The sequence below is a fragment of the Cibotium barometz genome, chromosome 34 (genome assembly GCF_041138505.1).
Source record: "Cibotium barometz isolate CiBa-2024 chromosome 34, ASM4113850v1, whole genome shotgun sequence".
In the NCBI taxonomy this organism is placed as follows: domain Eukaryota; kingdom Viridiplantae; phylum Streptophyta; class Polypodiopsida; order Cyatheales; family Cibotiaceae; genus Cibotium; species Cibotium barometz.
The window spans coordinates 19,229,466-19,301,554 of record NC_141079.1 but is presented as its reverse complement, the minus strand read 5'-3'; the positions used below and the strand labels follow the sequence as shown (position 1 = coordinate 19,301,554).

Sequence of the window (72,089 nt, the reverse complement as noted above, 5' to 3'; positions counted from 1 at the left end):
ATATCTTCCACGAAGCACGTGTGGGTATCTTCGACGACCCAGAGCCCAAGCACCGTATGGTCATCACCCTCTAGGATCCTTTGTAGGTCACCTAGCGCTTCACTCAAAGGCCGCTTCCTTGGTCCCTCATCCACCGTACTGGAAACTCACCATTTTAATTGAACCGAGGTAGGTCAAGACCTCAGCCAACCTTGCTACGCGAGACGTCCTCCATTGACTCTTCATCAGCTGTTGCAACTTTATCAGATTAGGTCTCCACGACCTCATTCACAAGACGGTCAAAATGCTTCCCCAGCATTCTTGACATAAAACAGTCATTTTAAAAAACAGGTCATAAATACAGTTTCTATAGCGAACTCTCGTCTTTCCACACATTGTTCCACATCATTCCTCATTTATTTCATCTGTATTCCCTTTCTCATCACATCATAATCATTCACATCACAATTCACATGACACCACATCAATTCTCGTCCATCACATCCATTTACACCCATCACATCTCATTCATTCATATCCATCACATTCGTTCATTCATACCACCACATACATTCTCATAACCATCCCATCACATACATTCTATCCACATTATATCAATGTCATCACTTCTGTCCACAATATATCTCATTCATACACATCCATCCAATCGTTCACCTGTACGACTACCCATATCTATTCATACATTCATATCTATCACTTCACATCCACATATATTTATGTCACATCACATCATTTTTCATCACATCACATTCCTTCGCATACACATCCACATCACATTCTTTTACATACATTCACATCCATTCTTTCACATACATCCACTCACATCCCATATCATTCATTTACATCCTGATTCACATGACATCACATCTATTCACCTCACATCTCTTCACCCCTATTCACATCACATCTATCCATCCATTCATGCACATCTATCTGATTCACATCACACATCTCATCACATCTATTCACCTCACATCTCATCACCTCTATTCTCATCACATCTATCCATCCCTTCATTCACATCTATGTGATTCACATCACACATCTCTTCACATCTATTTACCTCACATCTCATCACCTCTATTCACATCACATCTATTCATCCCTTCATTCACATCTATCTGATTCTCATCACACATCTCTTCACATCTATTTACCTCACATCTCATCACCTCTATTCACATCACATCTATGCATCCCTTCATTCACATCTATCTGATTCTCATCACACATCTCTTCACATCTATTTACTTCACATCTCTTTTTTTTCCTGAATTTTCTTTCTCAAAAAGGGGGTGATATTTCAATTACTAATTTACTGAATTTCATTCATTGAATATTCACTTAACTGATTTCTAAATTAATCACAAATTTTGATGAGGAATAAATTAATCATTTATGTGAATATTTTGACTTCGATAGATTTCTTGAATTTTCTCTTTACAAACCGAGTGAATATAAAACGACATAATTTTTCCTCTCAGAGTATTTACTTATTGATTTATCAAATATTCATGGAAATTAAGCATAGAATTAAAGAGAATCTAATTTTGATATAAAAATTCTTTATGCATCTATTTATGCATAAAATCAATTTAATAGGAATAACACTTTTAAAATAAAAAGATTTCCAATATGCATCTTTCTATGCATAAAATTTAAATCTAATAAAAATAACACTTTTATAATAAAAAAGTATCCAATATGCATCTTTCTATGCATAGAAATTGAATCTAATGAAAATAACACTTTTATAATAAAAGAAAATCCTTTTATGCATCTATTTATGCATAAAATAGGAATAACACTGTTAAAATAAAAAGAATTTCTTTTAGAATGCACAAACGGCGAGGATTATTCTTTTTGAATATCATAAAGATAAAACTTATTTCCATAAAATTTAAGAAAATTTTGCCATAACCTCCTTTGTATGGCTGACCATTTCTCAATTTTTACATTCTAAATTTACTTTAAAATTTATCCCAAGATGAAATAAAGCACTCTAATCTTATCAATTTTTAACTTCTAAAGAGTAATCAATAGGAAAAGTTTAACTCAATTTATTTGTTACTCATTTTAGGATAAAGAAAGACTGAAATTCTTAATGAAGAGAAGAGGAAGCCTTTTCATCAAGGCTTATAATCCATAATCACATTAAAAAGCAAAGAATTAAGAAAACGATAGATTAGAATTAAAAAAAAGTAGAATTAATAACTTACATGGAGTTTGTGAGATTTCCTTTGGCTTGAGGGATTGAGGGTTCTACTCTTGTTTGGATCAAGAGTGGCCACCAATTCTTTGTAGAGGAATTAGTAAAAAACAAGTGAATTATCAAGTGAATTCAATGTTTTTGGCTCTGGGGAGGAGTAGAGTAACATTGCATAAACACTATTAAGCTTTTACAAAGGGGGAGGCTTCTATTTATAGGAAAAAGTGAGCCTCAAACCAAGCAAACTGATTGTATAATTTTCCAGATCATTTTGGTCAATTTTTGACCATTTTTGGGTCGGTTCAGCTTACTTTTTGGAACTAGACTTGAATTAGGAGAGAGGAGAGATGAAATATCTCATTTTATTGATTTAAAATGGAAAGCAATGATGAGAAAAAAGGCGCCTCCTTCATGAGGGGGAATCCCCATTTTGAGGTGTCAAAAATTAGTTTTTTAACTATTTTCCTTGGTCCTTAGTCCACTCTTCATCTTATGTGAGTATTTACTCATTTTTGAGAGGTTTTTCTTTATTTCTTCAATTTATCTCCTCCCTACATTTGGATTAATCTTATTGGTCCCTCAAAACCTTAATCCAAGATTTTCAAAAAATCTGGACCCTTAGGCTAAGGCCTTTTGAGCAGATTATAATTTATTTCTAATGCACCTTAGGAAACTCTTTTTAAATTTCTATTTTGAGGGAATTTAGTTTAATAAGAAAGGATATTTTTCCATCCAAAGATATCTAAAAACCGAGTTACCTCTCTCTAAGCCAAAACAGGTAGAAACAAGATCTTTTATTATTCTGAAAAGGAGATTGATTACAAGAGGGAAAGAAAATGGATATCTTGAGGGGATGTGGAGGAATCTTACAATATAGATGTGGTAAAGCCAATCAACTATTGCACATCATATAGATGAAGTCTTGAATTCTATTACTTCTTTGTTCTCAAAGAGTGTAAAAAGGACTAGCATGTTACATGAACTTGAAAAAGAGTTTGGCTGTGAAACTCTTCATATGAGACAAATACATAAATTTCGATGGCTAAGTAGACATCATGTAGTCCACAAGGTATGTGAAAAATTGGAGCCTTTATTAGTGATGACCAAAAATGAAAATGCAACGTTTTTTGAAAAGATATATAGTTGAGAGTTTATTTATAATTTACATTTTATGTCTAATATTTTAGAGAGACTTTCAAAGCTCTTTTATAGATATTTCATTTGTTGCAATATCCTTGTGTCATCAGAGTGGACTTAGGTATCCACTAGTCATGGCTTCCTCTTTGCAGTTCTTTTACCCAATTCGAATGTTGGTGTTGTAGTCGGCACATTTTGGAGAGAGTGGAAGGTAAAATAATCATTTTATTATTATTAAGTAGTTATTATGTCATATTATTTCATACATTTTGGCTTTTAAAAAGGCTCTTATTATTATTATATCTTGTTGAATACACGAAAACAATGGATGATCCATCCTTTTTTTATTTTTTGTAAGTATTATAAGTTTTTAAAAGAAAATCTCTCTCTCTCTCTCTCTCTCTCTCTCTCTCTCTCTCTCTCTCTCATTCTTGTGCATGTGTGTGATTGTACAACTCATGTACTCTACGTGCTATCGATGTATAACTATATTGTGCATGCTTGATTGGCAAGTAGGTATAAGATCTAGGTAGCCTCCTAGACAACACTTATATAGATGCAAATCTGGCTAGATAGCCATCGAGTAGCCTAGGCTTAGGCTAGGGAGTAAATGGGAAGCCCTTGACTAGGTCAAGTGTACATGTTTCAATTTAAAAGCCTAGTATAGCTTGATTCTTAGCTTACTTATATGTATGCTTGTTGTAGCCAATGATAGCAGGAGTGAAGGCACAATATTGGAGGATTGAGATGTCATAAAAGAATACTTGATCAAGCCATGGTGGAAAGTAGGTACTCTCTCTCTCTCTCTCTCTCTCTCTCTCTCTCTCTCATTCTTGTGCATGTGTGTGATTGTACAACTCATGTACGCGACTTGCTAGCGATGTACAATTATGTTGTGCATGCATGATTGGCAAGTAGGTATAAGATCTAGGTAGCCTAGACAAAACTTATATAGATGAAAATCTGGCTAGATAGTCATCGAGTAGCCTAGGCTTAGGCTAGGGAGTAAATGGGAAGCCCTTGACTAGGTCAAGTGTGCAGGTTTCAATTTAAAAGCCTAGTATAGCTTGATTCTTAGCTTACTTATATGTATGCTTGTTGTAGCCAATGATAGCAGGAGTGAAGGCACAATATTGGAGGATTGAGATGTCATAAAAGAATACTTGATCAAGCCATGGTGGAAAGTAGGTACTCTCTCTCTCTCTCTCTCTCTCTCTCTCTCTCTCTCTCTCTCGTACATTAGATGATCCATGGTATGGTCAAGCAACACATGTAAATTTCTAAAGAGTTTGTGATAGAGGTATTGAAATGCAAAGACTAGTTAGTATGTCTTGTCCTTTAGATTATTATTATAATCTATTTGATTATATTATTTTTAATAATCTTCAAAGTGTTATGGCTCCCAAATTATGTGGCTTCTCTTTTTTAGAAGAGGTGGCTACTATGAATATTCATATGTCTATCTCCTTATTTGGAGTACATGATGTAGAGTTGGTCATAGATGTTTTTGAAAGAGGTGAAGTAGTCTTGTGCAAAGTTTAAGTAAATGTATGAGAAATTATAGATGGCCTCTAAATAAGGAAGACACCCTCCTGTAATGTAGAAGATATGACAATGTTGTTATAGTTTATTATGCAGTCACACAGGGAGAAAATGAATGTGTGAATTTTTATGCTATCATGACCCATCTTAAGAGAGCACCAAGCCAAGTGCACAACCATTGCACACATTTGATATCAAAAAATGTACACATGAGAGATTGGGAGAGTTAGAAACTACACTATCATTTTAAAAAATTTTATCATCAGGAGATAAATAGTTCCATGTGCCTTAGAAAGGTATCTGTACAACATATGTTTATTATGTACATACCAATCATTTTTTCCACGAAAATACCAATCATTGGTACATCAATTACACTAAGAGATTTGTGCATAACCATATTAATGTTATTAGTTTGATATATACTAATGAGTTATACATCCATTACATCCATTACACTAAGAGATTTGTGCATAACCATATTAATGTTATTAGTTTGATATATACTAATGAGTTATACATGGACATGGCATTCCAATGAGTGGTACATGGACATGGAACTAGAATCAGGTATATTTTGCAGACAAAGACAGATATGGCTAGTAAAAGGAAGGTATCAGCAGCTAAGAGCCAAATAAACATGGACAAATGTGTAGGAAAAGGTGATGATCACATTACCATATAAAGTGGGTAACACCACAAAGAAATTTCTATTATGCTTTGTCATCATCATCCTTTCTTGATATCAGCACATTGGTTCCAAAAAATTCTACATTGTGGAAACTATATGAGAATAAGCTTGATAATTTTGAATTTTCTCATATTTTAATTTTTTTAATATTTCCCAACCACATAGTGTAGACATAAAACCTTAATTATAATTTCAACCTTCTATTTTTTGAAAGGATTAATGCCATGGTGATACTTAAGAAAATTTTTAGTTTTTTTAATATTACCAAACCACCATAGTGTAGGCATAAAACCTTAATTATAATTTCACCCTTCTATTTTTCAAAGGGATGCCATGGTGAATCTAAAGAAAATTTTGGTTATTACTAAGGTCATGGGGGTCACCAAATTATGATGCAATCGCTCCTCCTTACGATGGGCATAAGAGTAGCTTCACGTGAAGGGGGCATTTCCATGGATCAGGTGTAGCTTCCGGCATTAATCAAACTTGTAAAACACTTCTTTTAAATTAGAAGGTCCATAAGATCTCAAAAAAATATTTCTTTCAATTTTTTTAAAAATAAACCTTGCTAATGACCTTAACATGTTAACTTAGTTATTAGCTAAACACAACAACCAAGTTAGGTCTGATATAAATCTCCAACAAGGGGTTTTTCAACCATTAGTTTTAACACAGAAGAGAAATTCTAGATTTTTACTGGATCCACTTATTAATTCACACACTAATCCTATTCATTTGCACACACTGACATGGAAATCAGGGATGAAGTGAGGCCCACAAGGTTTAGTTCCTTATTGAGTGAACCTAGGTCACACAAAACCAAATCAATTTCACATTTTTCTATGAACTAGATGTCTAACAAATATTTGCATTTACATAATGCTTAACTCACATCACTTAGAGTTTACATTGCAAAAGAAGTAGGAAGGGTCACCTTATAGGCTCCTTAATATTTTTAAAGTGCTTCCACTTTATGGATCTAAAGTAAGTGATCTCGAGTGATCATTGAGGTAAAGCACCAAAATACGTTTACCATGTACCCATCATGTATCCATCTTATATGCACAATATCTATTTTTATGTGTACAAGACATGAAAATTGGATACCAAGTATCCGACTTATATACAAGATGGATACTTGGTAGACATCTTGTATGCAAGATATCTATTTTATGTGTACAAGTATACAAGATACCAAAAGTGGATACCAAGTATCCATCTTATATACATAATATCTATTTTACATACACATTACATGAGAAATGGGTGAATATTAGGAATCTACTTTTATATACATAGTATCCCATTGTATTTACACAATATTAATAGTTGTGGATATGGTTTGATATTAAAACTGGTGGATTCGGTGTGTGCATAATGTATCTACTTCTAGGACATTATAAAAGAAGTGGATACATACTAAGTGTTCATCTTATATGTATGCTATCTATTTTGTCAACTTGGAGACTTAAAATTAGATAGCATATATACAACATAGATACATAATATTTATTTTGTGTATATATAAATACACATGATACCAAAAGTGGATGTTGTATATAGTTAATATGTATGCATGCTATGCATTTTGGTTTTAGGACTTCTAAAGTGCAAACCTTGTATAATTTTTAGCTAGGTAAATTAGATACCACACACACACACACACACACACACACACACACACACACACACACACACACACACACAATTTTACTAGAACTATTATTAATATTTTACATCTTATTTTTGTATGCATACCTCTCGATAAATCTCCTATAGAAAGAAGATAAGCCCAACAATCCTCTTAGTTGAGTCATATTAGTGGGTGTAGGCCACTTCTTCACACATTCAACCTTCTTAGGGTCCACTTTGATGTGACCAAGATACTCCACTTTTATGTGAGCCATGAATGTACATTTTCTCTCCTTTGCTGCATACAAATGATTGGCCCTCAATGCCTTAAGCACTTCTCTTAAATGCATCAAATGCTATTCTCCACTTTGCTATAGATGAGAATGTCATTAAAGAATACTAATACAAAAATGAAGGGAAGGGTTGGAGCACTTTGTTCATCAATGGTTAAAAAATTTTGGGTGCATCACACAACCCAAATGGCATAACCATGAAATGGAACAACCCCCTTTTTCTTCTAAAAGTTGTCTTGAATTCATCACCATCCTTTATGCATATTTGGTGGTATCCTGACCTACAGATACCAACAAAGACTAAATCTACAAAATAAGGTGCATCATAATCATCTTCACAAGGTAAAGGGTAAACCATCATCATAATCATCCTCAAATGACCCATCCGGATCAAAAGAGAAGTCACCATTAGGCTTATGACCATAGTAAAGGTCCTCATCCTCATAGCAGTCCACAAAATTTTCAGCCTCATCCTCAATTCCCTCATCATTTGATCATGTGAGAATCATATTTAGAGAAAGCTTTGTTGCTTTTCATGATTTGTAGTGCTATTTGTTCCACTTTTCGCCACACTTGAAGCATAAACCCTTGGCCTTAAGCTCATTTTTGATACAATCCTCCTTCATCCGTTTACTCTTGTTCACACCATTTGGAGGCTTTCCATCCCCACTAGGGCCTTTAGAAAAAGCATCATCATCTTTGCAATTTGTCTTTATACCCCTTCCATAGACCTTGGGGATTCTATAACACAATGTAGCACCATAGGAGGTTTCATGTGAAAAAGGAGTCATTTCAAGCCTTTGAAGGAGTCTTGGAGTGCTAATCATGAAGGTGTTTCTCTTCGTAGATCTCTGCTAACATCATAGCCTAATAGATCTTTGCTAACATCATAGATCTTCACTAACATCATAGCTCCTCGAGAGAAAGAGGCCTTTGTGCATTCACATCAGCACACCAATGCTAGACTTCAATCCTTTGATGTACTTCATCATTTTGTCCCACTTACTAACCGCTTCAACCACATGCAAAGAATGCTTGAGAAATTGGTGTGAATACTCGTTCACACTTCCTCCTTTTTGCTCTAGGTCATTCCACATGCTAATGACCTTGTTGTTATGCAGCTCCAAAATGAAGGTCGCTCTCATTTCCTCTTTGAAAGCTATTGAATACTTATTAGAAGAGAGATGTCGCGACCAAGTGTGAACATATCCTTCAAGATGCAGAGTAGACAAATAGACTTTAGCCCTATCACTTGGATTGAGATAAAAATATATGTCCATTTTGTTTACCCATTCTCAAAATGTACCAGGATTATAATATCTATATCTATATCCCTTTTGCTCAAGGGAATACCCAATAAACACACATTATTTTGCTTTTGGATCCAGCTTGGTACGTAACTCATCTGGCACATGCACATATGCAATATATCCCTTTTGCTCAAGGGAATACCCAATAAACACACATTATTTTGCTTTTGGATCCAGCTTGGTACGTAACTCATCTGGCACATGCACATATGCAATACATCCAAAAACTTTCAAGTGAGATAGATCAGGTTTCTTGCCCCAGTAAACTTCTTCTCTGTGGCATTACATTATATATGGCTGCAATAGGAGTCCTATTCATGATATATACTGCTGTAGACACAACCTCAGCCCAATAGCTATGTGGCATATTCTTCTCAGCCATCAATGCTCGTGCTATCTCTACAATGTGCCTATTTTTCTGCTTAGCAACTCCATTTTGCTGCGGAGTGTATCTACATGTAAATTGTCTTTGAATGCCATTCTTTCACAAGAATTCAGAGAACTCATTGGAGAAGTATTCTCCCCCTCCATTATTTGACCTTAGGCACTTCACATACTTTCTTGTATGTTTTTTAGCCATAACTCTGAAATTTTGAAAATGAGTGAACACTTCACTCTTCTCCTTCATGAAGTACACCTACACTTTCCTTGTGTGGTCATCAATGAATGTTACGTAGTACCTACCCACCCATATACATAGTCTTTGCAGGATCCTGTACATTTGAATGCACAAAATCTAGTACATTCCTGCTGACATTTTTGTCATGTGAAAATACATAATATTTTGTTTGACATGCTTCACAAACTTTCTGCATACCTTCAACTTTAAAATTAGGCAGTCCTCTCACAATTTGTTTAATGTGCATAGACTTCATTCTCTGTAGATTGACATGCCCAATTCTCTTATACCAAATTTTTGTATTTGCAGATTGTAGACTCACTTGAGGCATATTCACATTGTAGACTCACATTTGCAGATTGTAGACTCACTTGAGGCATATTCACATTCAATCTAAACATTCTGCCCACTCTGTTACCTTTTGCAACCAACCTACACTTATCTTTAAAGTCTTCTATATAACAGCCACCATTAGGGTTAAACCAAACTTGCAAACCCTTCTCAATCATCTGGCCAACAGAAACCACATTCTTTGTAATGTTTGGAACATGAAGTACATCTACAAGGTACTTCACCTTACCATCCTGCAGAGACAATGGCACATCCCCAACATGGGTAATCGGATGAGCAGTGTCATCCCCTGTTTCAACAAAACCTAGTCTTTCAAGACTCTTCATTTCCTTGAACCACTCACCATGACTTGTCATGTGGTTCAAAGCCCCTGAATCAACATACCATACATCATCCTTACATGCTGTTACATCATTTCCAGACACAACATTAACCACATGTTGCATAACAAACAACCTCTCATTATCCTCATTATTTCTACTAGTGGATACATAGTTGTTTTGCTACACTTTTCCATTTTGCATGTCACTCTGCTTCTTATAGCAATTTGCCTACACATGCCCAGGCTTATCAGAATAAAAACAGCCTAGTGTATCATTATGCTGCCTCTAAATTGACCTCTCCCACTTGTATGTTGTTGTTGTGAATCCTGGGACTGTTGTGCTGCTATTGACCATAATTTTGATTACCTGTTTGGCCGGCACCTTGGCCACGTCCACGACCTCTACCTCGTCCTCTACTTGCACTTGTGTAGAAGGCCTGCTACTTTGAATTGTTTCTATTTTGTGAAGACTATTGATCTTTACCCAAGTTCTTCTCTTCAATGATCAACATTGACACCAAATCTGTGAAGTTGGGAATGTTCTCCCGAGTTTGAATATACATCTTGAATGCCTTGTATTGTGACCCGAGACCATGCAGACACACTTTCACCTTATCATCATCATCAACAGAAACACCAATTGATGCAAGGGATTCCACAATGCCCTTGATATTCAAAGCATAATCATTCACATACATATTCTTATTTTCCACAATATGAAGCTCATTCTTCAACTTAATTTTTTGTGCCTTGGTGTTGGTTTCATACAGCTTCACCAAGGTGTCCCATGCCTCCTTAGGTGACTTGGCATCCTGTATATGCCCAATCATAGTGTCATGTGTGTTGATAGAAAGCCATACATGAATTTCCTTGCTCCTTGATTCCAATCCTTGAACTCTTTTATATCTGCAACAGTTGGATTAATCTCCGGTATCTCCGGTGCCTCCTCATGTTCACCTTCAATGTAGTCCCAATAAACTTTTCCCATTAGGAAATTTGTCAATCTAAACCTCCAAGCATGGAAGTTGTTCTTGTCAAGATTCTTTGCAAAAATCTGGTTTATTCCATCATTTGACATCTTTTCTACAACACAAATTTACTAGCAATATCACTCTTGCTTGACCTATACAAACTGGTGTATTCTCTGCAGCGGTACTATACTGCACCCAAATTGTCACAACCTGTGACCTTACTTTGCATACATAATTATTAGCTTTGTGCTTCCTAATCTATTTGATTATATTATTTTTAATATTCTTAAAAGTGTTATGGCTCCCAAAATATGTGGCTCCTATTTTTTAGAAGAGGTGGCTATGAATATTCATATGTCTATCTTCTTATTTGAATGATTTGATGTAGAGTTGGTCATAAATGTTTTCAAAAGAGGTGAAGTAGCCTTGTGCAAAGTTTAAATAAATGTATGAGAAATTATAGATGGCCTCTAAATAAGGAAGACACCCTAATGTAATGTAGAAGATAAGAATAGTTATGCAAGCTTTCCTATAGAAACAGACATCAATACAAGCATAGTGATTACATTGGTATGTGAATTGGAATAGTGGTACTATGCTAGCATACCATCGTAAGTATGTAGTTTTAAGTAACATTGGTATGTGTCGTAGAAAGGTATCTATACAACATAAGTTTATTATGCACATACCAATCATTTTTCCCATGGATATATCATTCATTGGTACATCCATTGCACTAAGAGATCAGTGCATGACCATACTAATGTTATTGGTTTGATATACCAATGAGCGGTGCATGGACATGGCATACCAATGAGTGGTACATGGACATTGCACTAGAATCATGCATATTTTGCAAACAAAGACAAAGATTTGGCTAGTGAAAGGAAGGTATCAGCTAAGAGCCAAATAAACATGGAAAAATATGTAAGAAAAGGTGATGATCACATTACCATATAAACTGGGTCACGCAAAGAGATTTCTACTATGCTTTATCATCATCATCCTTTCTTGATAACGGCACATTGGTCCCAAAAAATTATACATTGTGGAAACTATGAGAATAAGCTTGATAAGTTTGAATTTTCTCATATTTTTGATATTTTTGATATTACTCAACCACCATCGTGTAGGCATAAAACCTTAATTATAATTTCACCCTTCTATTTTTTGAAGGGATTAATGCCATGGTGACTCTTAAGAAATTTTTTTTGATATTACCAAACCACCATAGTGCAGGCATAATTTAAAAACCTTAATTATAATTTCATACCTCTATTTTTCAAAGGGATTTATGCCATGGTGATTCTTAACAAAAAAATTGTTATTACTAAGGTCATGGGGGTCACCAAATTATGAGGCAATTTCTCCTTACAATGGGCATAGGAGTAGCTTCACGTGAAGGGGGCATTTACACGGATCAGTTTCAGCTCCATAAGATCTCAAACTTGTAAATAAATTAGAGGCTCCATAAGATCTCAAAAAAATATTTTTTCCCTTTATCTTAAAAAAATAACCCTTGCTAATGACCTTAACATGTTAACTTAGTTATTAGCTAAACATACCAACCAAGTTAGGTTTGATACAATTCTCCAACAAGGGGGTTTTCAACCATTATCTTTAACACACAAGTGAAATTCTAGATTTTTACTAGATCCACTTATTAATTCACACACTAACCTTGTCCATTTGCACACTGACCCTATCTATAAAATAAGACCTACCATGGCAATAGTGATGATGAAGTGAGGCCCACAAGGTTCGGTTCCTTCTTGAGTGAACCTAGGTCACATAAAACCAAATCAATTTTGCATTTTTGTATAAACTAGAGTTTATATTGCCAAAGAAGTAGGAAGGGTCACCTTATAGGCACCTTAATATTTTTCAAGTGCTTCCCCTTACGGATATAAAGTAAGTGATATTGAGTGATCATTCTGGTAAAGTACCAAAAAATGTTTACCATGTACCCATCATATATCCATCTTATATGCACGATATCTATTTTTATGAGTACAAGACACCAAAATTCGATACCATGTATCCACCTTATATACAAGATGGATACTTGGTAGCCATCTTGTATGCACGATATCTATTTTATGTGTACAAGTGTACAAGATACCAAAGGTGGATACCAAGTATCCATCTTATATACACATTATCCATTTTACGTACACATTACATGAAAAATGGGTGAATACTAGGAATCTATTTTTATATACATAGTATCCCATTGTATCTACACAATATTAGAAGTGGTGGATACGATGTGTCTATTTGTGATATTAAAACTAGTGGAGTTGGTGTGTCCATCGTGTATCTACTTCTAGGACATTATAAAAGAAGTGGATACATACTAAGTGTTCATCTTATATGTATGTTATCTATTTTGCCAACTTGGAGACCTAAAATTAGATAGCATATATACAACATAGATATATAATATATATTTAGTGTATATATAAAGACACATGATACTAAAAGTGGATGTTGTATAGTTAATATGTATGCATGCTATGTATTAGATACCACACACACACATTCTGGTTTTAGGACTTCTAAAGTGCAAACCTCGTATAATTTTGAGATAGGTAAATAAGATACCACACACACATTATAATTTTACTAGAACTATTATTAATATTTTACATATTTTTTTTTTTGTCCACATACCTCTCGATAAATCTCCTATAGAAAGAAGATATGTACTACTATAAGGGAAAGCATGCTACTAGTTCTTTCATGAGCAAGAAGAAGACCTCACTCATCAACCCTAAGCAAACCCTAAAATAAGATCTACCTCAACCTCTAAGATGAGAGAGGGCGTGGCACAAGGCTTCATTGCATTCAAAGGGAAAGAACACAAGATCTATTCTCGCTCACCCCATGCTCTCTATAGATAGTAAAATGTTCATATGGACAAGTGCCACATGGTGAAGAGCATAGATGAGTACACAAAATTTATACAATGAGCTCAATGTTACCCAAGGATCCAATGGCAAAATATAGGATTTGTGTACCAAAGTGATATTTATGCAAGCAATTTCATTAGTAGCATATATATATATATATATATATATATATATATTTCCCTCTTTGCCTCAGATTTAAGAGCAGCTTTATGCCACAATACCTATAATATCAAGGTATTCAGACCAACAAAAGGTTATAGGATTTTAAAAGGATGAAAAAGGCTATAGGCACATGAAAAAGCTAACTAAAAAGAAAGAAGTGCTATTTTTTTTGACGAAAAAGTTTCTTCATGAAAAATGTATTGCCAAGACCTCGTGAAACCGTGAACAAGATCCCCCCCAAAGAACGTAGAACAAGTGGTCAAGACGAAGGTGCATGGAGCGGGACAAGCTTTCTTCCAGCACACGCTTTCTTCAACCTCACGACTGCACATGAAACTTCTGATCGAGGAGGAGGCCGCGGTCAAGACGAAGGTATTATCGCTTGCATGGAACGGGACATGCTTTCTTCAAGCTCACGGCAGCTGAACATGAAACTTCTCTCCGGTCGTCGACGAGGAGGGGCCCGATCTCAACCGGCTTTACAAAAGCGGCTCGCCGCGCACAACAAGACAAAGCACCTACAGACGCGTACACAGACGCGTTTACTCAACTAAAAAAAATTTACGGGCACGTCTACTTGCACGTCTAATAGCACGTCTACAGACCCGCGTCTAAAGGCGCGTTTAAAAGGTAGCAAACAGACGCGCCTATAGACGCACAAATAGACGGTCGGGGAGAAATTTAAAAAACAGACAGACGCATGCATAGACGCGTTTATACACGCAAACAGACAGAGGCATGTATAGACGCGTTTATAGACGCTCAAATAGACGCTTCTTGAATAGACAAACACGTATATAGACGCGTTTGTAGATGCATATATATAGACGCGTTTATAGATGCGCTACAGAATATTTTTTAAATTTTGTGTGCTTTAACAGAATGCTGTGTATGTTGTGTATGCTATGTAGTTACAGGAATCCCATTTCCACATTGTGTAATTCAATTCTTACAGCCAATCACATTTTAATTAGCACTCTTGCAAGCACGTCTATAGCCGACATTAATTACAATTCCAAATAAAACATTACAACTCCGAAACGTTTAGTTACAAGGCATTAATTGATAGCTCAAAAAGTGCTTGTATGTACATATAGCACGAAGCTAAGCCACGTCCTGTGGCTTCAAGTACCAAAAATAAGAGGAGTGTATATACAAGAGGCACGAAGCCAAGCCAATGGCTAAGTACAAAAAAAAGTAGCTAGCACTACTCCTCGCTCCCTTTTGTGCTCCCTTCTCCGCCTCCTTCTTCCTCATCTTCTTGTGCAGGGTCCTGTAAACAAGGGACAACATATATCAATGTATGAAAAATCAAATCTTTATTTATAATATTGACATTATTTAATTACTTTCAAATACCTCGGGGTACTCTCCAGTAGCCCGGATATACTGCTCCTCAGTAATCAACCCATCATTATAGAAGTGCCTCCATGTATCTCCTCTGCGATGGTGGCGGTGGTAGGCTGTCTCGACAGGAGTAGGGTACCTACCCACGATATCAAGCTGCAAGATGACACAATTTGCGGAGGGGTTAGTACAAAGAAACAACCTCCTAATAAACTACATAAACAATATAATTTGAGATCGATACTTATTACAAACTGGGCCTCCCATGATTCAACACCCCCTACTCCAAAATGCACGCTTCCATATTGCTCCATTTGGATCCTTCGTGCCTCCACGTGCTTTAGACTGGGTTCCTCCTTCGCTGACTTCATTGCTTTCTTCCACTCACGGTTGTGAGTGGTGTGGGGCGAGCCCCTTGGTGGTTGACCTCCCTAGAGCCTAGCAAGCTCCGCTAGTGCATGCCTCTTAAGCAAAGATCTTTTATTGCTAAGTATCGAAACAATCTTTGACTTGGCCCATTTATCTGTGAATTGAACATTGGGGGGGTTAGGATACCTAGAGCAAACAGCAGCGAGGGTCTCATCAGCTAACCTCTTTGGTTGATCTTTGTAGTGAATAAAGCAATCTCTATAATTGTTAGCAATTACAGAGCACATGAAGGCCATGATGTCCTTCCCCCGTGCATCCATCAAGATGCCTCCTGTCTAAGTGATGTCATAGTAGATCGTACCATCACCCGGAGGCACATCTACATCATCTGAATCATTCTTGTCCCCACCACCACCCCTCCCAAAGCACTGTGCCATGCATCCCCCACCGCTCTCCCTGCTACTATGCCTGCTCTCGCGCCTGCTATTGTGTCGTGTCGAGCTAGTACGCTGGCCACCTGTATAGCTGCTGGAGAACCAAGTCTCGATTCCACGGGAGTACGCCGACGGCTCTGCGAGGCAGAAGGGCCTCCTGACGGCATGGGGGAAGGGGCATGCGGGGGAAGGGTCTCGGCATGGAGAAAAAGAGAGGAGAAAAGAGAAAAAAAGAGAGACGAAAAGAGAAGGAAAGAGAGGATAAAAGAGAGAAGGAAAAAGAGGAAAATATAGAGTGCAATCTATTTTTTCAATCATGCTTTCCCTTTCCATCATTAATGCAATCCCCTTCTTCAATTATGCAATCCCTTTCCATCATTCATGCAATCCCTTTCTTCATTCATGCAATCACTTATTTCCATGAAAGGAGAGGAAAAGAGAGGAGAAAAAGAGAGAAAAGGTGGGGATAAAAGAGAGGAGAAAGGAGAGAAAAAGAGAGGAGAAAGGAGAGGAAAAGAGAGGAGAAAGGAGAGTAAAAGAGAGTAGAAAAAGTGGGGATAAAAGAGAGGAGAAAGGAGAGGAAAAGAGAGGAGAAAAAAAGAGAAAAAGAGAGGAGGGAAAAAAAAGAGAGAAAAAACACAGCGTCTATATTCGCGTTTAACAGTGTGTCTACAGACACGGCTACTTGTTTCCAACACAGAGTAGACGCGTCTATAGACGCGCTTTTAGACGCGCTCTCAGATGCGTCTATAGACACGCTCTGACAGACAGACTATTTAAAAAAGATGAAAAGGACATGCCCCGACACGCCCGACACAAAAACACAGTTGTTGTACCAAAAACATTCGTTTCAAAGAGAGCAAAAAGGACGAATCAAACGAGAGCAACTTTCAAAGAAGATCAACCCTAAAGAGACTTACCTTGGATAGAGGTATGGAAGCTTCTTGTCCTTCTTCAAAGCTGCTTCTCTTTCTTCTCTTCCTTGTTCACCCTTTGCTTCTCTTTCTTCTCTTCCTTGTTCACCCTCTTCTCTTGTGTGCTTGGAGATGATTGTGTAAGTCTGTAGATAAGTGTGGGTGCTTGAAGATAAGTGTGGATGCTAGGCTATGGATCTGTTTTAATAGCAAAGTAAGCCCATTAAAAGTATGTGAAGAAAAGCAAGCGCGCTAAAAGTAGGTTTGAAAATGAAAATCACGTCTACAGGAGCGTCTAATGTCGCGTCTACTATCGCATCTAAAACCTCGTTTAATTGCACGTTTACAGCAGTATAGACACACCTATAGACGCGTACCACACAGAACAGACGCGATTTTAGATGCGGTATTAGACGCGACATAGAGTTTTCAGATTAAATATTTGATACAAGAGTAATTTTTTTGGGTTGTTTATTTGTAGGATGTCTTCATCTTCAACAAGTAGCTCCAGTGAGGATGAATCCCTCCGTATCCACCACCATCGTGAAATGTGGTTGGAGCAAAAAATCAAATGTATGTGTGACCGATGTCGAGGAAACATGTATCGTGCACGCATGATTACACTCAATCACATCTCAAAGTATGGAGAATGGGATGCGACCGTAAACATGGTAAGTGTTAAAGAGTTAAGGTTGATTGAGATACCTATGGGTGTTCATATGTTTGAGTTATGATCCCATTTTAATTTGATATAGGATGCAGTGCCACACCCGCATATGTTACCCTATGCTCGTCGTGAGGAGGCAAAGCGTCGACGATATGAGGTGGGATCTTCAAGAGGGATCGTTATGGATGCATGGAGTGATGGTGATAGTAGCCCTCCGCCATTACCTCATGAAGCCGTGGAGGAGGAGGTGTTTGATGATATGGTGCGGGATTTATATGTCCATCAATCCGAAGGGAGGGATGAGAGCATGGAGCAGGACGATCTTTTTATCGCAGCATCGACTCCACTGTTTGAGGGGTGCACATTCTCTGTTCTATGTGCCTCCCTTGAGTTACTAAACTTGCAAACCATCTATGGATGGAGCAATGCAAGTTTGAATGCATTACTCAAGTAAGCTTTAAATTATATTTTGCAAACATGGTGAATTATGCTAGTGGGTCAATTACTCGAATGCTTTTCCTCATTTATGGTCTTCACGTGCAGGCTATTGTGTAAAATGCTTCCAAGGGAGAATAAATTACCGACCTCAAGAGATATGGCAAGGCAACATGTGACCTCTCTTGGAGGATTAGATTCCATGCATGCGTCAACGATTGCGTTTTGTTTCATGGACTACATAAGGATGCAAGAGAGTGTCCTACTTGTGGAGAGGCAAGATATAGAGCAGATCTCAAAACTTTGGACATGCCTTGTAAGGTTCTACGATATTTTCCCATAATCCCTCACATCCAACATATGTTCAAGTGCAAATCCATTGCAGAGCTCATGTCATGGCATTCCTCCCATCGATCAACCGATGGCAAGTGGAGAACTCCCGCAGACACTCTTGCGTGGAAGCATATTGAAGACACATGGCCAAGCTTCAAAGAAGAACCTAGGAGCTTGAGACTTGGATTGGGTATGGACGGTGTGAACCCATTTGGTCTCAAAAGCACCTCTTACAGTGTATGGCCAGTGATATTGGTGAATTATAATCTTCCACCCTCTATGGCGATTAAGAAAGGACATGTTATGTTATCCCTTCTAATTCGAGGAAAACATAAAGTCAAAAATCCTGATGTTTATTTGGAGCCTTTGATTGACGAGCTAGAGATACTTTGGAGAGGTATCGAGGTGCATGATGTGAGCAGGCCTCCCTCGTCATCACGAGACTTCAACTGCAAAGCAATCTTGATGTGGACGATGCATGACTTCCCAGGCTATGGCGAGTGTTCAAGTAAGCATTGCACTTCTAATTATGAGTAGGCAAAGGATGTGGCACCCTAAACCCACCTTGAACTCTTAATTGCGTCTATTGTTCAGGTCTCACTATATCGGGTTACCATGCATGTCCTATGTGTTTGTGGTCCTTCGCTTGTTGCCTCACGGGCAGACGCATTGAATAAGGTCATCTATAAAAATCACCATCGATTTCTCCCACCTGATCATCCTAGATATGTTGCCCCTTGGAATGAAGTCCTTCCACAATCACTCACAATGGGAGATTGGATGAGAATTTGGGACGGTTCCATGACTCCTCCACCACTTGGCATGAGCCGGTAAGGGTTTGTAACTATTGTGTGCTATATTGGCTGGAAATAAAGATTGCCCGCTAACACTAGCTTTTGTTTAGATACTCCATCTTTTATCGTTTACCATATTGGTCCCACCTCCTTTGTATGGCTGACCATTTCTCAATTTTTACATTCTAAATTTACTTTAAAATTTATCCCAAGATGAAATAAAGCACTCTAATCTAATCAAATTTTCACTTCTAAAGAGTAATCAATAGGAAAAGTTTAACTATTTGTTGTTACTCATTTTAGGATAAAGAAAGGCTGAAATTCTTAATGAAGAGAAGGGGGAAGCCTTTTCACATCAAGGCTTATAATCCATAATCACATTAAAAAGCAAAGAATTCAGAAAACCATAGATTAGAATTATAAAAAAAGTAGAATTAATAACTTACATCGAGTTTTGTGAGCTTTCCTTTGGCTTGAGGGATTGAGGGTTCTACTCTTGTTTGGATCAAGAGTGGCCACCAATTCTTTGTAGAGGAATTAGTCAAAAACAAGTGAATTATCAAGTGAATTCAATGTTTTTGGCTCTAAGGAGGGATAGAGTAACAGTGCATAAACACTATTAAGCTTTTACAAAGGGAGAGGCTTCTATTTATAGGAAAAAGTGAGCCTCAAACCAAGCAAACTGATTCTAGAATTTTCCAGATCAGTTTGGTCAAATTTTGACTATTTTTGGATCGGTTCAGCTTACTTTTTGGAACTAGACTTCAATTAGGAGAGAGGAGAGATGAAATATCTCATTTTATTGATTTAAAATGGAAAGCAATGAAAAGAAAAAAGGCACCTCCTTCATGAGGGGAAATCTCCATTTTGAGGTGTCAAAAATTAGTTTTTTAACTATTTTCTTTGGTCCTTAGTCCACTCTTCATCTTATGTGAGTATTTACTCATTTTTGGGGGGTTTTTCTTTATGTCTTCAATTTATCTCCTCCCTACATTTGGATTAATCTTATTGGTCCCTCAGAACCTTAATCCAAAATTTTCAGAAAATCTGGACCCTTAGGCTAAGGCCTTTTTGAGCAGATTATAATTTATTTCTAATGCACCTTAGGAAATTCTTGGGGGAATTTAGTTTAATAAGAAATCCAAAGATATCTAAAAACTGAGTTATCTCTCTCTAGAATATTTTCTCTCTCTAAGCCAAAACAGGTAGAAACAAGATCTTTTATTATTCTGAAAAGGGGATTGATTACAGGGGAAGAAACTGGACATCTTGAGGGGTTGGGGGGGAATCCTAGAATATAGATGTGGTAAAGCCAATCAACTATTGCACATCATATAGATGAAGTCGTGAATTCTATTGCTTCTTTGTTCTCAAAGAGTGTAAAAAGGACCACCATGTTACATGAACTTGAAAAAGAGTTTGGCTATGAAACTCTTCATATGAGACAAATACATAAATTTCGATGGCTAAGTAGACATCATGTAGTCCACAAGGTATGTGAAAAATTGGAGCCTTTATTAGTGATGACCAAAAATGAAATTTGCAACGTTGAGTTACTAAACTTGCAAACCATCTATGGATGGAGCAATGCAAGTTTGAATGCATTACTCAAGTAAGCTTTAAAGTCTATTTTGCAAACATGGTGAATTATGCTAGTGGGTCAATTACTCGAATGCTTTTCCTCATTTATGGTCTTCACGTGTAGGCTATTGTGTAAAATGCTTCCAAGGGAGAATAAATTACCGACCTCAAGAGATATGGCAAGGCAACATGTGACCTTTCTTGGAGGATTAGATTACAAGCGCATCCATGCATGCGTCAACGATTGCGTTTTGTTTCGTGGACTACATAAGGATGCAAGAGAGTGTCCTACTTGTAGAGAGGCAAGATATAGAGCAGATCTCAAAACTTTGGACGTGCCTCGTAAGGTTCTGCGACATTTTCCCATAATCCCTCGCATCCAACATATGTTCAAGTGCAAATCCATTGCAGAGCTCATGTCATGGCATTCCTCCCATCGATCAACCGATGGCAAGTGGAGAACTCCCGCAGACACTCTTGCGTGGAAGCATATTGAAGACACATGGCCAAGCTTCAAGGAAGAACCTAGGAGCTTGAGACTTGGATTGGGTATGGACGGTGTGAACCCATTTGGTCTCAAAAGCACCTCTTACAGTGTATGGCCAGTGATATTGGTGAATTATAATCTTCCACCCTCTATGGTGATTAAGAAAGGACATGTTATGTTATCCCTTCTAATTCCAGGGAAACATAAAGTCAAAAATCCTGATGTTTATTTGGAGCCTTTGATTGACGAGCTAGAGATACTTTGGAGAGGTATCGAGGTGCATGATGTGAGCAGGCCTCCCTCGTCTCACGAGACTTCAACTGCAAAGCAATCTTGATGTGGACGATGCATGACTTCCCAGGCTATGGCGAGTGTTCAGGTAAGCATTGCACTTCTAATTATGAGTAGGCAAAGGATGTGGCACCCTAAACCCACCTTGAACTCTTAATTGCGTCTATTGTTCAGGTCTCACTATGAGAATCACCATCGATTTCTCCCACCTGATCATCCTAGATATGTTGCCCCTTGGAATGAAGTCCTCCCACAATCACTCACAGCAGGAGATTGGATGAGAATTTGGGACGGTTCCACGACTCCTCCACCACTTGGCATGAGCCGGTAAGGGTTTGTAACTATTGTGTGCTATATTGGCTGGAAATAAAGATTGCCCGCTAACACCAGCTTTTGTTTAGATACTCCATCTTTTATCGTTTACCATATTGGTCCCACCTCAAGATCAATCACCTGCTTGATCCCATGCATATCTTCAAGAATGTGGCATCTACCATTTGGGAACCATTTGAATGGGACACGAGATTCTGTAGGCATAAGGGAGGATCTGCGTACCACAGGGAGGATGCGTGAAGCTTGGCCACAAGAGAGACCAAATGGGCATGTTTTTTTACCTCGTGCACCGTGGAGGTTATCAAAGCTAGAGATGGTGGCGGTGAAGCGTGCTATTACTACAATTCGTACTCCCACTGGATGCATGAGGTGTTTGAAGGGGGCCTTTACAAAGAGCAAGAAAAGAGGTGTAGAGCAATTATACGGCTTGAAATCTCATGATTGGCACAAGATGCTCCAAGTAAGTATTTTATGTGTATAATATTTTTTTCCTTTCAAATTTGTGAGTGTATTAGAAGCAACTAATCAACCATTCCTCGTGTGTTTAGTTCATACTACCTACTAGCATTTCTTGTAGTGCATCGAAGGACGTGAAAGATTGTATTTACAAGATAGGCGAGCTTGTGAGGTACTTTACATGATACAAAATGTGATGCGTATCAATGCTCCATGCAAGGTGTTCATATTGCTAATATGGTGTACTTTATCATTTCTAGGTATGTGAGCTCAAAGGAAATAGATCCCACCACGCTTGAGAATGCTCGAGTTATGTCAGTGGAGGTGGTTTGTTTAGTGGAGGAGACTTTCAAAGCTCTTTTATAGATATTTCATTTGTTGCAATATCCTTGTGTCATCAGAGTGGCCTTAGGTATCCACTAGTCATGGCTTCCTCTTTGCAGTTCTTTTACCCAATTCGAATGTTGGTGTTCTAGTCGGCACATTTTGGAGAGAGCGGAAGGTAAAATAATAATTTTATTAAGTAGTTATGTCATATTATTTCATATGTTTTTGGCTTTTAAAAAGGCTCTTATTATTATATCTTGTTGTTGAATACATGAAAACAATGGATGATCCATGCTTTTTTCATTTTTTGTAAGTATTATAAGTTTTTAAAAGAAAATCTCTCTCTCTCTCTCTCTCTCTCTCTCTCTCTCATTCTTGTGCATGTGTGTGATTGTACAACTCATGTACTCTACGTGCTATCCATGTACAATTATATTGTGCATGCTTGATTGGCAAGTAGGTATAAGATCTAGGTAGCCTAGACAACACTTATATAGATGCAAATTTGGCTAGATAGCCATCGAGTAGCCTAGGATTAGGCTAGGGAGTAAATGGGAAGCCCTTGACTAGGTCAAGTGTACATGTTTCAATTTAAAAGCCTAGTATAGCTTGATTCTTAGCTTACTTATATGTATGCTTGTTGTAGCCAATGATAGCAGGAGTGAAGGCACAATATTGGAGGATTGAGATGTCATAAAAGAATACTTGATCAAGCCATGGTGGAAAGTAGGTACTCTCTCTCTCTCTCTCTCTCTCTCATTCTTGTGCATGTGTGTGATTGTACAACTCATGTACGCGACTTGCTAGCCATGTACAATTATGTTGTGCATGCACGATTGGCAAGTAGGTATAAGATCTAGGTAGCCTAGACAAAACTTATATAGATGAAAATTTGGCTAGATAGCCATCGAGTAGCCTAGGCTTTGGCTAGATAGCCATCGAGTAGCCTAGGCTTTGGCTAGGGAGTAAATGGGAAGCCCTTGACTAGGTCAAGTGTGCATATTTCAATTTAAAAGCCTAGTATAGCTTGATTCTTTGCTTACTTATATGTATGCTTCTTGTAGCCAATTATAGCAGGAGGAGTGAAGGCACAATATTGGAGGATTGAGATGTCATAAAAGAATACTTGATCAAGCCATGGTGGAAAGTAGGTACTCTCTCTCTCTCTCTCTCTCTCTCTCTCTCTCTCTCGCTCTCGTACAACATTAGATGATCCATGGTATGGTCAAGCAACACATGTAAATTTCTAAAGAGTTTGTGATAGAGGTATTGAAATGCAAAGACTAGTTAGTATGTCTTGTCCTTTAGATTATTATGCTTATTATCTTTGTGCTTCCTAATCTATTTGATTATATTATGGTCAAATCCTATGCATGCATATGGTCATCATAACACTATTGAGTAAAGCTTTGGCCATGTGGTCAAAACTTGAGATTTGTTTCTAATATATCTTATTTTTTGTACTTATGTAGGTTTATTCAATGCAATATCTTGCCATATGGTTAAATTCTAACTTAGGTTTATTCAATGCAATATCTTGCCATATGGTTAAATTCTAACTTAAACCCTTTCTATGATGATATTTGGACATACATTGGTCAAATCCTATGCATGCATATGGTAATCATAACACTATTGAGTAAAGCTTTGGCCATGTGGTCAAAACTTGAGATTTGTTTCTAATATATCTTATTTCTTGTGCTTATGTAGGTTTATTCAATGCAATATCTTGCCATATGGTTAAATTCTAACTTAAACCCTTTCTATGATGATATTTGGACATACATTGGTCAAATCCTATGCATGCATATGGTAATCATAACACTATTGAGTAAAGCTTTGGCCATGTGGTCAAAACTTGAGATTTGTTTCTAATATATCTTATTTTTTGTGCTTATGTAGGTTTATTCAATGCAATATCTTGCCATATGGTTAAATTCTAACTTAAACCCTTTCTATGATGATATTTGGACATACATTGGTCAAATCCTATGCATGCATATGGTAATCATAACACTATTGAGTAAAGCTTTGGCCATGTGGTCAAAACTTGAGATTTGTTTCTAATATATCTTATTTTTTGTACTTATGTAGGTTTATTCAATGCAATATCTTGCCATATGGTTAAATTCTAACTTAAACCCTTTCTATGATGATATTTGGACATACATTGGTCAAATCCTATGCATGCATATGGTAATCATAACACTATTGAGTAAAGCTTTGGCCATGTGGTCAAAACTTGAGATTTGTTTCTAATATATCTTATTTTTTGTACTTATGTAGGTTTATTCAATGCAATATCTTGCCATATGGTTAAATTCTAACTTAAACCCTTTTTATGATGATATTTGGACATACATTGGTCAAATCCTTTGCATGCATATGGTAATCATAACACTATTGAGTAAAGCTTTGGCCATGTGGTCAAAACTTGAGATTTGTTTCTAATATATCTTATTTTTTGTACTTATGTAGGTTTATTCAATGCAATATCTTGCCATATGGTTAAATTCTAACTTAAACCCTTTATATGATGATATTTGGACATACATTGGTCAAATCCTATGCATGCATATGGTAATCATAACACTATTGAGTAAAGCTTTGGCCATGTGGTCAAAACTTGAGATTTGTTTCTAATATATCTTATTTTTTGTACTTATGTAGGTTTATTCAATGCAATATCTTGCTATATGGTTAAATTCTAACTTAAACCCTTTCTATGATGATATTTGGAAATACAATGGTCAAATCCTATGCATGCATATGGTAATCATGACACTATTGAGTAAAGCTTTGGCCATGTGGTCAAAACTTGAGATTTGTTTCTAATATATCTTATTTTTTGTACTTATGTAGGTTTATTCAATGCAATATCTTGCCATATGGTTAAATTCTAACTTAAACCCTTTCTATGATGATATTTGGAAATACAATGGTCAAATCCTATGCATGCATATGGTAATCATAACACTATTGAGTAAAGCTTTGGCCATGTGGTCAAAACTTGAGATTTGTTTCTAATATATCTTATTTTTTGTACTTATGTAGGTTTATTCAATGCAATATCTTGCCATATGGTTAAATTCTAACTTAAACCCTTTCTATGATGATATTTGGACATACATTGGTCAAATCCTATGCATGCACATGGTAATCATAACACTATTGAGTAAAGCTTTGGCCATGTGGTCAAAACTTGAGATTTGTTTCTAATATATCTTCTTTTTTGTGCTTATGTAGGTTTATTCAATGCAATATCTTGCCATATGGTTAAATTCTAACTTAAACCCTTTCTATGATGATATTTGGACATACATTGGTCAAATCCTATGCATGCACATGGTAATCATAACACTATTGAGTAAAGCTTTGGCCATGTGGTCAAAACTTGAGATTTGTTTCTAATATATCTTCTTTTTTGTGCTTATGTAGGTTTATTCAATGCAATATCTTGCCATATGGTTAAATTCTAACTTAAACCCTTTCTATGATGATATTTGGACATACATTGGTCAAATCCTATGCATGCATATGGTAATCATAACACTATCGAGTAAAGCTTTGGCCATGTGGTCAAAACTTGAGATTTGTTTCTAATATATCTTATTTTTTGTACTTTTGTAGGTTTATTCAATGCAATATCTTGCCATATGGTTAAATTCTAACTTAAACCCTTTCTATGATGATATTTGGACATACATTGGTCAAATCCTATGCATGCATATGGTAATCATAACACTATTGAGTAAAGCTTTGGCTATGTGGTCAAAACTTGAGATTTGTTTCTAATATATCTTATTTTTTGTACTTATGTAGGTTTATTCAATGCAATATCTTGCCATATGGTTAAATTCTAACTTAAACCCTTTCTATGATGATATTTAGACATACATTGGTCAAATCCTATGCATGCATATGGTAATCATAACACTATTGAGTAAAGCTTTGGCCATGTGGTCAAAACTTGAGATTTGTTTCTAATATATCTTATTTTTTGTACTTATGTAGGTTTATTCAATGCAATATCTTGCCATATGGTTAAATTCTAACTTAAACCCTTTCTATGATGATATTTGGATATACATTGGTCAAATCCTATGCATGCATATGGTAATCATAACACTATTGAGTAAAGCTTTGGCCATGTGGTCAAAACTTGAGATTTGTTTTTCACATGTTTGAAAAATACTTTCCATTTGGCTCAACCACATAGTTTCCTATTGATGTTGGTAGATTTTATGAGGCACCACCTTTATATGCCTATAGAACACTTTGTTGGGATTATGTGCAAAAGTTGACATCATCTTTTGTAAAGAATCCCATGAATCCAGCAACAGTAGCATACCTCATGCCCTTTTTGGAGGAGAGTGATGTGAAGCGACCCATGCATCGTGACGAGGTGGAAGTGGATAAGCTACATTCTTACTCCTATTGGATCATATCAGGTCTTCACTCAATCCATGCGGCAAAGATCTATATCCTAAGTAGCACTCATCGATGCCTAGCAACCAAACATCTATATGCCACAAGGAATGCAAGAATCTTGGTGGACTGTCCTGCTGAAATGTGCATTGAGCTTTCTAGGATGACAAATATGGAATCCCACAATGTTATGAAGAATGGTCCTTATCTTGAGCAACTTCAACAAGTAAGGGATCAATGGATAGCATTTGGGTCTCCACCAAAACCTCAACAAGGGCTTCCAAAGGGTAGTCCTCCAAAGAGTACCATGGGAGGTAATGATGTACAACCTTAGCTTGTCTTATTCAAGATGCATTTGGTGTTTTCTTTCTCATTTCATATTTTTATTTTTGATAGAGATTTCTAGAATACATTGGAGAAAAGTGTGCATCACGTGATTGTCATATGATAGTGAGCACACAAGAGATATTTGATGGTTGGATTACCATCATGAAGAGATACTCAAAGGGGGAGCTTTCATCTCAAGAGGATACCACCACAAAGAAGGGAAGGCAGCCTTCTCCCGCAACTTTTCATTGCCTTATGGGTCTAAAGGATGGGGACATCCTCACATTACAAAAGGAAGTTAATGATGGACACATCGTCTTTCTTAGAAACAAATGGGACAAAGAGGATGTTGTTGACATGGAGACAAGGGCAAAGCAAATCAAGCAAGATAGGGTGCTCCATGAGGAGCTAGTTTCTCTCTTCAATGCCTCAACTCATGCTAGCAATAGTATGATGAAGAGTTGGGAAGATCTTATTGCTGAATACGACATCACCAACGATGTATACACAAAGATTTTAGGTGTTTGCAGTGATTGGGTGTCAAAAAAGCTCACACGTGGGGCTGATGCAGGACCATTGCCGAATGGTGCAAAAGACATTGTGAACTTTCTTATTGTGAAGAAGCAAGATCCTCTTCATTCTTCTACTAGCTTACCTTGGCAAGTATATATTGTGGGGTGCAACCTTGAGGCATTCGATCTTATATACAATGTGTATAAAGATCCTATTACCATTGGTGTGGTTGTCCTAGAAGCGGCACATGGAGTTGGGGGCATGACATGGGATTCTATCATGTTTGGAAAGGTGGTCTTCACATTGTTAAAAATGACATGTGAGCCTAAACAATTCATTTTGTTGTCATTTCTCAACCGCAAACAAATGGCAGCTATGGAGGAGGCCCTTGAGAATCTTTCATGCAAGTACCATATGCAAGTTGGAAGTGTTGAGACTTCCTACCAATGGCCAAGAGTCTTGCTTTTGGAGCCATGGATTCATTTGTTGTGTTGACACTTGTGACCATGGAGAAAAGCTTCATCAATCTAGATCGATATGTTGGAAATTCCAACAAGCCATGCATTTTGGATAATGAATCCATTGAAGCCATTGACAAAGAAGGAAAGGATGGAGAGCTTGAAGAAGAACAAACTATTGCAAAGGCCATATTTAGAAAGAAAAGGTCATCAAGGCTACAATCAAGGCATTCAATGATGCACATGAGGTTGTATGTGATATATTCTCATGTGGTGTTGCATCAACGCTCGCATTGGAACATCACATGAAGACTATTGCAGTGGTGTGCAATAGTCAAGAGCAAAGAGAGATTGAAGCGGCATGTTGGAGAGCCCATGAGAGCGCCAACCCACCTACAAGTGCTCAAGAGGTTCCTCCCATTGGTGCTCTAGCTCTTGACCTACCGCCGGAGGGTGTGGATGAATCAAGCCAAGACATAGCAAATATTATTATGAAAGAGAGGTTGAAGGCTACTTCAGGTGTTTGAACCTCTCTATCTCTAACTTTTGTCAATGAGAACACTATGGTGTAAGGTTGAACTTGTGTTTTGGAGGATGATTTCATGACATAACATTTCCTACATATTTTCTCATTTTGTGGTGCTATCTAAAGCAAGCCTTACAAGCCTATTTCTCTCAGTTTTGTTAAGAGTCCTTATTTCTAGAAATATTTTCATCATATTGTACCTAAAATTGGTTGTAAAAAGTTTGTGCTTCTGTATTAAAATACAAGTATGAAGTACATGATAATGTTGGAAGAAATATTTTCTTGTATGGTATAGCTAGAATGCTTCAATCAATTGCTATTACATTACTTTGATCCAAATGTTGGTATTGGTTTTCTCTAAAGTTTTGTGTCCTTCAATATTTTGCCATGTGGTCAAATATATTAGAAGAAAATGTTTTGTGTCATACAACTACATTGAGTTTTTCAATTTCAATTGCAGTGCTTTGATTGAAACATTGGTATGACTTGTATTATCAAAGGTGTCAATGTGGTGTCTATTGATATTAGGCCACATGATCTAATATTTTTTCTCTTGAAATATGTTTTTCTAAGTATGCTCAACATGCATGTCCTACATGCACATCAATGTGGAATATTGTAGCATGTGTGTATGGAAAAATATTCTAAAATGTTCATTGCAACTATATACATTGTTGTATCTTATTTCAATAGTCATATAATATTACTTTTTGAGATTTTTTTGCCAGATGGTCAAAAATATATTTTGATGAAGTATCTACCATCCATGCATACTATTTGCATATTAAATTTAATGTCTTATACAATGTATATATGGAATAGTACAATAAACTTAGCCCTATTGAACTATATATAATGTTTTTATCTTAGCTTACTAGCTCTAAAATGAAAAAAAAAACTTGTAAGAGACTAGATGTCTATTTTGTTCTTAACCTTTGTGTTGTATGATAGAATGATTCAAATTTGACTAAGAATAGTCTATTTGCATATTTGGCAGATTTGAGCAGAGCAAACAAAGTAAGTGATGTGGCCTTGGCGAAAAGTGCTACCAAACTATGTGTGATACTTGATCTCAATGGTCTTCTTTTACAACGTTGTTTTTCCACATCAAAGAGGTTCCAAAGTTTTCGAGTGGGCAAGCAATGGGTTGTTCTTCGACCAGGATGCATTGAGTTTCTTGAAGCTACATTTGCAAGATTCCAAGTGGGAGTTTGGTCTACAGCTTCACACAAAAATGTCATCGCAATAATCAATTGCTTGGAGAGCTATGCAAAAAGGAGATATCCTTTTTTCATGATTTGGGGACAGGAGAAATGCCATACGCATCCACTCAAGATCATCTATCGGCCAGACAAGATGGGGGTGGAAGCAATGTTCAAGCCCCTTCAGTATGTGTGGAACGAATATGGCAATGTTTGTGAACATAGCAAGACTATTTTGATAGATGATAGTCCCTACAAGGGGTGTCCTAACCCTCTTGAGAACTGCATCTATCCACAGACATTTGATGTTAACCAAGGAGACTCAATCTTGATTGAGGAACTTCTACCCTACTTGACTCGCTTAAGTGGATCCCATGATGCACGTGAAGTCATAAAATTTGATCGATATGGACTTGAGCCAGTTCAATATGGACATGAGTTGTACACACAATTCAAGGTTGTGATTGACACATGGCTTAAAGGAGATGATAATGCTATGTCATCTTCATCATCAGTACAACCCAAGAACATCAATCGTGGAGATGGAATATATATGAAACAATCTTCAATCACTTCTTGCTTGAAGAGATCATCAATTGTACAAGGATCATCATCAAGAGTCTTAATTCATCCAACCCATCCATTGGGTGTCTCACAAGTATCGAGGTTAAAGCGGATTCCTTTGGTTTCTACTCTAAAGGATATGGAAGCAATGCAACTTGCTCATCAGCTAGGATATAAGGATGACTACATAAATGGTCGTGTAGCTAGACACTTCATAAAAAACCTTCAAAAATTGTACTTTCCACGAAAATGATGTGACACAAAAATAACACTCTTTTCTACAACTTGTACCTTGGTGTTTATAAATGCGTTCAACATCAGAGAGACTAGCTCAAGATTTCTGGATTGTGATTTCATGGAAGAATTCATTGTATTATATACAAGCTCCTCAATGAAGAATGATATTCTAAATGTAATTTGATGGAGAAAATGTGTTTTTATGAAAAGGTATACTAATTGTGCTTTGATATTAAATGAATGCGTGCATGAATGCAAAATATACTAGAAAAGTTTAAATCTCAAATTAGTCTTGGTATTGTTGTTTTGAATTTTATTTTCAAGTATATTGTTGAAGTTATATTGGAAGAAGCAATTTCTTGTATGGTAGCTAGAATGCTTGAATCAATTCCAATTGCATTACTTTGATCCAAATATTTGTCTAAAGTGTTGGATCTTTTGATGTTTTACCACATGGTCAAATATATAGGAAGAATTTTTTTTGTATCATATAGCTACAATGCTTTTGCCAATTGCAATTGCACTGCTTTGATTGAAATATTGGTATGACTTATATTATCAAAGGTATCAAGTTGGTGTCTATTGATATTTGGCCACATGGTCGAATATTTTTCCTCTTAAAATATGTTTTTCTAAGTATGATCTACATATATGTCTTGTATGCATATTAATGTGGGAAGTGTTGTAGCATGTGTGTATGGAAATATATTCTAAAATGTTCATTGCAACTATATGCATTGTTGCTTCTTAATTCAATAGTCCTATAATATTGTCTTTTGTGATCTTTGGCCACACGGTCAAAAATATACTTTTATGAAGTATCTTGTGGTCATGTAGCTAGACACTTCATTAAAAAACTTTAGAATTTTACCTTCCACAAAAATGATGTGACAAGGCAACAATACATTCATGTCTCTAACTTATACCTTGGTGTTTATAATTGGAGACTAGCTCAAGGTTTTTGGATTGTGATTTCATAGAAGACTTGATTGTTTTGTAAACAAGATCATCGTGGAAGAGTGATATTCTAACTATATTTTGATGGAGAGAACGGGCTTTGATGAAAAAATATACCAACTGTGCTTTGATATTAAATGACTGCAGTATGAATGCAAAGTATACTAGATATATTAAATCTCAAATTAGTCTCATTATTGTTGTTTTGATTTTTATTTTCAAGGGTAACGTAGATATCCTTTTTCCAACTTAGAAACATTCAGCACAAATATAGACAAAAAGAATATAGTGTGCTTTGATCTCAAATAATTCTAAGTAATATTTTTTGGGATTTTCTTTTCGAGACTATTAACCACACATACATATTCTTTCCAACTTACTAGAAAGAGCTAACCAGAATTATAACCATACTATTATATTGTATGGCGACTATGCATATGTAGTCAAAGGTCAAGGGTTGGAGAGAGAGAGAGAGAGAGAGAGAGAGAGAGAGAGAGAGAGAGAGAGAGAGAATGCATTGATGTCCAAGCATCATGTATTAATCATGCATCATGTCCAAGCATCATGTCCAAGCATCATGTATTAATATAAAGTGAAGTAAAGAAGAAATTCCTTTTAGGAAAACACACGTACTCTATAGTTTTCTAGTTATTTTTTCAACATTTAATTTGCTTTATTCTCATAGATAAGGTAAACTTTTAGGTTTGGCTATAAAAATACAAATATTTCTATACAAAATGCACAAAAAATAGGTCTATTTCTCAAAGTGGGACTTAGGAAATTCCCAAATTTCCCAATATGGTGTTTAATGTAAAAACCAGCCTTTAGCTCTGCAGCAACCGTAATCACAACTCTCACAATTGCCATCTTTGTAACTCGAAAAAATGTCTCCTCATAATCAATCCCATGTGTTTGCGCCTATCCTTTGGCTACTAATCTAGCCTTGTACTGCATGCTTATGCGACCATCACTGTTATGTTTCACCTTATACACCCACTTACAACCAATAACTTTCTTGCCTTTAGGCAATGGCACCAAATCCCAAGTCTAATTTCCATACAATGCATCCATATCCTCATCCATAGCTTTATCCCAACACACATTTCCAATAGCCTCATCAAAAACATGTGGGTTCTACAACCTGGACAACTTTTGCCATATATGCGTAGTGATGTGCCACATAACCACCATAAGTCAACCTCTGCACAAGATTTTTGACTCTTCTAGATCGTCGTAACTTTGCATTCATGGCTTCCATAGCCTTCTTCACACTGGGTGTCCTCATTGCTGGAATCCCAAGCTCCTCATCAAGGCTCATCTCTGAGCCACTAGAATCTCCATCAACAAGAGAATGCCCTATAGAAATGTCAGGCATACTGTCAGGACTATGGTCCTACGGAAGTCGAACCCTAGCATAAGTTAATAGCTTTCGGAGTCTCGAGAGTATTATTAGTGCTAGCGGGCTTCAGGGGTTAATGGGCATTAGGGTTTGGTCGATGTGTGTACACATCTAAGTTAGCACGGCTCTTAAGTAAGATGGGCGACCGGGCTAGGAGGTGTGGACACAGGCCAGGGTTTTGGTATAAAACCCAACGAGAAACCCTAACTCGTCATTATATGGTTGGGAGGTGAACCGACTTCCACCCTCTCTTCTTCTCCACGCCTAGGCTATGGCGGCTTGAGCAAGACGCAGCCGAAGCGGAGGGCCTCATCAAGGCTCATCTCTGAGCCACTAGAATCTCCATCAACACGAGAATGCCCTATAGAAATGTTAGGCATACTGTCAGGACTATGGTCCTACGGAAGTCGAACCCTAGCATAAGCTAATAGCTTTCGGAGTCTCGAGAGTATTATTAGTGCTAGCGGGGTTCAGGGGTTAATGGGCGTTAGGGTTTGGTCGATGTGTGTACACATCTAAGTTAGCACGGCTCTTAAGTAAGATGGACGGCCGGGCTAGGAGGTGTGGACACAGGCCAGGGTTTTGGTATAAAACCCAACGAGAAACCCTAACTCGTCATTATATGGTTGGGAGGTGAACCGACTTCCACCCTCTCTTCTTCTCCACGCCTAGGCTATGGCGGCTTGAGGAAGACGCAGCCGAAGCGGAGGCGTTACACTGGTATCAGAGCCAGCAGCGGTAGCGTGACCTGCATGAGAAAGAGCTCGACGCTGCAGCAAAAGAAACGAGCACAGCCGCCGCCCGTATGGTGACCTGCACGAGCGCAGCCGCCCGTAGTCTATGCGCGCATGCGTGAACAGCCCACAGCGAGCGCCTCCGTCACCTACCCGTCGTCCCCAACCCTACCAGATGGCCACCACAGCGGACGCCCAAGGCGGCGACCAAGGCAGACCGGCAGTCCTAGAAGGCGATCGGTGAGCGATCGTTGGCGCGCCGTTGGCGAGCGCGCGAGAATTCTCCCTTACTTGAGTGGCACAAGGGGGAGGCTTCACCATCCAAGGAGTGGGGTTTTGAACCCACAACCTCAAGCTCCAAGGCAAGTGTGCTAGCCACTTCACCTTTTCACTTGTGTTGTTCTTCTCTTCAAAAGAGCTCTACTTATTCTTTCAAGGGAGGACACAAACTACAAGGAAAGTGACACAAACTACAAGGAAAGTGACCTTTTCACCTTCAACTTTCCTTCTTTCAATTTGTGAGAGGAGTTTTCTATGCTCCAAGTTTGGAAGTTTTTGGTGGACGGATCTTCAACGACATGCTACATGCAACACACTTTTTTGCATGCATGTGTTGATTGACGACTCAAGTGGTGATTTCTTCTCGATTTTCGTGCATGCAAGAGGAATTCTTCTACGACGCTTCAATTGGAGTTCGCTTTTGAAGGTAATCCATTCTCTATTTGTAAGCACGTACATAACATGGCCTCAGCGGAACCGTCTCATGTTCACTTCGATTTTGAGAATGATATGCATGATGTTAGTGAGGCACACCCTTTGGGTGGTGGTGTGGGTGATTCGCGACAGGCCGTTGCGCCTGATCGGGATGACAACATGACCGATGCCGAAGGGGGTGCAAGTCCAATAGATGATTATGGTTTGGTAGACACGGTAGAGTTTGGGCGTCTCACTTCAAGGGTAGTTGCACTTGAGCGCACTATAACAAATGTCAATACCAATCTCACAAACATGAGCACGCTTTTTACTGAATTTATGGCACGTTTTGCAAGTGGATCGGCGGCAAGTGGAGGGCCTATTCCGATAGTTATGCCTCCTCTTGTTCCAAATCCTACACTAGAATCTATTGCACCATCTGCAACGCAGGAAGGGGCTATGTTGAAAAACATGAAGCCGCCTGTGTTTAAGGGAGAGGAGCGCGATCGTAACAAGGATGCGGTCCATACATTTTTACACAAGTGGACGGACTTGCATCGCTTACGCCGCACTCCCGCTGCTGTTATGGTCACTGAGACGAGTCTCACACTTGAAGGTAAAGCCTACAAGTGGTGGATGAGTCTACCTATTGAAACTCGCCCTAAGACTTGGGAGGAGTTTGCGGCAGCTTTTAAAAAGGAGTTCTTACCGCAAAACGAGAAAGATCGGAGTTGGACAGCCTGGGACAAGTGCAAGATGGAAGGTCTTACACTTAATCAGTATGTGTCCAAATACCGTGAAGTCATTCTCAAGCTAGACGGTTTGGACGACTTTCAAAAGGTTCGTGGGTTTGTTAGAGGCCTTGATAAAGAATATCAGGCAAAGGTTAAAACCCAGTATCCTAAAACTTTGGAAGCGGCTATCCAAAGTGCCCTTATCTTTGATGACACCATGGATAAGAAGGGCATGGATAGACCGGCCAAATTCAATGGCTCGCAATTTAATGCTAATAAGCGTAAACTTGCCAGCAATTCTACTGAAAACACAAAGAAGTCTAAAGGGTCAAGTGGTCCGTTGTCTCCACAAGACTATGAACGGGCCAAGAAGGAGAAACTATGTTATCATTGCTTAGGTAGTGATCATGAGAAGAAAAATTGTCCACAGTTGCCTCGCAAGAATAAGGATAAGGTCAAGGAGAAGGCTGTACACATGGTGCAAACGCTTCCCTTGGATGCTGATCCTAAGTATTCTGCGGTAGAGGTTTCGCACACTGCCGAGTTGCATGAGTGTAATCTCACTGCATCTATGTGGCAAGAGACAGTTGGACCACACGATTTGGTCCGTATGCATGGCTCCATTTATGGTCATTGAGTACGTATTCTCATTGATGATGGTGCCACGCACAATTTCTTGAACTATGCATTAGTTAAGAAATTAAAGTTGCCGGAGACAAAGAGTTCTCATCGTCGTTATGTGGTGTCCACCATTTAGGGGGATGATCACGATGTGTGGGATACTCTAGTACGGCAAGTGCCTGTGTTTGTGCAAGAACACACTATGGTTCTTGACTTCCAAGTGATGAATATGTCTCGTGCGGATGTCATCTTAGGACGGGAGTGGTTGTATGGGTTAGGGTCATCACTCAAAAGGAGTTATGAACATAATACGTTTACATTTGAGGCCAATGGTAAGCATGTTTTACTTATTGGGGAACGTGATGTACCCCCAACACCACTCATATGTAATGCCGAACTCTCTTTTTTGGAGCATAGTAATCAAATAGAAGAAGTCTATTTTTGTTATTGTGTGTCTCAAACTAGTGGGTTTGATGTGCATGATGTTTCTTCTTCAAATGAATCTTCCTCAGCGATGCCTTCTTTCTCTTTACCTTCTTCTAAAATCTCTTTAAATAATCTTAGGTCTCCTACTGCAACCATATATGATGTAACGCCATAGAGAAGAAGTTTACTAGCAAGAAACCTCATTTATCTCACTTGAAAGTTTTTGGATGTATTGCATATGTGCATGTGCTAGATGAGTTACGTACCAAGCTGGATCCAAAAACAAAATAATGTGTGTTTATTGGGTATTCCCTTGAGCAAAAGGGATATAGATATTATAATCTTGGTACACGTGACTTGAGGGTAAGCAAGGATGTTGTATTTGATGAGATGAGTAGCTGGTATGCTATTGAAAAGAATGATGTTGGGGTGATGTAAGTGGAAATGTGATTGCACAAAATGCAAGTCAGCAATCACAGTCATTGAGTGTACTAGGAGAGTCCTCATCCAACGGTTCTATTGATAGACCATGGAGTGGCAAGATCCGTCATAATACCAGTCCTGAAAATGTAGTTTTCGTACATCACATAAAGGCAAAGAGAAAGTGGTTGAGCCCCTTGGTATGTGTAACGCCCCCGCTTCGACTGCGTCTTCCTCAAGCCGCCATAGCCTAGGCGTGGAGAAGAAGAGAGGGTGGAAGTTGGTTCACCTCCCAACCATATAATGACGAGTTAGGGTTTCTCGTTGGGTTTTATACCAAAACCCTGGCCTGTGTCCACACCTCCTAGCCCGGCCGCCCATCTTACTTAAGAGTTGTGCTAACTTAGATGTGTACACACATCGACCAAACCCTAACGCTCATTAACCCCTGAACCCCGCTAGCACTAATAATACTCTCGAGACTCCGAAAGCTATTAACTTATGCTAGGGTTCGACTTCCGTAGGACCATAGTCCTGACATTACTCCCCCCTTCGAAAAGAGTTTTTGTCCTCGAAAACAAAAGTGGGGAAACGTTTCCTCATCACACTAATGTTTTCCCAAGTGGAGCCTTCCTCGGGACGGTCCTTCCACTTGATAAGAGCTTGTTTCCGAACTTGGTGGCGAGTACGTAACATGTGGTAATCCAATACTCTTTCTGGTTCATGAGGCAGTATTGGAGGTTCCACATATTCTACCAAGAAAGAATCATCCACCGGGCTTTCATGACCCATAAGGCGTTTCCTCAAACGGCTTACGTGAAAGATGGGATGAACCTTGGAATGTGCTGGTAACTCAAGTTTATAGGCTACTGGGCCCACCTTCTTGAGTATCTTAAACGGTCCACAAAATCGGGGCGACAATTTTGGTACGGGACCCGTTTTTAAACTGGTGGAGTTTTCTGGTACCTTCAGAAACACCCAATCACCTTCTTGAAAGTGAAGTGGCCTACGTTTCTGGTCCGCAAACTTCTTGTAACGATCTTGCGCTTGACGAACATTTAATCGTGCAAGGCGCAACATATCCATATGGTCTTGGATAAAATCCTTAACCTGACTGATTTTCTCATTCGCCAGTCCCACCGACACTGGTGAACGTGGCTGAAAACCATACATCAACATGAAAGGGCTAAAGCCTGTCGAGACATGCTTTGCACTATTGTAAGCAAACTCAAGAATAGGCAAATAAGACTCCCAATCAGATTGTTTTTTGCTGACATATGCCCTAAGCATATCTTCCAGCACTTGATTAACCCGTTCAGTCTGACCATCTGTTTGCAGATGATCAACTGTACTAAGGTTCAACATAGTACCCAGCTTACTGAATACTGCTCGCCAAAAATGGCTGTTAAACTTGCGATCGCGATCACTGACAATATTGGACGGTAAGCCATAAAGTCGGTAAACATTCTCCACGAAAAGGCGTCCCAATTCTGGAGTTGTAACTGTTTTCTTAGTAGGCACAAACCGACAAAGCTTGGTTAATCGATCCACGATTACCCAAATCGCATCATGTCCACGATTCGTTGTGGGCAAGCCCGTTATAAAATCCATAGAGATACTTTCCCATTCCGTCGGGAATCTCTAATGGATGCAGTAACCCGCCAGCTTTAAGACATTCTGCTTTGTTCACTTGACACTTCTCACACTGCAGAACATAGTCAGTAACATCCTTGTGAAGTCCAGGCCAATAGAAATGCTTTCTTACGAGAGCATACGTTTTGCGAATGCCCGCATGACCTGCACTTGGACTATCATGACACTCAAAAAGAATTTGGCGCCTAGTGTCTAAGTCCAATGGAACACAAACTCTCCCCTTGTGGAGTAAGTATCCATCATCGATGGAAAAGTTTTTCCATCGCTGTAGTTCATCTTGTGATAAAGAAGAACCATGTGTGGAAGAACTGGGAACACTACCGTTTGAGTGTGAGAGGGACCCCTCATTTGAACATGATTCCACACCTTTGAGTATGTTGAATCCTGCTTGCATTTGCCTCGTAAAGATTCTAACAATTTGCTTTTCAACTCTGTGAATAACAGCGAATTAATCTCTGGCATACGACTCAAAGCATCAGCTACAATATTGTAACATCCTTTGCGAGATAGCGTAGCTTGCAATCATACTCCTGAAGGATCTCAGCCCATCTGGCCTTTCGACCCTGCAAATCTGTTTGGTTCATAAACCACTTTATGCTTTCGTGATCAAAAACAATCTCGAATTGCGCACCATATAAGTAATGTCGCCATTTTCGTAAGGCATATATGATGGCAAAGAGCTCACGCTCATAAGCTGAGTAGTTTTGTTGAGCACGATTGAGCTTCTTACTCTCATAGGCAACAGGATGACCATCTTGAATGAGAACCGCACCCACTGCCTTAGCACTGGCATCCGTTTCAATCACAAATGGTCTTTGAGGATCCACAATTGCCAAGATGGAAGCCGTAGCCAAAGCAACTTTAAGCTTATCAAAACTATGTTGTTGCTCCTCACACCATTGAAAGGTAATTGCCGCACCTTTCAATTGATCAGTCATGGGAGCGGCAATCTTTGCATAACCGTTCACATATTTGCGATAAAATCCTGCCATTCCCAAGAAGATTTGAAGTTCTTCCTTACTTCGAGGTGTTGGCCATCGCATAATAGCATCAACCTTACTAGCATCCATAGCAATTCCGTCTGCAGAAATTACATGACCTAGGTATTGTATGCTATCCTTGAGAAATCCGCACTTACTTTCTTTCGCGTAAAGTGCATTCTCGCGTAGTAACTGAAAAACTTTTCGTAAGTGTTCCAAATGCTCTTCTAAAGTCGAACTATAGACCAAAATGTCATCAAGAAAGACAATGACAAATTTGCCTAAGTACGGCCTTAGTACGCTATCCATAAGCGTCATAAATGTTGCCGGGGCATTAGTAAGCCCAAACGGCATAACCAAAAACTCATAGTGTCCAAAGCGAGTCCGGAACACAGTCTTGGTTATATCATCAGCGTTAATACGCACTTGATGATATCCTGAACGTAAATCAATTTTAGAAAAATACTTCGCACCTTTGAGTTGATCAAACAACTCATCTATCTTAGGTAGCGGGTATTTGTTCTTAATGGTTACCGCATTCAAGGAGCGATAATCCAGACACATGCGCATGGATCCATCCTTTTTCTTCACCAAAAGAATGGGCGATGCCCATGGTGAAGCACTATGGCGAATGAAGCCCTTACTAAGGTAATCAGCAAGCTGACGTTCCACCTCAGCTGCTTCAGTCGCACTAAGCCTGTACGACGGCTTACTAATTGGTTTGGTGCCCGGAACGACATCAATGGGATGAGGCAAAGCTCGTTCGGGTGGCAAACCCTCTGGTAAATCCTGTTCATGATATAAACTGCTGTAGACATAACCTCAGCCCAATAGCTATGTGGAATATTCTTCTCAGCCATCAATGCTCGTGCTATCTCTGCAATGTGCCTATTTTTCTGCTTAGCAACTCCATTTTGCTGCGAAGTGTATCTAGAAGTAAATTGTCTCTGAATGCCATTCTTTCTCACAAGAATTTAGGGAACTCATTGGAGAAGTATTCTCCCCCTCCATTTGACCTTAGGCACTTCACATGCTTTCCTGTTTGTTTTTTAGCCATAACTCTAAAATTCTGAAAATGAGTGAACACTTCACTCTTCTCCTTCATGAAGTACACCTACACTTTCCTTGTGTGGTCATCAATGAATGTAACGTAGTACCTGCCCACCCATAGACATAGTCTTCACAGGACCCTATACATTTGAATGCACAAAATCTAGTACATTCTTGCTCACATTTTTGTCGTGTGAAAATACATATTTTGTTTGACATGCTTCACAAACTTTCTGCATACCTTCAACTTTAAACTTAGGCAGCTCTATCACAATTTGTTTAGTGTGCATAGACTTCATTCTATGTAGATTGACATGGCCAATTCTCTTATACCAAATTTCTTTATCTACAGATTGTAGCACTCACTTGAGGCATATTCATATTCAATCTAAACATTCTGCCCACTCTGTTACCTTTTGCAACCAATCTGCACTTATCTTTAAAGTCTTCTACATAACAGCCATTAGGGATAAACCAAACCTGCAAACCCTTCTCAATCATCTGGCTAACAGAAACTAGATTCTTTGTAATGTTTGGAACATGAAGTACATATGCAAGGTACTTCACCTTACCATCCTGCTGCATAGACAATGGCACATCCCCAACATGGGTAATCGGATGAGCAGTGTCATCCCCTGTTTTAACAAAACTTGGTCTTTCAAGACTCTTCATTTGCTTGAACCACTCATCATGACTTGTCATGTGGTTCAAAGCATCTGAATCAACATACCATACATCATCCTTACATGCTGTTACATCATTTGCAGACACAGCATTAACCACATGTTGCATAACAAACAACCTCTCATTATCCTCATTATTTCTACTAGTGGATACATAGTTGTTTTGCTGCACTTTTCCATTTCGCATGTCACTATGCTTCTTATAGCAATCTGTGTGCACATGCCCAGGCTTACCAGAGTAAAAATAGCCTAGTGTATCATTATGCTGCCTCTAAACTAGCCTCTCCCACTTGTATGTTGTTGTTGTGAATCTCGGGACTGTTGTGCTGCTCTATTGACCATAATTTTGATTACCTATTTAGCTAACACCTTGGCCACGTCCACGACCTCTACCTTGTCCTCTACCTGCACTTGTGTAGAAGGCCTATTTCTTTGAATTGTTTCTATTTTGTGAAGACTGTTGATCTTCACCCAAGTTCTTCTCTTCAATGATCAACATTGACACCAAATCTATGAAGTTGGGAATGTTCTCCCGAGTTTGAATATACATCTTGAACGCCTTGTATTGTGGCCCGAGACCACGCAGACACACTTCCACCTTATCTCATCATCATCAAGAGAAACACCAATTGATGCAAGGGATTCCACAATGCCCTTGATCTTCAAAGCATAATCATTCACATACATATTCTTATTTTCCACAATATGAAGCTCATTCTTCAACTTAATTTTTTGTGCCTTGGTGTTGGTTTTATACAGCTTCACCAAGGTGTCCCATGCCTCCTTAGGTGACTTGGCATCCTATATATGCCCAATCATAGTGTCATGTGTGTTGATTGAAAGCCATACATGAATTTCCTTGCTCCTTGATTCCAATCCTTGAACTCTTTTATATCTACAGCAGTTGGATTAATCTCCGGTATCTCCGGTGCCTCCTCATGTTCACCTTCAATGTATCCCAATAACCTTTTTCAATTAGGAAATTTGTCAATCTAAACCTCCAAGCATGGAAGTTGTTCTTGTCAAGATTCTCTACAAAAATCTGGTTTATTCCATCATTTGACATCTTTTCTACAACACAAATTTACTAGCAATATCACTCTTGCTTGACCTATACAAACTGTTGTATTCTCTACACAGCGGTACTATATTGCACCCAAATTGTCACAACTTGTGACCTTACTTTGCATACATACACCCAATGGAAACTTTGAGACCTCTTTGCAGCACATACAGTGTCTGCACAACCAATCGCCCTTTCTGCAGTTCTAAAAACAGAGTTCTACAGAGAATCGAAACTTACCCGTAGTGCTCGTGCACGCCTACAAACTGAAAAAACGAAGGTCCAGACGTGCTCGAAACGCATATTCAGCCCAAAAAATAAAGTCCAATAGGATAAATAAGTTGCCGTGTAGCTTTCCTCCCACGAATAAAGCTCCTCAATTGGAGTTCGTTTGCCGGTGTATCCCGAAGAGCTCCCGACAAGGTTGTAGTAGCCAACACAAAAGGGGAAGAGTAGATGAATCTCTTACCCTCGTACTTTCATCCCTTAGCATGAACCAAGCTCTGATATCATGAAAAGATGCAGGGGAGAAGAGATCTTGAGCTCTTGCAAGCACACACACTCTCACACAAACCCTAGAAGAGGGCACACAAGGTGAGAGGCTGAAAATTCTTCTTCTTCTTCACACAACAAAAGAGGTCTACAAAGAAGATAAAGTAACTAAAACACATAATAGAGTATATACAAGCGGCCATAATGTGAACATGCTAAGAGGAGTGGGTAGATATGGACTAGTCGGTGTAGTCTAGCTGTAGAACCTCTCGCGAAGATATGTCGGTGCCAGCTACCAAACTCCCTAGTTATATAAATGTCAAACAATCGTGCAGGCGCCTCGTGAAGAGTGTCAGCTTATGTTGAGCTTGACATCTCAACAGTATTTCCCTTACATCCTTTGTTGTTGTTGGTAAAGCACCATAGGGTGGTAGATTTTCCTTGCCTTGTGCCATGAATTCCTCTTCTTCATAGGTTTCCAAGGCTAGGTTACTTTGAAGTTTCCCCACAAATGGTCTTGCCCTTTTTCCCTTCATGAAACTTCAGATGAGGATCATGGGTTGAAGATTCTTTGCTTTCCTTGTGAAATTCTTTACCTAGAAATGCACATCCACTCTTTATTTTTTTAATGCCAAGAACACTTATAAAGGATAGGTGATCAAACATGCCTTCAATTATGGAAACTTGTATTCTATCTAAGTGGGCAAACATGCTTTGAACCATGCCTTACATTGCCAATATGACCACTTGCAAGTCCTTGATCACACGACTTTTTTCCAAAGCAACACTTATAAAGGATAGGTGATCAAACATGCCTTCAATTATGGAAACTTGTAATCTATCTAAGTGGGAAAACATGCTTTGAACCATGCCTTACATTGCCAATATGACCACTTGCAAGTCCTTGATCACACGACTTTTTTCCAAAGCAACACTATTGGTAGTTTACCTATAGAAATCCTATCATGATTCACATCTGAATTTTAATTTTCTTCATTTGCAACATTGATGTCATCATGAGGCAAAATACCTTCCATGGTGTGTATTTGTTTTTCTCTCAAAGTCTTTAAGTATGTTCCCTTTGAGGCTTGTTGCTCCCTCTTCCCATGATGGTAGTCTTGTAGGCCAACCAAATGGAATCTAAATGCAATGCTTTGATAGCTCAAAACAAAGCTTGTTCCCAAGATGGCACTCATGTCGGCGAACTAAATGGAATCTACATGCAATGCTTTAATGGCTCTAAACAAAGATTGAGTGACAAGCTTTCCAATAGCACACACCTTTTTTTATTCCCGAGTCTGGATAGCTCTCTGTGTGCAACCAAAACCTCCAAATTGATGGGATAGACAACTTCAAATTAAGAACTCTTTAGCTTCTTTGAAAGATTAAAGAGTGCCCTTTTAAAATATACAAACAATAGGTTATTCTGCTCTGTTAGCTCTCTATTTTGGGTTTGCGTGTGGTCAAAAATGCGCGTGTGGTCAAAAAATGCAAAAATGGCTTAGAAATTAGAGTCAGATTTGGGAGTATGTCAACTTGTTTAGGAATGCCTTTCCAACTATGTAATCCAGTTAGGTATATTCGAAGTTGTTTGGGACTGAATTGTACTTCTATGTTTTGCATATACATGTGTATACACATCATTGGGCATCAATTCCATCACCAACACATCATTGGAAATTGATTACACCATTAACACCATTGTACACTTGCATCATGTACATGGCAATCAATACCACGAGCCTTCCACCAAAGGACAATCCAATAGCCACTACAAGGCTAGCCATACATTTCCCATATATGTGACCTTGTATCTTCATCTTCCACCACTCCACCGAGTACCTAATCATCTCATTCCCTGGTTATTACCATGGCCCGAAGGTAATGCAACTCAAGTAAACACTCCCTCTTGGCCCCTTCTTCCTTCTTTATAACCATAACATAAAGATATGTACTACTATGAAGGAAAGCACGCTACTAGTTCTCTCATAATAAGCAAGAAGAAGACCTCACTCATCAAACCTAAGAAAAACCTAAAATAAGATACCTCAACCTCTAAGATAAGAGAGGGATATAGGACAATGCTTAATCCCATTCAAAGGGAAAGAACACAAGATCCTTTTTCCCTCACCCATGCTCTCTATAGATAGTAAAATGTAGGGCCATCTCATATGCACAAGTGCCACATGGTGGTGAGCATAGATGAGTCCACAAAATTTATACAGTGAGCTCAATCATGCTACCCAAAAATCCTATGGAAAAATATAAGTTTTTTGTACCAAAGTGATAGTAGATATACATGTTACATAGTGCTAACCTATGGTGTATGGAAATAGGGTAACACATTCTCTTTTTTTTCTCGTTTAATAATTGTTTTTACTTAAATGTATATTAAAGTATTGTAAATTTGGAGCATTATGGTTGCATATGGTCTTCACATCACATGGAGCGTACTGATAAGAAAAGAAAAACTTTTGATGATGAAGTAAAGTCTCTAACTTTTATATCGAGCAAGTTAAACAAGTGCTATGATACAAATCTTCAAGAGAGTTGTGCAAGTTCTAGTGATACGAATCTTGATTAGTGTGAAATTATAAAATGTGTCATATAAATAGGATTTAGTCAATTTAATGTGTTCATGCTTGATGTACAACGGTTCAAAGGGGTCTACAATGGTCCTAATACAATAGTGAAGAGATAGAAGTGGATTCTTTGCTATAAACACAATAAAATTATATCTTCATGATACATTTGTATTTTGTACTACCACTATAATGTGAGCAAGTAATCTTAAAAAAAATCAATTATGATACATTTTTACTTTTTACTACTACTACTACAGTGTGACCAAGTAATCTTTTTAGAAAAAATTAGATACTATTAATCTATTATGAATTTTCTCTTCTCCTAGTAGTTAGCATGGAAATAATAACAGATTTATGGTATTTCCTGTAATAGGTAATATTCCAATCAGATTATTGAAACTCAAAAGGGTTTTGCATAATATAGTTGTGCACCTTGAAACAAATAATTATTTGAAGATGCTAAAAAACAGAACATTCCCACCTCACAAATGGAAGAAAGAGATAGGATCCGCAATGAATTAGAGGTAAATTGAAGAGATGCTCATGATGCAGCTATTGTGGACATTAATGTTAATGAAAAACAATTGATTAAAGAGGAAGAAACCATATCGTCACATCTAGTGAATCTACTTACAATATCTACTTAAATCTTTTGAATGCTAATGAGTTACCTTGTTACCTTTTAATCTTGTGTTGAAAGATGTAGAAGACATGGAGGTGACATTAGAAATTGACCTCTTTGAAGATATGGACCTTTCACAAAATGAATAATTATAAATTTCATTTCATATGTTTATTATTAAATACTTTCCTGTGATTTTTGTGATAACAATGTAGATCCTAGCTTAAAGCTTTTCCCATCTCTCAAAGGTGCTTTCCATGCTCGGGTTATGAACATTTCCACTAATAGCCACCTTGTACTTTATTCCCCCATCTCCTCCACTTCACAGGCCTCTATATCCTTAAGGTATATCACCATCCTCTTTCTAGCTTGTGTAGGGGGAGCCGATACTCTATATAATCCTCTGCACAGGCCACCTTGATAAAATTGTACTAACACATGAAAATTTATGTAAGCAATTTCATTTCAATTTGTAATGCTGATATCAGCTAGCATTATGTTGTTCATATTAATTCTATTTGTTATGCTTTATTTATACCAATGCTTATACAATCTACTCTTTTTTGTTCTTAAACCAAGCCCCATAACTTTTGATCAAAATACCAAACTGTCTCCCTAAAACTATCGATATAAAGCATTGGATCTAGATGAACCTCTTACTCTCTCTCTCTCTCTCTCTCTCTCTCTCTCTCTCTCTCTCTCTCTCTCATATTGTCTTAATAGTTTGTTGCATCATGGATGGGTACCCATGGAAGCTTGAAATGGTAAATTGTTTCCAAGCCAAAGAAAAAAACTTTGACGTTATGTTTCTTATTCTATGATGCTCAATGGTATAGGAAAAAAAGAGGATCTAATTCCATTGATATCTAATATTTTTAAATGCATGGTCGGCTACATGATTGTAATGTCTTTTGGTACTTTATTTCGCCTTTTAATAATTTAACAAGTTGGTTCTAGAATTTTCTTTTACATTAATAGCATATATATATATTTTCCTCTTTGCCTCTTTAAAGGTAAGGGCTGCTTTATGCCACTATACCTATAATTTCAAGGTATTCAAACCAACCAAAGGTTGTAGGAACATTTCTCTTATCATGACATGCAAAAGAGAATCAATTTCTTTTACCAAAGGTTGAAGCTAGCCCTTTTCATTGTTTTTTCTAAACTCCCATCATACTTCTTTACTCTCTCTAGCATTCTTTCTCCATTTGATACATTTCTCATAATCAAATTTTGACCAAATTTTTTGCATCCCCTTTACCTCCTTTACCCATAAAAGTGCCTCTAGCTTTGCTGCTTGCATGAATGTTTGAGGTACAAATTTGAGGAAATGTAGGCCCTTGAAGGTAGCCATTCAATATTAGATGAAAGTTGCTTACCATACAGGAAAACTTTTCCATTCTCATCTTTCTTGATCAAAAAATCATGTTGGAAACTTAAGTCATTGAGCTGCTTGAGGCACTTCACTATATTTGTTTTTGTTTCATAAAGGAGAAATTTTCCATTCTGATCTTTCTTTATCAAAAATGCATGTTGGCAACTAAAGACATTAAGTTTATTGAGGCATTTCACTTATTTTTTTTGTTCCATAAGAAAACAACTCGAAGCCATATATTTCTTGTAAATGCACTACCACATAACTTGGTGTGTATGCATTCTCAAAAAGAGACATTGCTGTCAGCAAGGTGAAGGCACCATGACAAGAAAGGTTTGTAGAAAGTGTAATGAACATTTGATCTATGTGATCATGAGTGTGACCAACCAATAGAAATTTCACCTTCACTCTATTGAACACACCCGAAGAAACCATGTATCCAAAAACTTTTTTTTTCGTTTTCTTGAGTAGTGTTATCAAGCTAAAGGTAAAGAACCTTTGGCAATGTACCTTTCTATGAGGATAACACCTTGTGGATTATTATGGATGTTGGGATAGCAGTCATGCAATGATTGTTCAACAGCAATGTCTTCATGTCTATGACTAGAATAACAGCCTCACACTAAGAAAAAAAGAATTCATGCATTCCATTATGACTAATATATTGTTGCCATATACATAGGCAGTGATGTGTGTGAACACACTTAGGACCGCTGGGGCACTTTTTCCCTCTTTAGGAGGTTTTTTCCCCCGGCTTGTATATACGCCCATCCTTCTAGGGCTAACTAATCTTTTGCACATTGACACAATCTAATACACTTTGTGTTGTGTGCATTCTTGCTTCTTCTTCTCCAAGCTTTGTGTGCTTTCCTGCAACCCTAATTCCAACAATTGGTATCAGAGCAGGCATCGGCTCCCAGGGCTACGCTGCCAGCACCCTCTGACTCACGTTCTCTGATTGAGGTAGCTTTTGCATCAGTTTCAGTCAGTGGCCATGGCTGATAACAGCAATGATGTATTTCGCATGTTATCTGCTGATGATAAATTGGATGGAGACAGCAACTACCCACTTTGGGCATACATGATGCAGCATGTTTTGGTTGCAAAAGGAGTGTGGAACATTGTGCAGGGTATGGATGTACGTCCAGGTTCTGTGGATGTAGGATCTGTTGAGGATGTTGCAGGTTCTAGCAGCTCTACTATTGCTGCTGTTTTACCCACTGCTGAACAAGCTCGTTGGGATGGTAAAGATGCGTAGGCTCATGCCTTGATTGCACTTTCTGTCAAATGTAACATCACCCCACATATTCGTTCAGCTAAAACAGCAAAACAGGCTTGGGATATTCTAGCTGGTTTGTATGCAGGTCAACGAGGCAAAAATCTCTTACCTGCGTAAAGAGCTAGAATTGAAGATTATGCAAGAAGATGATGACATGAATGTTTTTCTTGCTGAGATTAAAGATCTCAAAGAACAGTTGATTTCTACAGGTGATATTATTCCTGATCATTCTCTTGTGCAGACTGTTCTTGATGCTTTACCTGAGACATATCAGACTTTTGCTTCCACGTGGAGACTTCTTGCTGAGGACAGACCTGATGCTGTCAAGTATGATACTTTAGTCAACAAGCTCTTGCAAGAAGCGCAGTCCAGGCAAAACAGGGCCAGGCAGCGTGTAGTTGGTCAAGCATTTATTGCTTCCCAGTAGCAGAGAAGAAGTGGTAAGGCAGCCCCTTCCACTGTTTCTTCTCCTATTAGTAGGTCTGCAACTTCTTCTCCTTCCACAGGTAGCAACAATAAGTCTGAGAAGGCTCTTGATAAAGGCAAGAAAAAGACCAGGTGCAACTATTGTAAGGCAAATGATCATGTCATTAAGAATTGCCCTAAGCTAAAGGCTAAAGAGGCAAAGAAGAAAGAGTCAAATGCAGCCACAATAGCGGATGCTTCTACAAATGCAGATTCTGTAAATGTTGTGCAGGATACAGAATGGGCGTTTAGCGTGTATTGCCAGTATGACCCATCTGTACATGATGCATGTTTGGCAGTTTCTGTTGACTCTCATGTTTGGTATTTTGACAGTGGTGCTACAAAGCACATTACCTCGCGTCGTGATATGTTCACTTCTCTTGAGGCTGTCCCTAATGGGAATACTGTCACATGTGCCAATAATGCTTCTTACCCAGTGAAGGGCATTGGTAAAATTATGCTTACTGCTGCAAATGGCAGCGCTTTCACACTTTCAGATGCTTTGTATGTGCCAGGGATAAAGAAGAATCTATTGTCTGTCTCTGCGCTTGCTAGACTTGGACTTGTAGTCAAATTTGTGGATGACAGATGTACTGTTCATGATTTGACTTTTGGTAATACGATTATTGTATCTGGCACCTTGTTTCGTGGGCTGTATAGGCTCAATTCTTATGACAAGTGTGTGGAAGATTTAGCAAATGCAGTTTCTGATGAAAAGGCAGTTTCAGATGCAAAACTATGGCATGCTCGTTTTGGTCATCTCAACTTTGCTAGTTTGCTGCGTTTGCAGAAATTTGATATGGTTGCTTCATTGCCCCCTCTTGAGGCACCATTGAAACATGTTTGTGAAGGCTGTATTTTGGGCAAAATGCAGCGTTCTGCGTTTCCAAAGGATGGTTCTGTGCGGGCCACTCGCAAATTGCAACTTGTACATAGTGATGTATGTGGGCCTATGCAAACTTCGTCATTTGGTAAACACTTGTACTTCGTGACTTTCATTGATGATTACTCGAGGCATGCATGGGTATATCCACTGAAGGCAAAGTCCGAAGTGTTTTTGTGCTTCAAACAGTTTTTTCTTATGGTTGAAAATGTATCCAATTATACTGTGGGCACCCTCCGTTCTGATCGAGGGGGGGAGTACTTGTCTAAAGAGTTTGATGCATTTCTGGCTAGTCGTGGGATAAAACACCAATGTACAGTGTCGTATACCCCTCAGCAAAATGGTGTTGTTGAGAGGAAAAACAGGTCACTTATGGAGATGGCACGATGTATGGTCAAGAGCCAAGCTTTGCCACATGCGTTTTCGCTTGAGACTGTCATGTGTGCTGCATATGTACTCAACAGGTGTCCCACTAAGGCCTTGCAGTCTATTACTCCATACAAAGCTTGGCATGGCAGGAAGCCTTCTATTGGTCACTTGCGTGTCTTTGGTTGCTTGGCCTATGCTTTAGTGCCTATGCAACAACGCAGAAAATTGGATGATAAGGCTGTCAAATGCATTTTTGTTGGTTACAGTGCTGAGAGCAAGGGTTACAGATTGTATCATCCGCAGTCAAAGCATATCTTGATTAGTCGAGATGTTGTTTTTGTGGAAGATGTTGTGCAGCCTTTGTTATCATGTACCAAAGAGACAGGTGTGAGCTCACGGGATGTATTTGATACGTTGTTGCCTCTCTTTACAGGTGGGAATTCAAATGTAAGTCCTAATGAGGCAAATATTCAGCCTATGCAGATTTCAAACGACATCATAGATCAGCCTATTTCTGATGCAGATTTACAGGATAGGGCTGAAAATGAGCAGGCTAGAGGTATGCCTAAATGGCTGGTGCAAACCTTGCGTGATAGTAAGATTGATGCACCTATGACTAGTCGTACTCGTTCAGGTTTTCAGCATGCCTCTTATACATCAGATTGTTATGCTTTGGCTGTGTCTAGTATGCGTGAAGAGGAAGAACCTCTTTCATTTGATGAGGCACAAAATTCAAAAAATTGGTTGGCTGCAATGCAAAGTGAATATGATGCTATAATGAAAAATGGTACATGGCCTTTTTGTGATTTGCCTATTGGTAAAAAGGCCATTGGATGTAAGTGGGTTTTTAAGTTGAAACGAAAGCCAGATGGTAGTGTTGATCGCTATAAGGCTAGACTTGTTGCAAAGGGTTATGCTCAAGAAAAAGGCATTGATTTTGATGAGACCTTTGCTCCCACTTGTCGTATGACTACCATTCGCAGCATTTGTGCATTGGCAGCTCATAATGGTTGGAATGTACATCAGTTGGACATAAAGACTGCGTTCTTGAATGGAGATTTGCATGAGGAGGTGTATGTATCGCAGCCTTGTGGTTTTGTTCAAAGAGGGCAGGAAAACAAAGTGTGCAGGTTGAAAAAGGCTTTATATGGTTTAAAGCAAGCTCCACGAGCTTGGTATGAAAAGATACATGCATATTTGACTGCACATGGTTTTCAGAATAGTCCAACAGAAAGCACTTTGTATATTAAACATGTGGATGATATACATCTAATCATTGTTCTCTATGTCGATGACCTGCTGCTCACAGGACCAAATGAGAGTCATATTGCTGATTTGAATGTCTCTTTTAAGATGTCAGATTTGGGGCATTCGCATCATTATTTGGGGATACAATTTAAGCAGTGTGATGGAGGTATTGCTTTGTGTCAGACAAAGTATATTGAGACATTGTTGCGGAGATTTGGCCTTGAAGATTGCAAGCCTATTGCTACTCCAATGGAGACAAGTTTGAAGTTGAGTCTTCATGATGCTGGAGATCACTTTGATGTCACACTCTATCAGATAGCTGTTGGTTGCCTCATTTATGTATGCATTACGAGGCCGGACATTCAGTTTGCAGTCTCACAGGTGAGCAGGTTTATGCATAGCCCAGGGTCTCAGCATTGGAAGGCAGTTAAACGCATCTTTTGCTACTTGAGTGGCACCATACATCTTGGGTTGTTTTATCCCAAGGGGAGATCGTTGCCGCCAGATTTACATGCCTTTTCAGACTCAGATTGGGCTGGTTGCTATGACACAAGAGTGTCCACAAGTGGTTTTTGTTTCATGCTCGGTAGCTCATGCATATCTTGGTTGAGCAAGAAGCAACCTATTGTGGCCACTTCTAGTTGTGAAGCTGAGTAGTACAGGGCAGCTTTCACAGCTACGGTTGAGTGTGTGTGGCTCAGACGGCTTATGGTTGATTTGGATGTTGGACACAGGAGTCTGCCACCTCTATCTACACTGACAGTCAGAGTGCATTGGCAGTTGCGAGAAACCCAGTTTTTCATGCTCGCACAAAGCACATTGAGGTGCATTATCACTATGTCAGGGAGAGACTCTCAGCAGGAGAGATCAGCTTGGCCTATGTGCCAACACAGGACAACCTCGCCGATCTTTTCACAAAGGCGCTTCCTCGTGAGAAGTTCGAAGCTTTCCGCAAAGCTTTGGGCTTGCTCCCCTTTGTGGATTGATCTACTTCGGGCATGGCACTCCCCTATACATGAGTGCCAGCTCTCGTTCACACCATCACTCCCAGGGGGGATTTGTTGCCATATACATAGGCAGTGATGTGTGTGAACACACTTAGGACCGTCGGGGCACTTTTTCCCTCTTTAGGAGGTTTTTCCCCCCGGCTTGTATACACGCCCATCCTTCTAGGGCTAACTAATCTTTTGTACATTGACACAATCTAATACACTTTGTGTTGTGTGCATTCTTGCTTCTTCTTCTCCAAGCTTTGTGTGCTTTCCTGCAACCCTATTTCCAACATATATATCATGATGCATGTGAATACAATTCTTACATTGTTGCGGCATCACATTCAAGGGTAGATGGTTGAGTCTAGAATATGCACATTGTTTTTAACATCAAAATTCACATATTATGATAATTTTGTGCTTGTAACAAAGGAAAACTTATGCCTGCTCTATGAAATGGTTTTAATCTGCATAGTGCATGTGATAAGTGAATTTTCTAGGAGAAGAGTATGATCTCCAATAGCATACTTAAAAGATTGAAATATTTTTGGTTTTCATCTCCGTAGTGCATGACAAGTGAAATTTCTAGGAGAAGGGTCTCCAATAGTGCACTCAAAAGAGAGAGATATTTTCTTCTTTTTTTTTTGTATCAATAGGAAAGATGTCCTTTGTTCAATCATCTTTATTTGGGATGGGTAGGTTCAAAAGAAGGACATGCTCCAGTCTCCAAAGAAAAGGAAGAGAAGTTCCAAGCATGCTTCAAGAGTGGTTGAAAATGTACTAGTAGAAGTAGAGAATGAGAGCCTCTCATCATTTTTCTAGGCCTGCTAGAAATTGAGAGTAGAATTTCTCCATCACTCTATGATGCAACAAAACAACTTTTATCTCGAATTGGACTTGATATTTGAAAGATGGTTTGTTTTGGCTCAGATGGAGCTTCTACTATGATAGGTTGTCAATGACGATTATCTACACTACCAAACAAGAAATGATAATATTTTTATTATTCATTGTGTGCACATAGGATAGGCCTTTGTGTTTCATATGTGGTAAAGGTAATCAACTCTTGCACATCATATAGATGAAGTCATGAATTCTTTTTCTTCTTTGTTCTCAAAGAGTGTAAAAAAAGACTAGCATGTTGCATGAACTTGAAAAAGAGTTTGGCTGTGCAACTCTTTATATGAGACGAATACATAAATTTCGATGGCTAAGTAGACATCCTGTAGTCCACAAGGTGTGTGAAACATCGAAGCCTTTATTAGTAATGACCAAAAATGAAAATGAATCATTTTTTAAAAAGATATATAGTTTTGAGTTTTAATTATAATATACATTTTATTTCTAATATTTTAGAGAGACTTGAAACCTTGAGTAAAGTGTTTCAAAGCTCTTTTATAGATATTGCAACTGTTGCAATATCCTTGTGTCATCAGAGTGGCCTTTGGTATCTACTGGTCATGGCTTCCTTTTTGTAGTTCTTTTACCCATTTCAAATATCGGTGTTGTAGCTAGCACATTTTGGAGAGAGTGCATTGAAGTAAAATAATCATTTTATCAAGTAGCTACGTCATATTATTTCATATATTTTTTGCTTTTGAAAAGGCTCTTATTATTTTCTTATTCTTGGATACATGAAAACAATGGATGATCCACACTTTTTTTCACTTTTTGTAAGTATTATACGTATTTTAAAGCAAACGCTACTCTCTCTCTCTCTCTCTCTCTCTCTCTCTCTCATTCTTGTGCATGTTTGGTGATTGTATAAGTCATGTACTCTACTTGCTAGCCATGTACAATTGTGTTGTGTGTGCTGAGATGTCATAAAAGAATCCTTAATCAAGCCATGCTGAAAGTAGGTTCTCTCTCTCTCTCTCTCTCTCTCTCTCTCATACATTAGATGATCCACGATACGGTCAAGCAGCACATGCAAATTGCTAAAGATTTCGTGATAAAGGTACTGAAATGCAAAGACTAGTTAGCATATCTTGTCCTTTAGATTATTATAATTATTAGCTTTGTGCTTCCTAATTTGCATTTATACAATGCTTAACTCACATCACTTAGAGTTTATATTGCCAGAGAAGTAGGAAGAGTCACCTTATAGGCTCCTTAATATTTTTCAAGTGCTTCCCCTATAAAGTAAGTAATATTGAGTGATCATTCAGGTAAAGTACCAAAAAATGTTTACCATGTACCCATCTTATATGCACGATATCTATTTTTATGAGTACAAGACACCAAAATTCGATACCATGTATCCACTTTATATACAAGACAGATACTTGGTAGCCATCTTGTATGCACGGTATCTATTTTATGTGTACAGGTGTACAAGATACCAAAGGTGGATACCAAGTATCCATCTTATATACACATTATCCATTTTACGTACACATTACATGAAAAATGGGTGAATACTAGGAATCTATTTTTATATACATAGTATCCCATTGTATTTACACAATATTAGAAGTGGTGGATACGATGTGTCTATTTTTGATATTAAAACTAGTGGAGTCGGTGTGTCCATCGTGTATCTACTTCTAGCTGGACATTATTAAAGAAGTGGATACATACTAAGTGTTCATCTTATATGTATATTATCTATTTTGCCAACTTGGAGACCTAAAATTAGATAACATATATACAACATAGATATATAATATATATTTAGTGTATATATAGATACACATGATACTAAAAGTGGATGTTGTATAGTTAATATGTATGCATGCTATGTATTCTGGTTTTAGGACTTCTAAAGTGCAAACCTTGTATAATTTTGAGATAGGTAAATAAGATACCACACACACACACACACACACATTATAATTTTACTAGAACTATTATTAATATTTTACATCTTTTTTTTGTGTGCGCATACCTCTCAATAAATCTCCTATAGAAAGAAGATATGTGCTACTATAAGGGAAAGCATGCTACTAGTTCTTTCATGAGCAAGAAGAAGACCTCACTCATCAACCCTAAGCAAACCCTAAAATAAGATCTACCTCAACCTCTAAGATGAGAGAGGGGCGTGGCACTCAAAGGGAAAGAACAAAAGATCTATTCTCGCTCACCCATGCTCTCTATAGATAGTAAAATGTAGGGCCATCTCATATGCACAAGTGCCACATGGTGGAGAGCATAGATGAGTACACAAAATTTATACAATGAACTCAATGTTACCCAAGAATCTAATGGCAAAATATAGGATTTGTGTACCAAAGTGATATTTATGCAAGCAATTTCATTAGTAGCATATATATATATATATATATATATATATATATATATATATATATTTCCCTCTTTGCCCAGATTTATAGTAAGAGCAGCTTTATGCCACAATACCTATAATATCAAGGTATTCAGACCAACAAAAGGTTATAGAATTTTAAAAGGATGAAAAAGGCTATAGGCACATGAAAAAGTTAACTTTTAAAAAAAAAAGAAGTGCTAAATTTTTTTTGACGAAAAAGTGATCATTCAGGTAAAGTACCAAAAAATGTTTACCATGTACCCATCTTATATGCACGATATCTATTTTTATGAGTACAAGACACTTTATATACAAGACGGATACTTGGTAGCCATCTTGTATGCACGGTATCTATTTTATGTGTACAGGTGTACAAGATACCAAAGGTGGATACCAAAGGTGGATACCAAGTATCCATCTTATATACACATTATCCATTTTACGTACACATTACATGAAAAATGGGTGAATACTAGGAATCTATTTTTATATACATAGTATCCCATTGTATTTACACAATATTAGAAGTGGTGGATACGATGTGTCTATTTTTTATATTAAAACTAGTGGAGTCGGTGTGTCCATCGTGTATCTACTTCTAGCTGGACATTATAAAAGAAGTGGATACATACTAAGTATTCATCTTATATGTATATTATCTATTTTGCCAACTTGGAGACCTAAAATTAGATAGCATATATACAACATAGATATATAATATATATTTAGTGTATATATAGATACACATGATACTAAAAGTGGATGTTGTATAGTTAATATGCTATGCATGCTATGTATTCTGGTTTTAGGACTTCTAAAGTGCAAACCTTGTATAATTTTGAGATAGGTAAATAAGATACCACACACACACACACACACATTATAATTTTACTAGAACTATTATTAATATTTTACATCTTTTTTTTTTGGTGTGCATACCTCTCAATAAATCTCCTATAGAAAGAAGATATGTGCTACTATAAGGGAAAGCATGCTACTAGTTCTTTCATGAGCAAGAAGAAGACCTTACTCATCAACCCTAAGCAAACCCTAAAATAAGATCTACCTCAACCTCTAAGATGAGAGAGGGGCGTGGCACTCAAAGGGAAAGAACAAAAGATCTATTCTCGCTCACCCATGCTCTCTATAGATAGTAAAATGTAGGGCCATCTCATATGCACAAGTGCCACATGGTGGAGAGCATAGATGAGTACACAAAATTTATACAATGAGCTCAATGTTACCCAAGAATCCAGTGGCAAAATATAGGATTTGTGTACCAAAGTGATATTTATGCAAGCAATTTCATTAGTAGCATATATATATATATATATATATATTTCCCTCTTTGCCCAGATTTATAGTAAGAGCAGCTTTATGCCACAATACCTATAATATCAAGGTATTCAGACCAACAAAAGGTTATAGAATTTTAAAAGGATGAAACAGGCTATAGGCACATGAAAAAGTTAACTTAAAAAAAAAAGTGCTAAACATTTTTTTTGACGAAAAAGTTTCTTCGTGAAAAATGTATTTGCCAAGACCCGTGAGACCGTGAGCCAGCTGCCACGTAGAACAAGACGACCCCCCCCCCCAAAAAAAGAACGTAGAACAAGTGGTCAAGACGAAGGTGCATGGAGCGGGACAAGCTTTCTTCCAACACACGCTTTCTTCGAGCTCACGGCTGCACATGAAACTTCTGATCTCGGGTGAGGAGGAGGAGGCCGCGGTCAAGACGAAGGTATTACCGCTTGCATGGAACGGGACACGCTTTCTTCGAGCTCACGGCTGAACATGAAACTTCTCTCCGGTGGTCGACGAGGAGGAGCCCGATCTCAACCGGCTTTACAAAAGCGGCTCGCTGCGCTCTCGATGCAGACAATAGAGCACTCATCGCTTCTCTCCTGCATCGTCTTCTTACCTCCGTCATCTCAACCGTCCTCTCGTCCCAGATCTTTTGCTCCGGTTTGCTCTTGGGCTTCATCGCCATCTCTTGCCTGCTCAAGCGTCTGAACCGTGCTGTTAGACAGAAGAAGCATGACTCGAATGGAGGTGAAGTTCCGCAACCTGACGGGTGCCCTGGTGACGCTGCGGCGGAAGACGGGCGCTGTGTGGGAGGGCGATGTGGCGGAGGTGCCCCCGACGCAGGGATCGCAGGTGGTGAGTAGGCGCCTGGCTAAGCTTCGCACCAACAGCCGCATTGGCGTTATCGTTGAGGGCCACTACACCTCCTTCATTGAGAAGTCCGACATCTCGAACGGGGCCATCATTACTCTCGAGTGGTCCTCCGACCACAGGACCGTGCTGGTCAAGTAGAAAAGTATAAGAAACAGATTGGATTGGATTTGAATCTCTTTGTGTCCTCAACTTTGTAGATATTGGGATTTTTTTCTTCTACTTCTTTAAATCTCCCTCAATTTTTCCATTTGAAAACAACCTTCAATTAAACTATCTATTACATATTAACGAGAGACATCTATTCTTGCAATGTGGTGCTTCGTTTCATGTCTGAAATCTCTAGCAGAGCAGCCAGAGGCAAAGCGATGTCATGGGCTCACTCACTCGGCCAACCACTTTGGCCCCTTCCCACAATTGGCAGGCACGTACGCTCGCCGACTTATGCCACATCTCGCCTTTTTCATAGCATGGAGCCCGACAAACATCCACACAGGTTGGTGCCCTAGCATTGCATAGATCCACCTTCCTGGCCCATGTCTTTCACATACCTTACCATAGCTTCATCCAAAACTTTGCTGCCCACCCTTGCCTTCGTTGGTCAGCACCACACCTACACCTAGATCTAACACTGAGCATGTTGATCAACCTGTTGTTTTTTCCTTATGTTTTTTTATTTTTATTCTCTTTCATTCTTTTTTGCGTCACCAATCTGGTGTGCAATGGTGTAGAGAGAGAGAGAGAGAGAGAGAGAGAGAGAGAGAGAGAGAATGGATTTTGTGTTCTTTCCCTTTGAATGGGATTAAGCATTGTGCTCACCTCTCTCATATTAGAGGTTGAGGTATCTTATTTTAGGGCTTGCTTAGGGTTTATGAGTGAGGTCTTCTTCTCGCTCATGAGAGAACTAGTAGTGTGCTTTCCCTTATAGTAGTACATATCTTTATGTTTAGGTTATAGAGAAGGAAGAAGGGGCCAAGTAAAATGTTTGCTTGAATTCCATTACCTTGGGGCTGTGGTAATAACCAATGAATGAGAGGATTAGGTACTCGGTGGAGTGGTGGAAGATGGAGATACAAGGTCACATATGTGGGAAATATATGGTAAATATATAGCACCAGTGACATTAAGCTAGCCTTGCATTGGCTATGGGATTGGCTTTTTGTGGGAGGACTTATGGTATTGATTGCCGTGTACATGATGATGCCATAGAGCAATGTGGATGTAATCTTGGGTATGGTGCAAGTGTACGATGGTGTAATCGATGCGCGTTGATGTGTTGATGATGGAATTGATGCCCAATGATGTGTATACACATGTATATGCAAAACATAGAAGTGCAATTCAGTACCAACCAGTGGCTTAGAATTGCACTTCTATGTTTTGTTAACTGCTTCCACCACATGCAAAGAATGCTTGAAAAATTGGTGTGAATGCTCATTCACACTTCCTCCTTTTTTGCTCTAGGTCATTCCACATGATAATGACCTTGTGTGAAGACATGGAGGTGACATTAGAAATTGACCTCTTTGGAGATATGGACCTTGCAAAAAATGAATAATTATAAATTTCATTTCATACATTTTTTATTAAATACTTCACTAAGATTTTTGATAACAATGTAGATCCTATCTTGAAGCTTTTGCCACCTCTCAAAGGTGCTTTCCAGGTTGGCTTTATGCACGTTTCCAACCACTAATAGCCACCTTGTACTTTATTCCCCCATATCGTCCACTTCCCAGACCTCTATATCCTTAAGATGTATCACTGTCCTCTTTCTAGCTTGTGTAGGGAGCTTGTGTAGGGAGCCGATGTTTGGGATTCCCTAGGTAACCCACTATTACTCTATATAATCCTCTACACACGCCACCTTGATAAAATTGTACTAACACATAAAAATTTATGCAAGAAATTTCATTTCAATTTCTAATGTTAATATCAACTAGCATTATGTGGTTCATATCAATTCTATTTGCTAAGCTTTATTTATATCAATGCCTATACAATCTACTATTCTTTATGCTTAAACCAACCACCATAACTTTTGATCAAAATACAAAACTGTCTCCCTAAAACTATCGATATAAAGCATTGGATCTAGATGAACCTCTTGTACTCTCTCTCTCTCTCTCTAATATTGTCTTAATAGTTTGTTGCATCATGGATGAGTACCCATGGAAGCTTGAAATGGTGAATTGTTCCAAGCCAAAGGAAAAAGAACTTTGACATTATGTTTCTTATTCTATGATTCTCAATGGTATAGCAAAAAAAGAGGATCTAATTCCATTGATCTCTTATCTTTTTTAATGCATGGTCGGCTACATGATTGTAATGTCCTTTGGTACTTTGTTTCGCCTTTTAATACTTTAACAAGCTTGTCCTAGAACTTGCTTTTACATCAATAGCATATATATATTGCCCTTTTTGCCTCAGATTTAGAGTAAGAGGTGCTTTATGCCACAATACCTATGATTTCAAGGTATTCAGACCAATAAAAGGTTATAGGAAAAAGGCTATAGGCATATGAAAAGGTTAACTTTATTTATTGGAAAAAAAAACAACAAGTGGTGCTGATTTTTTTTGATTGAGAAAGTCGTGAAAAATGTATTTGCCAAGACCTCGTGAGAGGTTGCCACGTAGAACAAGACCCCCCTTGAGAGAGTGAGCCAGTTGCCACGTATAGGACAAGACCCCCCACCACCTCGCCCGAGAACGTAGAACAAGTGGTCAAGACGAAGGAGGTGCATGGAGTGGGACACGCACATGAAACTTCTCTCAGGTCATCTCGATGAGGAGGAGGAGGCCGCCGCTTCTGATCTCAACTGAATTTAAAAAATCAGACGATATCTGAACAAGTGGTCAAGATGAAGGTGCATGGAGCCTACTACCATGTTAGATGGAGTACATTGCACCACAATTGAAATAAGATATTCCTTTATCAATTAGCCAATTTAGCTCCCTCATTATGCCATCAGTATAATGTGGTAGCACTAATGTTAACTCTCATTTGGGTAATAGTAGAGAGAGATTTCGTGTCCACAAGCATGTGCAACCATGTGTTTGCAATGCAAAGAACGTTAGTCTTGATCTCGTCCTTATTTTCCCCCATTTACTACAACACCACTTATGGTAGGTGAATATTGTATATTTTATTTACAAGCTTATAGTAGAGAGAGATTTCTTGTCCACAAGCATGTGCAACCATGTGTTGGGATGCAAAGCACGTTAGTCTTGATCTCGTCCTTATTTTCCCCCATGGACTACAACACCACTTATGGTAGGTGAATATTGTATATTTTATTTGCAAGGGCATCTTAGTCGAAGTTGCACTCATGACACCTTGTAATATATTTTGTGTGTTATAAATAGACCAAGTCCAATTAAGTCCAAATTTATCCATTTTTTAATGGATGCATACAAAGAACTATAAAATGTTGAGGCCCAAGCAAACACCTCTCCAATCACCTACTAGAACTTTGTCCCTCACAAAGTGATAATGTACCTCAATGTGCTTCGTCCTAGCATGATCGGCTGGGCTATTGGGCAATTGTATGTTATTCATGTTGTCAGAATATGTAATGAAGTAGATTTGCTATGCACATGTACATGTGGGATGTGGCCTAGGCACACTTGGGATTAGGGTCATCTACATGTATACTTTTGGGGGTCTTGGGCTATATTAGGCATAAGGCTCATGGACATTGTACCCTTTTTAACCCTTTTATGATATAGACATTTATGTCTTCTCAGGGATTATGCCCAAGCTTTCATGGTGACCTTCACTCATGTCTAGACTTCCATGTAAACGACGTCTCGTGTCTCTAGACTCCACATAAACGAGTCTACAAGGCTGTAATCTATGCTAATGAGTAAAATCTCATTCTCTCCCTTCTTTGATTGGTATCAAAGCTCGATCTTTGATCCTAGTTTAGGTTTTCCCAAAGTTAGGAGTTTCAACCATTTTGTGGATTATCTCTTGGTGTTGATCTTGGTGTTATGATTAGAGAGTGATTTGAGCCTTAATCATTTTTGAAATTGATTTTTACACAATTTTTAGATTTACTAATTTATTGATTTGAGAAGATTAGCAATAAAATTTATATTAGTTATTTTTGAATTTGCATTAAGTACTGTTTTTAGAAACCCTACTCCACTTTACCTCTTGATTTCTTGAATTTCTTGATCTTCTGATCTTGATTTCTTGAATTTCTTGATCTTCTGATCTTGATTTCTCAAAACTTTTTTGATTCCCAAAATTAGGGTTTACATAAATTTCAACAACTAGTTTTGAGTGATTTCTTGCATTATCTTGCTTAGGGAGCACACTTTTTTAGAGATTAATCCTTAGAGTCCTTATTTCTCCAAGATTGAAACCCTACATTACTAGATTTTTGAGTTCTTGAAGGAATACTACAACAAGAAGAAGGTTGTTGTGGAAAATCTTGGTATAGTTTCAAGGAAGTGTGCAGAATAGAGTTGTAGAATACAATTTGGTGTGAAGTTTCAACTGTAGGGTTAAAGATTCAAGTGCAAAGTTAAGGATTCAAGTGCATAGTTAAAGATTCAACTGCAGAGTTGAAGAACAGTGAAGATCTATTTCAAGATCAGTGCAGAATTGAAGATTCAAGTGTAGAGAGTAAGATTGGTGCAAAGATTCATAGTTGTGAGTGATATTTGTCAAAATCCTACATATTATTTGCATCTCTTTACTATATGTTATATTCCTTGTTGATTTCTTACAACAAAATAGTAAAAATACCAAGAAATGGTTGGAATGCCAAGAAATGTTTGCAAAGAAAAATTAAATTATAGTGGTTTTTGAAGATTATCCTCAAATTAGATTGTTTAGCTTAATCAACTATATTGATACTAATCTTCAAAGATTAGTGTTAATATTATAAAAGTTTAAGAAAACAAGTCACATGAGTATTGTTTTGATAAAGAAAGTGATTGGAAAAGATAGAGTGCATATTGTAACTTAATTTTGAAAACATTGCAAGATTTTGTGTACTCGATATTGCAAATACAATTGAGAACCTTGCTCTAGGAATCGAACCCAGTCTACAGGGGTAGACCTATGTGCACCATACACCACAAGGTTTCAAACAATTTGAAAAGAAAGCAAAAATTACTTGAGGAAGAAGGAAGTTGTTAACAACAAGCCATTTGGACACAACTGTTGTAAGATTAAGTGGATTTTGATTTAATCAAGATGATTAAGGAGTTCCTAGGGTGGATCTTGCAAAATATTAGTGATTAAATTAATTGTAATAGCTTCCTTTAGAAAGACAAATAGATTTATAAGGGCACATGCATCATTTCCTTTGGTTAAAGGCTCAGCCGCCTTGAGATGGATCTTCACACATATTTGGGGATTAGTTCATGTTCATTGACGTACTATTTGATTTATTCACACACCTTGAGCTTCCTTGGTGATTTTTTACGCGGAGTTCACGCGTGCGAGGTGTGTCACATGTGTTGATGCATTATTTGGGCTTCTTCACGTGTGATGTGTGTTTTGTGCATTGTTAGCCTTGATTCATGCACACTTTGGCATTGCTAGCTTTTGCTCACACTATTTGTGCTTTAATAGCCTTGATTAGGCCCATCAGCACATTGTGGGCTTGTGACACGACTCACACATTTGGGAATTTTGTAAGTTTGTTTACATACCTTAAGCCTTATTGGTGGTTGTTCACATGTGCTTCACACTTTGAGCATTTGGATGTTCATATGGCACTGAGGTGCAACATTATCATGATTATGAGATGTTTAGTTTGGATCAGCAACAAGCAACATTATTAAGTAGAATTACTTGAGGAAGAAAGGAAATGGTTAACAACAAGCCATTTGGACATATTTATTACATGATTAAGTGAACTATGATTTAATCAAGATGAGGGTGGATCTTGCAAAAGATCAGTGATTAAAGTAATTGTAAAAGTTTCCTTTAGAAAGACAAACAGATTTGTAAGGGCACATGCATCATTGCCTTTATTTAAAGGCTCGGCCTTGAGATCGATCTTTCATTGCACTGTTCCTTGGTGAGTGACTAGTTCATTAATATGGTCCTTGATGGCAAGATAGAAATCAATGTAAATGGTCATGATCTCGCCGAGCAACTTGTAGAGGATGGTCGCTTGCCCAACAACCCTACACGATCTAATGGACAATAGTAAGCATGCAACACATGCAAAGTTTGGCAGAGCATGAAAGAAAACCAAAGGCAAGGGCTAGGTTGACGGCACTGCAGGCAGGAGATCTCTGCTGGTCATCGCGTGGAAGAGGTGAAGAGGCATAAAGATTGTGGGCTGAAGGAGAAGTGCAACTTCATCGGCCTCAACAAACAATGTTTGTGATTAGATCCTCAACACTACGCTTCTCCAAAAGCTTCGTAAACAAGGTATTCCAATAACCAGATTCAAAGGTTTTCTGCAGCACCAAATCATCATCACTATCAAGGAGCAGATAGCACATGGAGATCTTGTTTGATGTGTAGCAGCGTGGAGCGTCTAGCCCTTATTTGCTATGTAGCAGAGTTTGCGAACAGCCAGAGAGTGCATGGAGATCTCATTTGCTATGTAGCAGTGTGGAGCATCCAATGCAACAATATATATATATATATACCTAGATGAATCCAGGAACATGCCCAAAGACACCTTTTAGGAGAGTGCATGTTATATACTCAATGGTGATCTTGCATTCATGGTATGAATGCAACAATGGTGATCTTGCATTCATGGTTTGAATCGGAGCATCGATGGTGATTTTGCATTCTTTGGTCCTCTACGGCTAATGTGTACAAGCAAGTAAGCATCCGAGTGTTCATTTTGCCAAGCTTAGCGTGCAAGAAAGTGTTTAAGCTTTCACTTGTTGGCAAAACTTTCAAGCGTTCATTTCACTGAACTTCAACCTTGACTGCTGTGACCTGTAGCGTCTCACCGAGCGTAACTGCAAAAGATTGTATTTTTTTTTCATCATCTCCATCACTGAGCTAGGGGTTAGTTAATGAACATTGACATACTATTTGGGTATATTCACATGCCTTGAGCTTCCTTGGTGATTTTTCATGCGTGCAAGGTGTGTCACATGTGTTGATGCATTGTTTGGGCTTCTTCATGTGTGATGTGTGTGATGTGCGTTTTGTGTATTGTTAGCATTGATTCATGCACACTTTGGCATTGCTAGTGTTGCTCACCCTATTTTGCTTTCATAGCCTTGATCATGTGCATTAGCACATTGTGGGCTTGTGTCACATATTTGAGGATTTTGTAAGTTTGTTTACACCCCTTAGGCCTTATTGGTGGTTGTTCACATGTGTCTCACACTTTGAGCATTTAGATGTTTGTATGGCATTGTCTATGTATGCCATGTAGGCGAGCTATATGCATATTATGATTATCAGATGTTTACTTTGGATGAGAAGACAGCATTATTATGCTATTTTGATGAGCGCAGTGCTATGTACATGTATATATCCTTACTTCCTTTTGTATGGGATTAGACGAGGAGCTATGGTGTCTACTTAGATTTCATTGGCCGATTTGGGACCCTTTTCACATACTAGTACTACTTCTGGGAGGACTAGTGCACATGCAAGTATGGTTTTGTAATTCCATCGAGGATGATGATTATGTTCGTGATGCGGCTATGGATGATTATATGGGTGATGATGATCATGATGGTCATTCATGGGGAGCATTCATAGATTCTTGTTATAAAACATATCGAGTTTTCTTACACTTTTACTTTTATCACAATGATGTTTGCATGGGCCTCAATAGCTCCATGACTCACCCATGACATCGACAAGCCATCGTTTCATTGCTTCTCATTTACCTAGACCGGTTAATTCATTGTATTAGGATGGGGATGATGTTGTTATATTACACACACACACACACACATGATTATATTGATACATTTGCACATGATGCCACTAACACATATGTACATGATGATGATGTATGTGATAGTAATGTGTGTGAGTCAGATCATGTGGCCATGATCTCGAGGGTAGAGATGGCAGTGAGCACACCAAGCATCGACACTTCTATGACTATAGTCTTTGCTATGGATTATATGGACACTCTAGTTGATCGTGGTGACATTCTAGAGGATAGTGTGCATTTGCTTAATGATGCATCCATTAGCACACTTGGAATTAGAGTATCCATTATCACACTTGAGGTTAGTGGTACTCTATATATGAGTGACAGAGACACCTATAAGCATAGACATGAGTTTGTTATGTGAGTGAACTTTCTTGAGAATTTAATTATATTTATTCAATAAAAATTATAGTTAGAGATGAGAGTATATGGATATCTCTAAACAATTAGAAAAATATAAAGAAAATAAATTTGTGATAAAAATAGCATCTTTATGATAGAGATCCCAAAAAGTAGGTCAGTTTTTGCATACGTTTGAATTTAGCCACGTTGAGTTGTAGACTAGGCTTATTCCCGTAATTTTAAGTACCAACTCGACTATATTATGACAAAAAACTAGAGAGCTATAGCGGCTGCAAGTTGCAGGCCTGTACTTGTATACACGGAGCCAAGATAGGCTGAGACAGGCAAACATCTAGAGGGAGTATTAGTTCTCTTATTGTTTTCCTTATATGGTTTAATTATTTCATGAGAGAGAGAGAGAGAGAGAGAGAGGGAGAGAGAGGGAGAGAGAGAGAGAGATTAAACATGGTTTGTAAGAATTGCAGGTTCCTTGGATGAAGCTCTCTTTTCTTTCTATCTTCTCTTTTCTCCTATGATGAGAAGATGTATGATTGTATCAAATTACTTCATACCTTAATAAATCATTGAAATACTCATATGTGAGACCGCGGGTCTTACATATGGGAGACAGATTGGACCTAATGCTTTTGTTTTGTGTTCATAAATATTTTTTCGTTTAAGTTTTTTGTTTAATTCTTCTTCTAAGGTTGATGTATTAACTTGTAGTTAACTTATTTAAAGTAATTTGTTAAAATCTTGTACTTGGAGAAAAGGTCCTGTAGTAATAGAGTTCCTAGCAGGGATTTTATATTCACGTGATCACAAGATTTTTTTTGTTAATAACACTTGTGAACATGTTATTAACATGTTCACATGTTTTCATGTTCTCAAAATAGCAGGTTACCAGTGACCTGGTAACCTGCCGAAGCCCGCCGGGCTTTTTGTTTTCCCGGCGGGCCCGCCGGGAAAATCCATTTTCCCGGCGGGAAAAAAAAGTTAAAAAAAATGGTCAAAATATATTCATGTTCACAGTCATTCCTACCATTTTTGGGCCTTCTGGACTCATTTATGATGTCAAAAGTTCAAAAATCTTTGTACAAAAAAAGTTATCTCTAAATTTATCACCTTAAGCTCGATTACCATCAATTAGATCTTATTATACTTCCAATTGAGTCTAATTGACATCAATTAATATCCAATTGAGTCCAATTGGTATCAATTAAGTCTAATTGGGTGTCAATTGATCAATTGGGCTCAATTGACATCAATTGACACCCCATTGGACTCAATTGGGCTTAATTGGACTTAATTGGATTCAATCAATTGACACCCAATTGGACACAACTGGGCTTAATTGGACTGAATTGACATCGATTAACACCCAATTGATGTCAATTGAGCTCAATTGACATCAATCCTAGTCAATTGATATCCAATTGATGCCAATTGAGCCGAATTGACACCAATTGCACTCAATTGGTACCCAATTGATGTCAATTGAGTCCTCAATTAACACCCAATTGAGTCCAATTGACATCAACTAATACCCAATTGAGTCAAATTGATATCAATTAAGTATAATTGGGTGTCAATTAATCAATTCGACTCAACTGATATCAATTGACATCCAATTGGACTCAATTGACATCAATTGGGTGCCAATTGAGTCCAAGTGACACCCAATTGATATCAATTGTATCCAATTGGGCTTAATTGACATCAATTCACACCTAATTGATATCAATTGAGTCTAATCCAGTTCAATTCACACCCAATTGATGTCAATTGGGCTCAATTGACATCCAATTGATGTTAATTGGACTCAATTGACATCAATTAACACCCAATTGATGTCAATTGAGCTCAATTGACATCAATCGTAGTCAATTGACACCCAATTGATGCCAATTGAGCCGAATTGAGCTTAATTGATATTAATTACACTCAATTGGCACCCAATTGATATCAATTGAGTTCGATTAGACTCAATTAACATCAATTAATACCCAATTAAGTCTAATTGATATCAATAATACCTAATTGAGTCAAATTGATATCAATTAAGTCTAATTGGATGTCAATTGATCAATTGGGCTCAATTGATACTAATTGACATCCAATTGGACTCAATTGACATCAATTGGGTGCCAATTGAGTCCAAGTGACACCCAATTGATATCCATTGTATCCAATTGGCAATTCACACCTAATTAATGTCAATTGAGTCTAATCACGTTCAATTCACACCCAATTGATATCAATTGGGCTCAATTAACACCCAATTAACTCAGCCCAATTGATATCAATTGAGTCTAATTCAAACTCGATTGAGTCTAATTACATCTAATTGGACTCAAGTGACATCAATTAACACCCAATTGATGTCAATTAAACTCAATTAACATCAATTAACACCCAATTGATATCAATTCAGCTCAATTGACATCAATCGTAGTTAATTGACACCCAATTGATGTTAATTGAGCCAAATTGGGCTTAATTGACATCAATTGCACTCAATTGGCACCCAATTGATGTCAATTGAGACTCAATTAACATCAATTAACATCCAATTGAGTTCAATTGACATCAATTAATACCCAATTGAGTCAAATTGATATCAATTAAGTCTAATTGGGTGTCAATTGATCAATTGGGCTCAATTGATATCAATTGACATCCAAGTGGACTCAATTGACATCAATTGGGTGCCAATTGAGTCCAATTGACACCAAATTGATATCAATTGCATCCAAGTGGGGTCAATTGACATCAATTTACACCTAATTGATGTTAATTGAGTCCAATTAGGTTCAATTTACACCCAATTGATGTGAATTGGGCTCAATTGACACCCAATTGATATCAATTTGGCTTAATTGATACCTAATTGATATTAATTGGACTCGATTGATATTAATTAATACCCAATTGATGTCAATTGAGCTAAATTGACATCAATTGTAGTCAATTAATACCCAATTGATGTCAATTAAGCCAAATTGGGCTTAATGGACATCAATTACACTCAATTAGTACCTAATTGATGTCAATTGAGTCTAATTGAGCTCAATTAACATCAATTAGTACCTAATTGAGTCTAATTGATCTCAATTAACACCTAATTGAGTCAAATTGATATCAATTAAGTCTAATTGGATATCAATTGATCAATTGGGCTCAATTGATATCAATTAACATCCACTTGGACTCAATTGACATCAATTGGGTGCCAATTGAGTCTAATTGACACCCAAGTGATATCAATTGCATCGAATTGGGCTCAATTGACATCAATTCACACCTAATTGATATCAATTGAGCCCAATTGATATTAATTAAGTCTAATTCACACTCAATTGAGTCCAATTGCATCTAATTAGACTCGATTGACATCAATAAACACCCAATTGATGTCAATTAAACTCAATTAATATCAATAAACACCCAATTGATATCAATTGACTCCAATTGGGTTTAATTGACACCCAATTGATGTCAATTAAGTCCAAATAGATACAATTAGGCTCAATTGACACCTAACTGATGTCAATTGAGTCCAATTGGATTCATTTGAGTCCAATTGGATTAAATTGGATGTAATTAGGCTTAATTGATGTCAATTGAATTAAATTGGATGCAATTTGTCCAATTGATGTCAATTGAGTTCAATTGGATGCAATTAGGCTCAATTGACACCTAATTGATGTCAATTGAGTTCAATTCATACCCAATTATTGTTAATTGTGTCCAATTGAGCTCAATTAACACCCAATTGATGTCAATTGGGCTCAATTAACATCAATTAACACCCTTTTGAGTCCAATTGATATCAATTGAGTCCAATTGGGTGTCAATTGATATCAATTGAGTCCAATTGATCAATTAATATCCAATTAGACTTAATTGATGTCAATTAGACTCAATTCATTCAATTTAGCATCAATTATAATCAATTGACACCCAATTGACATCAATTAGGTGTTAATTGATGTCAATTGAGCCCATGTGACATCAATTGTGTGTCAATTGAATCCAATTGATGTCAATTGAGCCCAATTGACATCAATTGTGTGTCAATTGATACACAATTAGCTTCAATTGGGCTCAATTGACATCAATTGACACCCAATTGATGTCAATTAGGCTCCATTGACACCCAATTAGACTCAATTTGGCTCAATTGACATCAATTGACACCCAATTAGACTCAATTTGGCTTAATTAAGTCTAATTAGACTCAATTAGACTTAATTTGGCTCAATTGATATCAATTGACACCCAATTATACTCAATTTGACTCAATTGACACCCAATTAGACTCAATTTTACTCAATTGACATCAATTGACACCCAATTGATATGAACTGATGTGAATTGAGCTCAATTGCATCGAATTAGGCTCAATTGACATCGATTGACACCCAATTAATATCAATTGAGAGCAATTGATGTGAATTGATGTCAATTGAGCTCAATTGCATGGAATTAGGTTTAACTGACACCCAATTAATATCAATTGAGTGTAATTGAGCCCAATTCAGCTCAATTGTAATCAATTGACACCCAATTGATGTCAGTTGCATCCAATTTGGCTCAATTTAAACCTAACTGATGTCAATTGAGTCCAATTGATGTTAATTGGCACCCAATTGATGTCAATAAGGTTCAATTGATGTTAATTGACCCCCAATTGATGTCATTTACGTCCAATTGAGCTCAATTGACACCCAAATTATCCAATTGAAGTTAATTAGACTTAATTGACTTCAATTAGACTTAATTGACTTCAATTGTGTTAATTGGATATTAATTGATATCAATTAACACCCAATTGCTATCAATTGAGTCTAATTCGGCTCAATTGACACTCAATTTACATCCAATTGGGCGTGAATTGAGCTCAATTGTATCATATTAGGCTCAATTGACATCAATTGACACACAATCGATCACACAATTGAGTGCAATTGAGCCCAATTGATATCAATTGTGATTAATTGACATCCGATTGATGTTAATTGCATCCTATTAGGCTCAATTGAGCACAATAAGATGCAATTAACACCCAATTGAGTGTCAATTGAGTGCAATTGAGCCCAATTGAGCTCAATTGATATCAATTGACACCCAATTGATGTCAACTGAGCTCAATTGAGCTTAATTGATATCAATTGACACCCAATTGATGTCAACTGAGCTCAATTGAGCTTAATTGATATCAATTGACACCCAATTGATGTCAACTGAGCTCAATTGAGCTTAATTGACATTAATTGTAATAAATTAACACCCAATTGAAGTCAATTGGGCTTAATTAATATCAATTAACATCCAATTATTATCAATTGAGTCCAATTCGACTCAATTGATACTTAGTTTACACCCAATTTATGCAAATTGGGTGTAAATTGGGCTCAATTGCGTCGAATTAGGCACAATTGACATCAATTGACACCCAATTAATATCAATTGAGTGTAAATCAAGTGTAATTGAGTCCAATTGGGCTCAATTGAGTGC

At 37.9% G+C, this 72,089-nt stretch overlaps 2 protein-coding genes across 2 annotated transcripts; both read left to right on the top strand.

Moving 5' to 3' along the window:
• Nucleotides 1–16,331: 16,331 nt before the first annotated feature.
• On the top strand, nucleotides 16,332–19,187 carry LOC147618756 (uncharacterized). Its single transcript, XM_086774365.1, has 3 exons — nucleotides 16,332–16,493; nucleotides 17,978–18,039; nucleotides 18,515–19,187. Exons 1-3 carry the CDS (start codon nucleotides 16,332–16,334, stop codon nucleotides 19,185–19,187), a joined length of 897 nt encoding a protein of 298 aa, XP_086630491.1.
• An 8,604-nt stretch (nucleotides 19,188–27,791) lies between these two features.
• LOC147618755 (uncharacterized) lies at nucleotides 27,792–58,175 on the top strand. The gene is made up of 2 exons (XM_086774364.1): nucleotides 27,792–28,614; nucleotides 57,880–58,175. The coding sequence occupies exons 1-2, from the start codon at nucleotides 27,792–27,794 to the stop codon at nucleotides 58,173–58,175; spliced, it is 1,119 nt and encodes a 372-aa protein (XP_086630490.1).
• The last annotated feature ends 13,914 nt before the right edge of the window (nucleotides 58,176–72,089 follow it).

Bases quoted from the DNA above. Each gene is read 5' to 3' on its own strand.
- LOC147618755 (XM_086774364.1), top strand. From the start codon at position 27,792: ATGATAGTGAGCACACAAGAGATATTTGATGGTTGGATTACCATCATG. The intron at 28,615-57,879 runs GTGTTGAGACTT...TCGGGTGAGGAG, and splicing joins GTACCATATGCAAGTTGGAA to GAGGAGGCCGCGGTCAAGAC.
- LOC147618756 (XM_086774365.1), top strand. From the start codon at position 16,332: ATGCCTGCTCTCGCGCCTGCTATTGTGTCGTGTCGAGCTAGTACGCTG. The intron at 16,494-17,977 runs GTCTCGGCATGG...TATAGGATGCAG, and splicing joins AAGGGGCATGCGGGGGAAGG to TGCCACACCCGCATATGTTA. The intron at 18,040-18,514 runs GTGGGATCTTCA...TTGGAGGATTAG, and splicing joins CAAAGCGTCGACGATATGAG to ATTCCATGCATGCGTCAACG.